This window comes from Podarcis cretensis, assembly GCF_951804945.1.
Source record: "Podarcis cretensis genome assembly, chromosome: Z".
Taxonomy (NCBI): Eukaryota; Metazoa; Chordata; class Lepidosauria; order Squamata; family Lacertidae; genus Podarcis; species Podarcis cretensis.
In genome coordinates, this window is record NC_137184.1 from 5,498,269 (window position 1) to 5,570,357 (window position 72,089).

Consider the following 72,089-nt stretch of genomic DNA (forward strand, 5'->3'; position numbering starts at 1 on the left):
AGTTAGTGTAACCCGCTGGACAGGCTGTAAGCAGGAAGCACAGTGGTGGGGTAGTGCCCCATTCATCCTTAGGGACCAGGCTCCTTTGCTTTCAGCTCTAAAATTCCATGATTCTATGCTAACGAAAGCTGGCTATGTTAGAGCTCCTCAAGGAAATATCACAATGAACAGACATTTCAATGCTGGCTCTAGCTACCAGTCTTGAGTTTTGGTCAAGCCAGGCTCAAATCGGAGTTGCATTCCCCCCCCCCCATCATGCTGCCTTTACTGCCTTTCCCTGGATGATTCTGATGCAGCTGGCCCTTTTAATAGGGTTGCATGTAAACCTCCCAGTAAGCCAGTTGGCATCTTTTCAAATGAGCCATTGAATGGCAAACGTGCAGATACACGGGGATAAAATGAGCTCGTCTTATTGATTTTCTAAACCAATATGGCACCAGCGACGCATCTCCATGCCATTTGCCTCCTCTGCCAGAAGGCATTTGCGCCCCTTCCATCATTTTAATTAGACATTACACCTGACACAAATGCCGACTTGATTAACCTTAAAGGGAGCTGGAAGAGGTCCTTCTGATCATTAACATGGGGCCCCTGACATATTATAACTCACACTTAACATGTCCTATTGCACAAACTCCTCGCTCCTGCGCCTCATTCGCCGCAGCTGCCACGCGGCATTATAACATCTACCAAGAGCTGTTTTATGAGACTTTCCCCCCATAATAAAGCAATAAAGGAGAGATTTAAGAGAGAAATGACTCTGGACCTGGCAGGCGATGCATTTTAATGTTTACATAAAATGTGCGTTTTCTGTGGTGTTTTCAGAGATGGAATCATCTTCAGATGCCTGAGGTGCTGTGTGGTGTTTTTTTTGGTGTGTGTTTTTTAAAAGACTGGGTCTGCGTTTTCTTCTTGGCCCCACAGGTTCTCAGACAGAATCCGTTGAGTTGAAATCACCTCTCCAATCTTACTCTGCTTCAGTCTCTGAAATCTCCAGTTAGAAGAAGAATCGGATACTCTGGCAATATGTGCACAACCATAATATAAATATGCATTTTTGAACATATTTCCTCACAGAATATGCGTTTCTAAATGCATTTTCTTGGAAAAGACAAATTTCTAAATGTATCTTATCTCAACATATGCATTGCAAATGCACAGAGAGAAAGAGGGTGGGAGCGAGCTAAGAAGTACATTTCAAACTTTATAGAAGTGTAAAATCTATAGAGTGGGTGGCATAGAGTGGGTTGCTAGTGCCCAGGGCTGTGCGGAGGGTGGTGGGTGGTGGGTAGCTCAAGGGAAATGGATGGAGTACATATGCTGCATAAGGGTGTCCATGTCACCAGGAGATTGCAGGTGCAGAGATGAGAAAATAAGAGGTATTCCATTGTCTGGAGAGGTCACTTCATAGTATGCCTGGAGAAGCTGTTTTCAATGGAGCCCAGAGATGGAAGCACACAGTTGTATTGAAGCAGCACCCAGTGTTGAAACTTTACGCCCTTAACAATTTTGTGCCCAGGGCAACTTCTCCTGTGCCACTGAGTCACGTCAATGCATTCTGGAGTTCTTGGTCATTGTGTGAGTGGAGTACAGATACATTTTCAGCACAAGTGCCAGACTCCCTTTTGGGCAACCTTCTAAGGGCCACCTGGCAGTGTTGGGTGGGGCTAGAGGCAAAAGTATTTGGAGCAATGAGGGTTAATTTTGCCTTTGCACATTAGGTTTGCTTTTGCAAACTCTTGTGAATTCCTCTGTCCTCTGGTATTATCAGAGCCAGGCAAAAACACTCAAGAAGGATGCAAAAGCAGGGCTGGTGAGGTGTGTGGCCTGGGGAGAAGGGATGTGATCGGGGTGGAATGTGGCTTGGGAAGAGTCCCAAGGGCCAGACAGAGAGGCTAGGGAGCAGCATTCAACCTACAGATTTGATGTTTTCCACTCTTGATCTAAGCCCACTTCATTTATGATTATGGGAAAACATGAGGAAGCAGTGGGAATGTGCATGGCAGATCCTCCCCCTGCCACTATCCTGGGTGTGGATTGGACTCTTCTGAAGCAGAAAGTCTTTGGTACTCATGGAGTCTCCTCACACATCCTAGAACCCTTGGGAATCAGGGTTCTAAAATACATGAAGGAGGTTCCGTGGGCAAATAAGGGTCACCATGGCGCTGGTATGCTGGACCCCATTGCAGGTCCTTCTCTGTATACTTGCCTGTAAATGTAACACTTGAAGATGGCTCTAATTCCTCAAACATCCCTAAGTAGGTATATCTTTGTGTTGCCTGAAAATCTTCACACACACACACACACACACACACACACACACACAGACATCCTATTGTCCCGCTTTCCACATAGCCAGCTTCATAATTAGAGCCTGCAACCTCTGGGCTTCTTCTCTTCCAACGGATGAGCTGCTAAAAATACAACCCCTGCGGGTATCCATTCAACTTCTATTTCTGTATGATTATATTTCCTCTTTTCTTTTCTTTTTTATCCACAAAGCAATTGGAGGAGAAGGGAGGGATGTTGGTGGAGGAAATGCTGTGATCACAAAAGCAGGTCTGGGGCATGTGCTTTACATTTTTGGTTTTAGATATTATTATTTATAACAACGAAAAATTATTGGCCTTACACTCATCAGCTTTCTTGTTAGGCTCCTGATGGAATGTTGGAGTTTCTGACCAGTAGGGCTTTTGTGCTCTTTTGAGAACTTCTCCCCATGCCTGACAGGTAGAAGTACCTTTTCTGCTGCCCCCCCCCCAAAGGCTGCAAATGAGGAAGTGGCACAACTATAGCTCTTGTGGGTCACAAAAGATATGTAAGAAGCTCCCTGGATCTTTTTGGCTAATAGAGATGCCACACTGATAAGGGGGATAAAAGATAGTGATGCTACATGACAACAAAAGATTTCCAGTAATTTGCTCCAAAGCAAGCCACTAAATGTTGGTTCAATGCACATTCATGCACATCATTTTATTATTATTTTTCCAAAAATGGAAAGGATCTCAAGTTGTCCAGCTCTCTGCCATTGAAGGAAAACCACTTCTACAACACCCCAATAAGTGGTTATCTAGATTTCACTTAAAAATCTCCAGTGAAGCAGAGCCCATCACCATTCAAGATAGTCAATTTTACTGACATCAGGAAATTCTCCCTGTTTAGTCTAAAACCCCACTTCTCTTGCAATTTGAACCCACTGTTTTGGGTCCTACCATGGGGAAGAGCCTTAGTTCAGCAGTAGAGCAGCTTCATCACATACAGAAGGTCCCAGGTTCAAATTCAATTCAATTTGGCGCTAACACTCTGGAACAGATTTAAAGGGCATGGGGGAACGAGAAGGGGAAGGCCCATTATGTGCATGGATCTCATCCCATCCTATGTTTCTAAGAAGCAACAGAGAACAAATCTGCCCCATCATGTATGCGAAAGCTCTTCAAATATTTGGCTCTGATAACTCTTCTCCATGCTGGCTATGATTCACTCTTCTTCATGTTAACTCTTCCAATCATTCCTCAAAGGACTTTGTTTCCAGGCCCTTCACCATCTTCGAATTTGACTCCAGAAATGTTTCAGCTTGTTGATATCCTTCTTAAACTTTGGTGCCCAGAACTTCACATAAGAAAAGGTTTGTCAGAGCAGGCTAAGCGTTCATCTAGTCATAGAATCATAGAGTTGGAAGGGGATGCAATGATCATCTAGTCTAACCCCCTTCAATGAAGGAATCTTTTGCTCAACCTGTGGCTCAAACCCACGCTCTACCAACTGAGCTATCCCAGCTTGGTTCAATGTCAAGTTTCCAAGAAAGGTGCCTTCAAAATCCCAGAAGCAGATCATGAAGACAATAACTCCTCTCTGTCCTCACAGCAACTGGTATTTAGAGGTATACTGCCTCTGATCCGAGAGCTTCCATTTTGTCATCATCAGCTGTCATCATGGCCAATAGCCATGCTATTCTCCATGAATTTGAAATCCATCTAAACTAGTGACCCAATACTGTATCATGTGGCAGTAGTTTAATCACTTGTGCTAGGAGACAAACCACATATGTGGTCTCAGTTGTGGCACATGACTGGTCCCCTGCACTTACCACTAAATAAGAATGGAGCATTCTTATATGTCATTTGTTGTACAGTTCCCTCATGGGAACATTCTGAGAGCTACATGGCAGTGGTAGGAGGGGCCAAAGACAAAAGTGGGTGGAGCGATGTTGCATTCCAGTCACACATCTCTGTTTGATTTTCTGCCCAGGAATTCAAAGAAGGAAAGGAAAGAAATGTTATTTTTAAATGGATAGTATAATTAGTGAGCTTTAGGGTTGCGTATGTGTGCGTGTGCACACACACACAAACATACACACACACACACACACACACACATGCACACCAACATGTGAGCTGACCAGGGTCTGTTCCAGAGGGTAGGACTCAAACCAGTGGGATCAAATTACAAGAAAGGAGATTCTGACTAAAACATTAGGAAGAACTTTATGTCGGCAAGAACTGTTCATCAGTGGAAATGACTCCCTCAAGAGATGGTGGTGCAACTGGACTTCTCTGCAACCCTTTCCCTCTGCAGTGAGGTGGGACCAATTCGGATGGTCTACCCCCACCACTTAAGGGATCCAAATGGTTTCCAAGTGGTAGGGGATGTTTTATCCCAAGTTGATGGCCTTTCAGCTGATTCCCTAGTGGTCCGCTGGAATGTGGAGTTAAACAGGGCTATCGACTGCCTGGCTCCAAAGCGCCCTCTCCAATTGCATGGAGCCCAGACAGCCCCATGGTTTTCCCCAAAGCTGAGGGTGATGAAACAATCACTGAGATGATTAGAGCACTGGTGGTGGAAAGCTCTCTCTGAATCTGAACGGACATGGGTTAGAGCTCAACGTCAAGCCTACCAAGTGGCAATAGCGACAGCAAAGAGGACTTTCTTCACCACCTCTATCGTATCTGCAGAAATCAGCAGCAGGAGACTCTTTCAGGTGGTTCACAATTTAGCGGAACCACCTGTGTCATCAGGGCCTGGTAAGGACCCCAAGATCTCCTACAATGATTTTGCAAATGTTTTTGCAGATAGTCACTCAGATTCAGAAAGAGGTAGACTCCACCGTGGGAGCAGGGCCGGGGCAGGAGAGTGCCAGAGGTTAGAAGACAATTTACCAAATACTTTTCAGACCTATATCAATCTGGACCAGAAAATAAAATATAAATTCAAAGATATATATGACAAAATAAATTGCCAAAAATTCCAAATGAAAAGTTGAATATTTTAAATGCACCAACTGATATATCAGAAGTAACAAGTGCTATAAAACAAGCAGAAATAGAAAAAATGCCAGGCCCAGATGGACTAACAGCAAAATATTAAAAAAATAAAAAAATTATTTAATTCAACCATTACAGTGTGTGTGTGTGTGTGTGTGTGTGAGAGAGAGAGAGAGAGAGAGAGAGAGAGAAATGGGGTAACTGTGCCCCTGAAGAACCAGGTATGCAGCCTGGGAGTCATTTTGGACTCCATGGAGGCATAGGTCAATTCTGTGTCCAGGGCAGCTGTCTACCCACTCCATCTGGTATGCAGGCTGAGATCCTAACTGTCCACAGACTGTCTTGCCAGAGTGGTGAATGCTCTAGTTATCGCCCGCTTGGACTACTGCAATGCGCTCTACATGGGGTTACCTTTGAAGGTGGCCTGGAAACTGCAACTAATCCAGAATGCGGCAACTAGACTGGTGACTGGGAGTGGCTGCCGAGACCATATAACACTGGTCCTGAAAGACCTACATTGGCTCCCTGTAAGGTTCCGAGCACAATTCAAAGTGTTGGTGCTGACCTTTAAAGCCCTAAACACCCTTGGCCCAGTATATCTGACAGAGCGTCTCCACCACCATCATTCAGCTGGATACTGAGGTCCAGCACCAAGGGCATTCTGGTGGTTCCCTCACTGCGAAAAGCAAGGTTACAGGGAACCTGGAAGAGGGCCTTCTCGGTAGTGGCACCCTCCCTGTGGAATGCCCTCCCATCAGATGTCAAGGAAATAAGCTACTATGACTTTCAGAAGACATCTGAAGGCAGCCCTGTTTAGGGAATTTTTTAATTTTTGATGTTTTAGTCTGTTTTTAATCTGTTGGGAGCCGCCCAGGATGGGCGGGTTATAAATAACAACTTCTTCTTCTTCTTCTTCTTCTTCTTCTTCTTCTTCTTCTTCTTCTCCTCCTCCTCCTCCTCCTCCTCCTCCTCCTCCTCCTCCTCCTCCTCCTTCTCCTCCTCCTCCTCCTTCTCCTTCTCCTTCTCCTTCTCCTTCTTCATTGGAGGTTTCAAAGCAGAGGTTTGGTGGCCATCTGTCAGGGATGCTATAGTTGTGATCCCTATGTTTCAGGGGGTTGAACCAGATGGCCCTTGGGAAGATCTCTTTCCACTCTACAATTCTATGATTCTATGTCATATGGAACCATATGGAACCAATTCAGTCAGGGGCAAGCAGGGTCTGCCTCAACTGAATCCAGCTGAATCCTATGATAACTTGAAATGGGCAGTTGCTGGAGATGTGGGGAGGCAGAAGGCACAATGTTACATATGCGGTGGAATTGTAGAAAAGTAAAGGAATTTGGGAAAACAGTATACAATGACCTCAAAAAGATATTTAAGATCTCCTTTGCAACCCCCCCCCCAAAAAAAAACACCTTAAGCCTTCCTTTTGGGTATAATGGGCACAAAAAATGTGAGGAAGATGTTTCTGTATGCTACAGTTGCAGCAAGAATTCTAATAGCCAGAAATTGGAAGGGAGATTCAACTCTGACTAAACTGGAGTAGCAATCAAAACTATTAGAATACACAGAATTAGCAAGGATGACAGAAAAATTAAGGGACCACACAGAACAAACGTTTATGAGAGAATGGGACATGTACAGAAAATATCTCAGGGAGCATTGTAAAAACCTGAACTCGTTGGCAGGTCTGGAATGACTTCTGTAGGAAAGTAGAAAATCTTAGGAATTTAAGAAAATTGGTATTTGTTTTGACTGATAAAGATAAGTATGATATGGTAAAACTACTTAGGACCATAGCTGTCAACTTTTCCCTTTTCTTGCAAGGAATCCTATTCAGAATAAGGGAATTTCCCTTTAAAAAAGTGAAGTGTTGACAGCTATGCTTAGGCCCACGATGGGGTGATTGGAAGCCACTATAGAAGCAATGTATGAAAGTATTTTATCTTTTAGTAATGTGTATTATTCTTTTGTTAACTGTTTTCTTTTTGGATTCAATAAAGCATTTTTTTAAAAAAGATAACATGAAATGGGCTAATTCAATTCAGGTTCAGGTCCCAATATTCAGCCAGATCTGGTGCAAAGTATTGATAATTCTACTTAATAATCATACTTAGAAGCTGCTTTGTCAATTATGTGGTATATAAATTAAGAAATTAATAATAATAATAATAATAATAATAATAATAATAATAATAATAATAAATAGGGATATTCCTCATCCTCTATGCATTCCTGCTTCCATTCTAAGAGATGGCAACACTGGCCTTGAAGGTCACCCTTCAGACAGACTGTCAGAAGAAGCCAGGTGGAGAGAGAGAGAGAAATCCATGGGGACAAATTTGCTGAGAGACTGTTTTGCAGGGCACCTGTGAGGAGAAACAGCCAAGAGCAGGGAGGGGATATTGAACTTTCCCAAAATTGCTACGGATGGGAAATAAATCTGAAATCTCTCATGGGACAGATCTTCAGGGCAAACTCCCAATTGCACCTGAGTTGCAGGTTTCTCTGGGAAGGTCATCTTGACTTTCCCCTTGGGTGCTGAGGAAGCTCAGTTGATGGATTTCAAATTACTTAGAGAAGAGAAAAACAGGGAGGGAGGAGGGAGGTTTTTATTTAGATAACTTGGCATATATAATTATTCTTCTGATTGCCTTGGTGGAAGTAATATGGAAATAAACTGATGAGGATGATGATGATACTTAAAGTCAGTTCTGAGCTGCTGAGGCCAGTATGTTGCAACAAATTAAAAGATCAGGAGCCAAATGCCTATGGCAGTCAATGAATATGTGGAGGTCCCTCTGAAGAAATGGAGTGTGTAGACCATGTATGTGACCTTGGTCGCATGGCAGATGATGAGGAGAGCAAAGGAGCATGCTCCCAATACCCCATCATACATTACCACCCATATGCTTATGAGCTCTCTTCCCCACAAGGGTAAGCTTCAGATTTGAGAGGGCGCCAGGAAAAATTCTTGTGAGTTTTTTCTCTGGCAGAGGTAGTGTGCAGCATCAATAATATTCTGAGCAGCCTCAAGCTTTACTAACTGAACACAACAGGACTAGACTGCGCTCTGGAAACCCCTTGAGATTCATCTGCTTTAACAGCGGCAGCAGGATCCCAATGGATGCAAGCAATTTTATCCTCAAATGCTTTGCAAACAAGGTTCTGCCATATCTTATGGGCAAAACTGTAACAGACCCTGCAGTACCCAGAAAAGCTCTGCCAGACAGTACAATGAGGATACTATGGAGGCAGCAATGTAGTCCTTCTTTTCAGCCTTCACTGCCACTAGGTAGGCTCAATGATGAGCCCTCACCAGTGCTTGATTGCATTCAGTCAGATTTTTCCTCCACTTACATTCTGGCTTGTTTCATCACCCTAAACTCTGGAGTATACCAAGGAGCCAAACAGACTCCACAAAGCAGGAGAGGGCACTCAGGAGCGATCATGTCAATGGCCAGAGACATTTGGTTGTTCCAGAGGTTGGCCAGGGCTTCTACAGGAGTGCCAGTCATATCAGTCAGAAAATTCCTCAAAACCATATGGAATCCCACTGGATCCATTAGCCTCTGAGGCTCCCCTCCCTCTGTGGAGGGGAAAAGGTGCTGAAAGCCTAAATCTTAACAGGAAGTGATCTGGCCATGACAAGGGACTGGTGTCAATGCCCCCCACTTTCAGATCCCCCTCTTCCTGTCCAGTCGAAAAACCAAGGTTCAAAGTGTGGCCTACCACATGCATTGGGCCAGTGAGATTATGGGACAGCCCCATGGTTCTCATGGCAGCCATGAAGTCCTGAGCCACCCCAGAGACAGCTGCCTCGGCATGGATGTTGAAGTCCCCCAGAACCAACATTCTGGGAGTCCTCAACACTCAGTAACCTCTGTCAGGGAGACTTCTGGGCAGTGAGGCAGATGGTAAACCAACAAGATCTCTTATCTGTCCTGATTGGTCAATGCCAGGAACACACACTCTAGATTGCCCTCTGACTGAACAGAGAGCCTGGAGAGAGAAAGAGAGAATCTCTATAAACTGCAGCAATCCCCCCTCCCCAACCTTCAAGACTGGCATGATGCTGCACCAAATACCCAGGTGGGCACTGTAGCTGGATGTAAGACCAAATATCTGGTTGTCCTTGTGGTGAGACCATGGTGGGGGACCTCCGGCTGGTGAGAGGGATGAATGTGGCCCTCCAGGCCTCTCTATCTGGCCCTCAGAAGCCTTCCCAAGCCACACCTCTAACTGGCCTTGAGTTTGTGGGATTTTTCTTATAGAAGCACCAGAAGCCTGCTTGCCACAAATGTGCAGTGCAAGACCTGAAAACCAGGGACCAAAAGTGATTATCTAGGTCTCTCTTCCTGACCCCCAGGACTCTCCTCAGGTCATGCACCCTCCCAAGCCATATCCTGCACCAGTATTGCTTTACACCCTCTTTGGAGTGCTTTGCTTGGGATGTGCCATTTTACTCTGATCACCTATTTTGATTGCCTTGATAGCATTTGGATGGGTGGTGAGAGTGTATATAGAAATTTGCCTTGTGTACAATGTTAACATTTTCAGTTGTTGCTTCCTACCTTTGCCTCTGGATATGGCCCACCATGGATGTGGCCTCAGGAATGTGGAGGACAAAGTGGTTCTTGGGCTAAAATTAGTTCTCCTTATTTGTCCTAGAGGAGGGTGCTAAACCATAAATCTAGCTCCATAGATAAAACAATTAAAAACAATTCCATATATAAAAACAATATTCCTGCTTTGCAGGGGGTTGGAATAAATAGCTCTTTGATTCTAATACAAACATTTTAAAAGCACTCCCCCCCCCCAATCCCATACAGATATAGTGTGGGATAAATACCTCCACTTAAAAGGTTGTTGAAAAAGGAAGGTCTTCAACAGATACCAATACGTCAAGAGAAATGCAGACCCTTCCAGTGTCCCTATTTTCCAGGGACAGTCCTGGAATTACGGAAGCCATCCCCATTTCTGATTTGATCCCAGAATGTTCCACTTTATCTTAGGATGCTCCTATTTTCATCAAAGAAATGTTGAAGGGTATGGAGCTATGTGACTCCTGAACCATCTGAAGGCAGTCTTGTGTAGGAAAGTTTGTTAATGTTTTTATATATGTTGGAAGCCACCCAGAGTGGCTGGGGCAACTCAGTCAGATGGGTGGGCTATAAATAGTAAAATGATGATGATGATGATGATGATGATGATGATAGAATAGGACGTCCCTATTTTCATCGGAGAAATAGTGGAGGGTATGAAATGGTGGATGTCTAATACACAATGAAATGGAATTCCAATGGTTAAGGGCTCCTACATTAATGGCCCAATTCTTATAACGTACAGAACAGACCTCCTGGTGATGAGATGGAGTCTGCAAGAGGCCCTTGCCATCAGTGGTCAATTGAGTTTACAGGGTGATCTTTTAGGTATCCTGGTCCTTAGCTGTATAGGGGTTTATACACCAGCATTCTAAACGTATGTTGGTAGCTAAATGGCCATCTGTGCAATACTTTCAGCAGCAGCAGGGTAGCCTGGCAATGATAGTCTGCTGCAGTGAGCAGTTGAGCAGCTGCATTTTGCACTTGCTGCAGCTTCCAGGCCAACCTCAAGAACAGCCTGGATCTTATCTCCCTACCCTACTTTGTTTCTTCTATGAGTCAAGGGTGTTGTCCAGTCACAAAACCCCCAACCAACCTGAGTTTGTGCCCATAAATGTGTTTTGGCATTACTTGTCAAAGTTATCCCAAACCTGCCTTTCTGAAATATATGGGGCAGAGAGAGGCTGTGTGTGCCTAGATTATTCCATGGTTCCTTTGCTTCCTGTCTCCATATTCCCCTGTCCCCTTGACAGCCTGTCATTAGGAAGATTTCTGCGTATTAGCTGGAATTAAGTTAAACTGCGCCTTGAAAATGGTTCAGTGACTGACAGCTTTCTCAATGGATCTGAACAAATTAGTCCAGGCCTGTTTCTGACAGATCATCTACCCTGTCATATTCCACCCCATCTCCTCAACTTGCTGAAGGCTGCCTTAGCTAGTGAGCCCAGGAATCAGATAAGAGGTCCATCAATGCTGGGCTTTGACATTTGCACACCTGAAGCCTGAAGTCAAAAAATTATGACTCCCCTCCCTTTCCTGTACTAATGTCTGTTTTTTAATAGCACGTGTAGATGGAGGCTGGAGTCAGAGGGGCGGGGGAGAAAGAAAGATGGAATATTCCTTCAAATCTAATCTAATTCCTGTAGTGGAGTCCTTGTGTTGTGGCATATTGAGACCAGAGCTTCCTCCACCTGCACCCCAAAATCAATCCCCATCTGTAGGGATGGCAGACTTCAGCTAAGGGGTGGGGGGCAAATACAAGCCTCGAAACCTCTTTATCTGGCCCGTGTAATTATCCCCAGGCTGCACCCATCATTGCATCAGCTTCACGCTGAAAGTCATCTTCCCTGTCTGGAAGGTGTCCATGTGCTCTTATAATGCCGCTTGCTTCTCTAGATGGAGAACAGAGAGTTGGGGTGTTTGTGTGCAAGCATGTCTGTGAAAACTAGGCTACTGTACAAATACAAAAAATACATGAGTTGCTCTGCCCACTTTTCACTTTCGTTCTACTCACCACTGGCATGTGGCCCTCAGAAGGGGCCAAGTAGGAACTTTGGGGGGGGGGGGAGGAATCGCTGATTGTCCATGTGGTGCCCTTTTTGCCTACTCTGTACTGTTTAGTGAGTGCCACTTACTTGGTTGATGAATTTGTTTCTTTCTTTGTTGCTCTTCCCTTCTGCATTTTATCATCACAACATTTCCTCAAGGTAGGCTATGCTGAATGTGTGTTACTAACTCAAAGCCACCCAGTGAGTTTCATGGCCAAGTAGGGATTTGAACCCTGGTCCCCCAGGTTAAGCATATTGTCAGCATTTGGTGTATTGGCATGCTGTGATTCAAAAGTCAACCACCCTGTCACACTATGAGACTGTGAGTTAGGGTGCCACCATTGGGGAACAGACTGAGGGTGGCGGGCAATCACTTAAACAGGGTCCTAATATCAGCCCTCCTCCTCATCACCCCACATTTGAACATGCCAACAGGTGCCTCACAGGTGCTTCCTCTCTTAGCCACATAAGCCACAAATGTGCCCCACCAGCCAGATCCAGAGCAGAACAGATAAAGGAATGGGCATCAGATTCCTTTGGTTCAGAGGACACCTCTCCAGTTCATTCTTCACTGCCTCCATGATGTTGGAGCCAGTAGTTACAGGATAGGGCAATGGTCCTTTAAAAAAATAGACAGCTCCAGGGGAGTGGGGCAAGTCTAATGGGAGATTCCTAGGGCCTCTGAAGACTTTAGCATGCTTCTGAAGTGGCCATTATAAGTCCTATTCAGCACCACACATTGTGAGTTTCCCATGGTACTTGACAGACTATGTTTTGTATAGCTATACACCGCCTCCCCCACCCTTCCCCAAGCCAACGGGGGGGGGGGGGAAACTTGCCCCAGATCTACTCTCAAGGCAATTCCAGGGTGGGATAATGTTTCATTTGGAATTTTAAGCCCTAATGAAACATACAGTCAGGAGAACATGGAAGAAGAAGGCGAAGGCGAAGGCGAAGGTGAAGGCGAAGAAGAAGAAGAAGAAGAAGAAGAAGAAGAAGAAGAAGAAGAAGAAGAAGAAGAAGAAGAAGAGTAGTAGTAGTAGTAGTAGTTTGGATTTGATAATCCCTCTTCATCACTACCCTAAGGAGTCTCAAAGCAGTTAACAATCTCATTTCCCTTCCTCACCCACAACAAACACTCTGTGAGGTAAGTGAGGCTGAGAGACTTCAGAGAAGTGTGACTGGCCCAAGGTCACCCAGCAGCTGCATGTGGAGGAGTGGGGAATCGAAACCGGTTCACCAGATTACGAGTCCACCGCTCTTAACCACTACACCACACTGGCTCTCAAGGGAGTTCAATTCTGCAGGGTGCTGCTTCTCATGAGCCTCCGATGGAACCCTAAGTTGGGGGGGGGGAGGTATAGGAAGCTGCTATAAACCATTGGAACATCTAGCAAAATGATGTCTATGAGACCTCTCAGTAACATTCTGGAGTTTCAGGAAGCAGCTTCCCCCAACTCTACCAGGAGATGTTGGGGATTGAACCTGGCACATATTGTAAACAAAGCAAATGCTCTGCCACTGAGTTACACCCCCCCCATGACAGTGTAATGACAATAATTAGAGGGCACTGGAAATATTTTGTACCATATTGGTTGTATTTATTTCTCCTTTTTTTCCCCCTTCATAGAACTCTAGGTAACACAACTGGAGTTTTCAGATTCATGTCTCATCTTGGAAGTCCAGCAGGGGAAATAGCTAAGCAAATTGCCACTATGATTAGCACAACAGCTCACCCTCTGATGGTTTAGTTTAGTGCAAAAGGCAGCCCGTGAGTGTTTTGTTTTCTTGTTTTCTGTGAGAAGCTATGTGGCTACATTTGGGGGTAGGAGGAAAGTGACGTATGGCAGAATCCTAATAAATTAAAAAGTTGGCTGTTCCTATTGGATAATCAGCAAGAATAAAAACTTCACTCTGAGTAAATACTGTACCTCTTTGAGTTACATGATGAAGTACAACTTTTTCTGACAGGTTCAAAATTTCCATGAGATCAGCTGAACAACTTTGCATGGTTGTGTATGGTAGCCTGCGTAGCAGATGTTTTCACATACTTGAACATTCTCAACACAAGCCTTCAAGGCAGTGATGTGAATATTTTTTACAATGAAGATAAGATTGAGGCAGTGATTAAAAAAAAATATGGTTATGGGCAAGCCGAGTAGATAGAAGGTTGTAGCCTAACATCTCAACTCTGGAGATATTTTTGGAGGCCACTGACAAAGAATTGATACCAGAAGTGAAACATTATGTCACTGAGTACCTGCATGATTTAGCAACAAGCTTCAGAGATTATTTCCTTACTCTAAATCCTGAAAACTCATGGATAAGGAATCCTTTTGGATGTGGTGATGTACATCTAACAACTCTTAACTGTGGAAGAGCAATATGCACTTGTTGAGAAGACATGTGATGGTTCATTGAAATCATTTTTCAAATAAAGTAGAATGGACCAATAAGAAGTTAGGTGAAACACCTAGTTCCCTTTTGTTCCACATATATTTGTGGACAAACATTTCAACATTTTGTTTTATGAAGAACAAGCATAGAAATTGGCTTGATGTTGAATCAGATTTGAGAATAAAAATAGGAAATATTGAACTGGATGTGTAAGGGATTATTTGGGACAAAAGGAAACATGATTTCTCCCAACACATGTAGGTTTAGTGTGTTTTTAACATTTTGTTTGGAGCTATCCAGAGTGGCTGGGGCAATCCAGCCAGATGGGTAGTATATAAATAAATAAATATTATTTAGGTTTAGTGGCTGCTAGACATGTCGTAATTTGTTCACTTGTGCTATACATTAATAAAATTACATTCATCCCTCCCCCATTAAATCTTTGTCATTTTTGTGGTAATATCACAAATTTTAAGGTCTATTTTTTAGTATTCCTAAAATCCATTGCTTAGTAGGGGCTGCCCCACATTTTCTTCAAAAAATTGCTTTGCACAGGTAATTACCACAGAGTTATCAACATTTTCAAAAGTGGGGGGGGGGGTGTCTGTGGCTTGGCTTTTGAAAAATAGGGGGTTCTCAGTACTTAGCTAATTGGGAACCAATGTGCTAGAAGATTCTACTGAGGTGTGCGGGAATTCCCTAGAACGAAAAATGTACAACCAGCATGAACAACAGAAGGAGTGCACTCTATAGATGACAAATTGGAAGGAGTGGTAAATGGATCTATGAAAGGGCTAAAAGGTTGTGTTGAGGTAGTATGGGAATTCACTTCAGAGAAAAATGCACAACCAGCAGATGGTGATATACTGCAACTCAAGCTACTGTCTCCTATGAGGAAAATGATCTGGAGGAGATGCCAGATAAGGCAGTGGAACTAAGTGTTTCTTCACTCACAATGGAAGAATCAAGGGTAGGGGGAAGGAACCACAACAAAGGAGAACTGGATGAATATAAATTGGCCACAAATTTAGACGGTGACTTGACTGAAACTTGGTGGAACTTTAAAAGTATTTTATATAGAAACTGGAGAAATATCAATTTGGATTACTAGAAGGACATTAGCATGCCCTCCACCATTTCTCTGATGAAAACAGGGACATCCCATTCCATAATGATAATTTTACAATTTATACCCCACACATCTTACTGGGTTGCTTCAATCACTCTGGGCAGCTTCCAACATATATAAAAATAATAATAAAACATTAAACAAGACTTCTCTATACAGGATTGCCTTCATACAGCTCAGGGGTCAGATAACTCCATACCCTCCAACATTTCTCCAATGAAAATAGGGACATCCTAAGGAAAAGTATGACATCCTGGAATCAAATCAAGGATGTCCCTGAAAAATAGGAACACTTGGAGGGTCTGCATTAGAATAGTCATATTGTGCTGTCAGAGTGACTGGCTGGACTTGGGAAGGAAATTTGGGGAAGGGAAAAATCATTCTGAAGTGCATATGTTAAACATTTTGAATAATTGTTGCTACAGATAATTGTCAGATAGGGTGATGGGAGTTCTTTTAATCTATTTTTCTATACTTTTCTATTCTTTTAGTTATTTTTCCTCTTTTTTATTTCTTTCTCTTTTTTACATAATCGTGTTTTGTAAGCATCATGAGTATTCTATTTTATATTTTCTTTCTCTTCTTCTTCCTTTTTGATATATTAGGGTTGCCATGTGTCCTCTTTTTCCAGGACATATCATCTTTTTTTTTCAGGGGTAAAATTTCTGTCTGGGTGGATTTTTTAAATTTGCCAAAATATCTCTGACTACACTTTCTGGATAAGACATTGTGGTTGAATACTTGCTTTCCTCTTTCTTCTCTTCTCCTGCTCCCCCTCAGCAATTATCACAGCTTCTATTGCCTACATATGTTGTTGTTGTTGTTTAGACGTTTAGTCGTGTCCGACTCTTCGTGACCCCATGGACCAGAGAACGCCAGGCACTCCTGTCCTCCACTGCCCCCCGCAGCTTGGTCAGACTCATGCTGGTAACCTCGAAAACACTATCCAACCATCTCGTCCTCTGTCGCCCCCTTCTCCTTGTGCCCTCCATCTTTCCCAGCATCAGGGTCTTCTCCAGGGAGTCTTCTCTTCTCATGAGGTGGCCAAAGTACTGGAGCCTCAGCTTCACAATCTGTCCTTCCAGTGAGCACTCAGGGCTGATTTCCTTCAGAATGGATCGGTTTGATCTTCTTGCAGTCCATGGGACTCTCAAGAGTCTCCTCCAGCACCATAATTCAAAAGCATCAATTCTTCGGCGATCAGCCTTCTTTATGGTCCAGCTCTCACTTCCATACATCACTACTGGGAAAACCATAGCTTTAACTATACGGACCTTTGTTGGCAAGGTGATGTCTCTACTTCTCAAGATGCTATCTAGGCCTGTCATTGCCCTTCTCCCAAGAAGCAGGCGTCTTTTAATTTCGTGGCTGCTGTCACCATCTGCAGTGATCATGGAGCCCAAGAAAGTAAAATCTCTCACTGCCTCCATTTCTTCCCCTTCTATTTGCCAGGAGGTGATGGGACCAGTAGCCATGATCTTCGTTTTTTTGATGTTGAGCTTCAGACCATATTTTGCACTCTCCTCTTTCACCCTCAATAAAAGGTTCTTTAATTCCTCCTCACTTTCTGCCATCAAGGTTGTGTCATCTGCATATCTGAGGTTGTTGATATTTCTTCCGGCAATCTTAATTCCGGCTAGGGATTCATCCAGCCCAGCCTTTCGCATGATGAATTCTGCATATAAGTTAAATAAGCAGGGAGACAAAATACATATAGTAGGGGTATTTAAAATGAGAGTTGTCATAGCACCCTCTTTTTCGCTCTTCAACATATGGCAACCCCATATATTGCTTTTTATTATCTTTTTATAAATGAGTTTGGATTTTAGTACTCAATATATTAAAAAGCTTCAATAAAATTGTTTTTAAAAAGGAAATATATATACTGTATTGCAATACAGTCCTATACATGTTTACCCAGAGTTATTATCTTCTGTGTTCAATGGGTCTTCCTCTCAGAAAAGTCTTCCTTAGGTTGCAGACTTATTCTGTAAAATTAATGGATAGCAAAAGAATGCACGTTATAAAGTTGTAAATATATACTCTTCCTTCCAGGCTTCTCACTGCAAATATGTCACATTGGGAAGGGAGTGAGCTTGGAAGGAGAAGTTTTGTACTGTCAGACACAGCCCTGGGGTCAAATTCACAGAGCTATCTATGGCAGAAGCACATCTGATGCTGAGACAGGGAAAGCAGAACAGAAAGTCCTTCAGAAGGTCATCCTAACACTCTTGCCATTTATTTCCAGAGCAATCCTAAAGTGATGGTGGCAGTGGGGAAAATGCATAGTAGAAAAATCTACTCTTCTAATCCCTGCTTGCTTGTGCTGGCCAAGCCAGAAGGTAGAATTGACATATTTTCAATCTCTCATCATTTGGCCTTTTGTATGTCCTTCACACTAATGGGAGGAAACAAAAGAGCAGCCGGTTTTTGTTTCTTGTTTCTGCTTTTTCCAGGTGTATATCAAGACCAAGGCCATTTCTGATCCACCCCTCCATGTTGATCATAAGATCTTATGATCTTATTGTGACTAATAACATGACCCTAGTTTACACCCATGCCTTTGTGTCTTGCCTGCTTATCTCCTTTTTCCTCATGCAAAAAGCTATTTCCTACATCAGCCCTTTTGCAACCTGGTGCCTAAATCTTGTTGGACTATAATTCTCACCAGCCCCAGATAGCATGGCCAAGGGTTGAGGGGTGGTGGGGTTTTTATCCCCAAACATCTGGAGGGCACCAGGTTGGGGAAGACTGTCCTAACTGAGAGGGGAAAGCATAGTCTCCCCCCCCCTTTTTTTTCAAATGCAAAACTAAAACAAATAGAAGGGATCTAAATATCTTTCCTCCTAAGACTTCCTGGCTCCATTTAATCATTTAATCCATTGCAGGCCAGTGAGATGTATTCCAAAGTCAAAAAGCATTGGTGGGCATTTATAGCTGTTGTTCACTGAAGTCTTGTGTTTTGTCCCAAAAGGACTCCCCTCCCCTTTACTTTATCCTTCTCAGTCTTCCACATCAGCGCACTGAAGATTAATGGCTTGGGCAAAGCTCTCTGGCTGCCAGTGGTTCCAAACAGGCCCTGTCTGAAATGACCGTATTTCCTGCTATCTTTCCAAAGTGCAATACAGGAGTCAGGTCAAGCCCTCATTTCCCTCAGAAGAGTCAGCAAGTCAAAGTTAATTAAGATAACAAAGAGCAAAAAGCAACAATAATTAAAATTTGGCATTGCCTTCAGAGATGTGCAAAAAGGAAAAGAAGAAAAGGGGAAAGATTTGAATACTTAGGCCTGCTGATGGCACAGAAGGGATGCCATCAACCCTGAACATCCCCTGCAAAATCTTTTGTGTAGTTCCAGTACATTTTCATCAAGTCTGGGTAAGGGGTTTCTGATTGCAGTAAGTTGTTGTTTGCATTGTGTAAGTTGATATACACGTGTGGTATGTGCAACAAGCCCTCACAGCAGTGGCGTAGTGTTTCTCGCTTGCGCCCGGCATAGGCAGGTGCATACACAAGGGCACACACAAGGAACACCATGGGGGCAGGGGGGGCACTGCCAGACTACCCCTGCCCACTGCTGCAAAGTGGGTTGCATGCCCCTTGGCACCCTCCAAGTGGGGGGGCTGAGAAGGATGCAACAGCTCATGGCACCCTTCCTGCAAGCAAGGGCCAGGATGCATGCCAGCTGGAGAGCACTGAGAAGGAGGCCACAGCTCACAATGGGGCAGGGCACCATTATGTGCCCCCCCAGTAAACTGTGCCCACAGCAATGGCCCCTCAAACACACACACACACACACACACACACACACACTTGCCTCACACCAATGAATTTAATATTAAAATCTTTCTTTTCCCTAACTCACAACAATAGCCTTCATAAACGTACCATATCATGGACTTTGTGGTCTCAATGATGCATAAATAGTCATTCTTGTGTGCTGTGCTGAAGACCACTCACTGCACCAATTAACAAGATATTGGCGCATTTCCTGGAATAAAAAATTACTGCAACATAAATATACATTATTAAAATGAATCCAAAGAATTTGCAGTCAAAAGAATAGGGTAGCTCCTAAAAACAAGTATCTTTGGTGTCAAGGGCCAGCTGATCCATGCAGATCAGCTGAAGGGTGTTATTTCTGCTTTGTCAGTCATCAAATAATTGATATAATGACTAGGAAATGAGTGGTTTTCATCTTCGTTGAGCTGCTGGGCTGGGCAGAGAGGTTTAAGCATCTACCCCCAGTGTTGTATTTACTTTACTCCTCCCTTAACTCCCTTCTTTTTTACCACTGCTCTCAAAAGTGTTGCTTTTTTTTTTGGGGGGGGGGTGTTGGAAAATATTTGCTTGGAGTGCCAGATCAAACACTAAGACTGGGAGTTAGTCACCCCTTCAGTTGAAGACTGGACAAAGTTTGTCCAATGTTTTGTGACCGTGAAGCTTTCCTATCAATTTGAAACAGGTATGGGCTGGTTGTGACAACACAGTAATGCAAGAACTGGCACACCCTAGAGCTTAGCACCAGGGCTAAGCTGTTGGCATTGACCAACACTTTCCTAACCTTAGCCCAGATGGGGAATCTAAAGCCAGGGGCCTAAAGCCTTATAGCCCTCCAGGTTTGTCTATCTGGTCATACACCTACTCTCACTGGACTCTCACTGGACTACACCTACAAACCAAGGATACCTCTTATCAGCCCTGATCTGTGCCCTCTTTTGAGTGCTTTTGCCTAGCTGAAATGTGTCCTTCAACAGGATGCCTTTTGCTTGCCTGTGTGCAAGATGGGAAGATGCATAGATGTACACATCAACACATGTAAAGTAAGAAATTACTGGGTGAGATCATATGGTCAGAAATATGCAAAGCGGAGGGAGTCCATGACAGATTAGAGTTTCTTAAAGCCCCTACATTTGTGTGTCTTGTGCCTCTGGTCCTACCTACTGTTGGAATGTGGCTCCCATAGGGTTCCTTGTGTAGGAATGTGGCCCTTGGGCTGAAAAAAGGGACTCTGTCCACCCCTGGCTTAAATCAAATAAAACTTCTCCTTCTGAACCTACCAGCACAGCCCTATTCTATCACTCTGACCTCCCCACATTGCTATGGCGTCTTCTATCTGTTGGTGGTGACCAGGGGGCATAGCTAGCTGCTCCGGCACCCGGTGCAGTGGGGGTGGGGCGAGCTGCCCATGGGGGTGCCACAGTGATCCGTTTTGGGCAGTGCAGGGCCTGAGCCACTGCATCACTCCCAGGAGAGATGAGTGGCCCAGGCGTGCTGCAGGCCAGGCCCCGCAGTAAGTGCCCCCCCCCACGGTGTGCCATTTTGTCACCCCTCCTGAAGGATGACACCCAGGGCAGCCCGCACCCCCCTTCCCATGCCCCTGGTGGTGTCTTCCTGCCTTTTATTCCTGTAGCCAAAATGGTCTCCTTAATCCCCATCAGAAGCTGTTCCTGACAAATGCTCCAGATTAATTCTTCTCTTTCCCACTCCCTTTTTCAGAAACTTTTAATTAGGACCTGATACTGTGCCATTATTAGTATTTGTTATTAAGTGTTAATATCTTGTTCGCTTTCTGGCTCTAATGCGCCCATGCTCCATCTCCCTTCTTTCCCCTCTTCCTGGGCTTTGTTTTAATTGTTATATTTTTTCATCAGTGATCAGCCGAGCTTCCCTAATGATCTCAACTCATTTAAAGGGGTTTATAACTCCAATACAGAACTCCAATAAAAAAAAGCAACAGTCTTGCTGGGGATCCCCTAAGGGGATTCAGCATCTACAAAGACAATAAACTAATTTACTACTTGCTGGCTTTTCCTATCCCTTCCCCACCTCCTACTGCCTATTATATTATTTTGTGCAAAAATCCAAATCCTACTAGAAAGGGGTGCAGAAGACCCACAAACTTTATTGCCTACTCTGTGCCATGAAGATCAAGATGAAGTCTAAAGCCTGATTCTTTATTATAGGAGGCCGTATCCCACAAAGAGAAACCACATTCAGATATGAATTATAGCTCAGTGGGATGGATTGGGTCTTGTACACAGAGGGTTGTATCCAATTCAGGGCTAAGATAAAATCACTTGGTTTGCTGACAACATGTTTAATGCCAGTGGAAGGCTGTTGCAGGTTGGTGGTAACTTTGGGCTCATCCACAGCCACCTTTGACCCTGCACAGATTCATATTTTAAGGCTTCTTGTCTGAGCGCTCTTTTTTTTTCTGCAGAGCTTTCACCATGAAAATCCACCCTTTAAAGCTGGTTTGCCAGAAGCGGATTAGTCATGCTGGCCACATGACCCGGAAGCTGTCCGTGGACAAACGCCAGCTCCCTTGGCCAATAAAGCGAGATGAGCACCGCAACCCCAGAGTCGGTCACGACTGGACCTAACGGTCAGGGGTCCCTTAACTTTTTTAAAAAGCTGAAGCACAACAGATGGATGAGCCTGTTGTTGTTCAATATATGACACAATCTGTTGTGCAAGAGTTTCCTCTAGTTAGGCTATTGCATTGGATTCCCCTACTGTGCAACATTTAAGCTAACCCTTCTGCTAGTGGAAGAGCCCTTGTATTAGCAGACACAGAAAACAGCATACAGCCCAGAACATTCTGGGTGTCTTCCCTGGAATAGGCCCCAACTCTCTGGGGCCCTGGGTGCCACCTCCCTTATGGGGTGATCACAGCTTCAGAGAAGGGCATTCGGGATAGAGCTGAGCAGCTGGGGTGGGACAGGGACCGGCATATTCTAGCTCGGAAACATGTGTAAGCTTCTTGCAGGGATGAGGAAACTGGCAACTTTGCAGCTGGAAAAGCAGGCGAGGCAGAGGCTGTTGGAGCAAAGGGGTGGAGGAAGCATGCACTAACATTGCCAGAGTCTCCTTCCCCCCCTCTCCCCATTCCTGGCTCCCAGAAAGCACAGACGAGGATAGACTCCAGTCTGAGCAGTGAAAAAGAAACACCTTCCATTTGTGCCCTTGAGAGCTTGCTTGTTTTCTGCAAACAGCACCACAAACCAGAAGTTATGGGCAGTTTTATCCAGCCCTGCTTCCCACCTCCAGCCCCCTCTCATAAAGCGCCCAGTCACCCCCATGGTGATAGGGCGCATGCAGGCATTGACATGACATGACATCATGATATCATGTAATGTGGTGCACACGCATGCTAGGCACCCAGATTCTGGGGCTTAAGTCAGTGCCCCTGATGCCTGGCATCTCCAGTCAGAAGGTGATGGGAAATATTTCTGTCCACCTGAGCCCCTGGAATGTCATAGCCACAGTAGACAATTTTGGACTAGAGGTGCAGGTAGGCTGAAATGATATAATGCATCTTTCTATGCAAGATAAATATAAGAAGCCCCAAAATATCAGAACAGTGCAAGGGATGGTTTGAGCAGTTAATCCCATTCAAACTTATTTATTGATAATAAATATCTATAAAAAATGATAACTGCCTTTTTGGTTTCAAACAAATTATCCAACTGTTTCAATGTCTCAAGTGTCTCAGAATCTGAAAAAGCTGCCAGTCCAAACAAATTTATTAGAAGATGTTGTAGCTGCAGATATTGCCACTGGGCTGCACCTGATAGGTGATATTTTTCTCTTGAAGCAGCATACATATAAAATTCATCTTCCTCATCTATCAGTTGGTCCAAAGTCATAGCTGTCAACTTTTCCCTTTTCTTGCGAGGAATCCTATTCGGAATAAAGGAATTTCCCTTAAAAAAAGGGAAACGTTGACAGCTATGTCCAAAGTCAATACCCCTGCCTCCATCCATTTTTTCCATGTTACTATCTTTCACCCAATTTTTTAAAATAGGATCTCCCTACATAGTGAGTTTAGCATGTGAAAATGGATCAGATTTATTTTTATTAGACAATATACTCCATATCCTTCTAACAGACTTGTTTCAAGAGTCACCTGAATTTTCAAGTATTTTGATCCTAATATTCTCCAGCCAACACAATGGCCGACATTGATGACAAAATCCAGCATCGCTTGAGCTCTGTGAATGCAGCTTTCTCCAACTGAAATGCAGAATGTTTGAGGACTGGGACATTTGCAGGGAAATTGAAATGCTTGTTTACAAACCTATTGTACTACCAACCTTACTGTACGCTTGTGGAACATGGACCACTTATAAACACCATCTCCAACTCCTTGAATGATTCCACAATGGTGTCTCTGAAAAATTCTACAAATCACTTGGGAAGACAGGTGAACTAACCCCTGTGTACTGAAAGAAGCAAAGATCGTCAATGTCAAAGCAACAATTCTTCAACATCAAATTCGTTGGACTCGTCATGTTTGGATGTCTGGTTATGGTCTTCCAAAGTAACTACTCTATTCCAAACTTAAAAATGGGAAACATAATGCTGGTGGTCAACAAAAGAGGTTTAAAGACTCTCTCAAGGCAAATCTAAGAAAAATGTTGGTTAAACATCAGCAACTGGGAAACGCTGGCCTGTGAGCACTCCAGTTGGAGAACAGCCTTTACCAAAGGTGTTATGGACTTTGAAGACGCTAGAACTCAGGACAAAAGGGAGAAACATGCTAAGAGGAAGACACGTTTGGCAAACCCTCACTGTGATCAACTCCCACCCAGAAACCTATGTCCTCACTGTGGAAGAACATGTGGATCCAGAATCATAGCTGTCAACTTACAGATTTGAAAATAAGGGACCAGCAGCCTCAAAAATAAGGGCTCAGAAGCCAAAATAAGGGATTTTGTGGACACAGGTATGTTCAACTTCTGAGCCCCTCTGAGCCAAAGGCAGAAAGCCCAGCCAGCAGCCAAACGAAGCCTCAATCCTCAAGAAAACCACGTCACCTCTCCGTGGGAAGCACTGAGCAAAGGCGAGTCCCCAGGCAACACAGCCAATTTGATCAGCACAAGGCATGCAAGCGCTATGCCTTGGAGAGCCAGTGTGGGGTAGTGGTTAAGAGTGGTGGACTCGTAATCTGAGGAACCAGGTTCGCGTCTCCACTCCTCCACATGCAGCTGCTGGGTGACCTTGGGCTAGTCACACTTCTCTGGAGTCTCTCAGCCCCACTCACCTCACAGAGTGTTTGTTGTGGAGGAGGAAGGGAAAGGAGAATGTTAGCCGCTTTGAGACTCCCTCAGGTAGTGATAAAGCGGGATATCAAATCCAAACTCTTCTTCTTCCACACACCCCCCCCCGGCCGTTCTTAGACTTCATATGGGTGAGCAACGCAGCCAAGCAACACAGCTGGAGCCTCCCTCCTCCCTGGCTGGCAGGGAGGGAGGGAGAGGAGCTGCTTCCTTTGAAACCCAGGAAATTTAAGGGACATCATCAATAAGGGACAGCAGCTGGACATGGCGCTGGGATAAGGGACTGTCCCACCAAATAAGGGACGCTTGACAGATATGTCCAGAATTGGCATCCACTGTCACTTATGGACTCACTGTTAAGACTGTGTTCACGGAAGACAATCTTACTCGGCTACAAATGATCACCAAAGAAGAAGAAAAGTGTGTTCTAAAGTTGCTCAGGTCGGGAAGTTATGACCAACCACAGGTTTCAAATATTTGATACTTAACAATAAGTAGGCATGATGGTATATTTCTAAATCTGGAATTCCAAATTTCATTAATTTGCAATTGCATTTTCTGCAAGGATATTCTGGGTGTTATTGAACCCAAAGACATTTCCTAAACAAAGAGTTTATCTTTGGGAAATATGATAGCGGCTATCAAACCTTGAGATTCACAGGATTCTGTATTTTTCAATATTATCTAGAATCTGTGAGCTGTCATCAACACCAAATAGCAATTTGATGCCTTCTTGGTTACTGTTTCAGGCATTTTGTAGCAGAGTTGAAATCCCCATGATTCATATTATGTTCCCCTTTGTGAAAAGCCTCCACTAATTGAGCAGACGGTGACCAATTTTGGGTGTGAGAAACTGCTCAGAGGAAATTAATTACCTGCTGGGCAAAATCTATTTCCGTTGGCATAAGTGCAAGTTGTGTTCTTGAGTGATGACCCAGCAGCGTATCAGAGGGCAGAGCTATAATTCACCTTGAGAGTCATTGTACAAAGAATATAGGGTAGCTATAATATGCTCACTCAGGACTAGCAACTGGGACAAGTTGAAAAAGGCAATGAACTGGAAGTGATTTCCTTGTGAGTAAAAGCTTTAAGTATTTGGAGAATTTAGGAGTGATTGCTTTTTGGCTTTCTTTAGTTTAGAACAGGGGTGACAAATTGCAGACCCAGCAGCCAAATGCAGCCCCTTCAGACACACTATCTTGCCTTCATGACTCTCACCAGGCCACACCCTTTTCCCATAAACACCCTTCTCAAATGTGTTCGTGAACTCTGATATTGCTTCTTGCTTGCCTGGATGGCAGACAGAGAAGGATGTGTGAGTGTGTGCAGAACCTAGTTGACTGTACAAAGATGATATTCACATTTATTGCTCTACCCACCCACATTTGCATCTGGCCCTGCCCACCACTGGCATGTGGCCCCTGGATGATTGTCCGGAAGGGTAGGTGACACTCTGGCTGAAAAAGGTTTCCCACTCAGGACTTAGGTAAGGACCTGGTTCCACCCTCCCAACCTGATAACTGGATCTGACTGGGCAGCAAAGACTATAACAGGGTTTATTGCTTAAGCCATACTTTGAATGAACAAAAAGCAGTTTGGTTAAAATGGATCTCTCAACACACCCAATTCACTATAATGAGGAATCTAAATACAGCTATTTTTTCCCCTTTCCACAGAACAGAAGTGGATGAATTATGCAGGCACAGCGGTTTCTCCAGAGTGGATTTAAAACAGCCAAATTGTAGGTAGATTTACCAGAGGTTGTATTTTTGTTTTGTTTTGGCTCAGGACATTTTTAAACTTTTACCATTATTATTGTAATTTATATTATTGTACTAGTAGTGGTAGTAAACAAAACAAAGGGAATGTCTACAATCTTCACTTTCTTTGAGAAATGGATGAAATTTGTAGGCATGGTCACCCCTAATGAGGGGAATGATGGTTGTAGTGGTTCTTCTCCAATAACACAATGGGTGCCATAAGAATAATAGGGAGGGGAAGTTGAAAAAGGTATGAATCCCCAGTAAACCCTGGGGTGGGGAAGATGCCACCCTTCCCCACCCCCCACCCAGGTACCTGTTACCTTAAGGATCATTGGTGTGGGTGGGCTTCTGCCCCTCCAACAGACTTCTCCCTGGGAGAGAGAGATCTCTCATTTGACTTGCATTGGGGAAGACTAGTGGTGAGAGAAAATAATTCCTTGTTCTCAATAAATACTGAGGTAGGAGAAATGTTATCTTCCCCACAAATTATTCTGTTACCTCAAGAATAATGGGTGAGCAATGGGCTTCTGCCACCCCTCATGGATTTTGGGAGATACAATAGGCTTACATGTGGAAAGGCATAGATCCTGATGAAAAATAACACAGTATTTAGTCCCGCTCCCAAATCACTGTAATTGGAGTGCCCTGGGAAAACAATATATTGCTGGTCAAAATGAAGAATCCCCCAGCTCTCTGTTCTCTTTCATCTTGATTTCTGGGTGTTCCAGCTTGATTTTATTTCTCAGGGACAGGTTGTCTGTTTTCTGAATGGACTAGACTGACATGGAAGCTTAATTTGTGTCTGATCTGACTTAAGCCTTCTTGTTAATAATGCAGTCTGACTCAGATCTCCCCTACATCACAATAATTTGGGCTATACATGGAGCTGGTGCACACCCCTGGTATTGGTATTGGTCTACTGGATGAGGTCACCAGGTCTAATTCAGGTGAAACTTCATTTGTTTTCAACCTTAAGAACTGGCTATCTATCTTAACCTATCTTCACACTTCATATTATGTTAGGTTCTGGTGGGATTATTTGGCTATCCCTTGGATTTATGATGACATGTTACTTGCCCATCACAATCCATCCCTCAACTGGAGGACCACTCAATTCAGTGGCATGATATGAAGGCATTAAAAGCAGTTCCTGAATGAGATATGTGCTGGAGACCTGTGTGGGCCAACTAGAGTTCCAAAGAAGAGTGGGGAAAGGAGTACAAATATAATGATTGATTTGATTTTTAGTTCCTCTCTTGAGCCTGCAGTGAAACCAGATTAGCATCACCAGCAAACAGCAGGGAATCATTGCATAAGTCCATGAAAATGACTGGAAGCTGTGAGGCAACAGTGCATAGCATAGTGTTCCCCAGCAAATCCAGATCTAAACAATGACTATTGTATGTCGGTATCCTGCTCCTGGGCTTGGAGCCAGGCCCTCAGTTGCTCAGATGTGGCTGTTTGCTATGGTTACATTATGTTGTAGGATTTATAATTCATGTGATTGGTCAATTAAATGGGGGAGGGTGCAGCAAAATCCTTCAAAAGGGCCATCTCTCAAATTTTATTCCCATGTCTCTTTTCAGCTTCTGAGTGTGTGCCATCTACAGCCTTGGGGTACCTAGTCTGGGGCATGCTTGCCATATGGGCCCCAAATCGACATATACATTCACAAAGTATTTCTGTTTAGTATTGGAAAGATGTGCATGCTTTATAGAACGGCAGTCTCATCCACTGTTTGGAACTATCCATCAGGCCCTGAAATGTGGATCATGTATGCAACAGGGGCAGCAAAATGGATCCTTTTTATGTTGATGGACTCCAGTTTCCATCAGCCTCAACCAGGACAGCCAATGGTAAAGGATAATGGGAGCTGCAGTCCTGAATTAAGGATCTGCACTCTTCACCCTGAATATGTATCAACATCAGCAGAAAAAGGAGACATATGAAGATACTGGCTTTTTTTTGTGAGACTTAAACTTAATAGTAATTCTAAACAGCATTTTATTGCACATTGGGTTTTTTTATTTCATGCCCACCCACTTGTTCATTTTAGTTGCCCTTTTCTGAATATTTTTAAACCTGACATTTTTTTTTTTTAGGTAAGATAAATATAGATAAGATAGGTAAGATAAATATTTGTTCCTAATTGAAAATTTACTATTAAAACACTTAGAGGATGAATGGAATATGAATTCCAGAGGAAGGAAACTCAACCTGCAAAACAATCAAAATTCAACTGCCAGTAAATTCATATTTCAAGCTTCACCTCCCCAAATTTCAGTGGCATCTAGGGGTGTACAAATCTGTTTCAGATTTTCTACATTTCTCTTTTTTTTCATGCTTCAAGGTTCAGTTTGCCCCATTTTACACATAACCAATTTGTTTTCTTTTTAAAATAATCTGCACAGAAGTCAGTACACATTCTGCACATTTTTAAAAATGTGATTATTAATTTATAAATCACCTTCATATTTGTCAAGGTTATTTACAAGCATACAACAAAAACAGCTAAAATAGCTGATGATCCTAATATATGTCCTTTTGTATGCAATTTGGACAAATATATTCATGCCCGCAAACATATTTCCCTAATGTGATGGAGCTATGTACATTCTGTTTATTAACATTTGCATTTTTCACATACCATTTGGTTGAAGACCTACATCACACATTTTGGAGATGAGTGAACTTTAGTTCACTTTATTGGTTCAGGAAGCACAATTTGGGAAGATTTGCATGAAAAATGTGACCTGAATAAATGACTCCTCCATATCAACTTAATATCTCTCCACAGCAAGGGACTAGGGATTTTTGCTCAAGCAACCAAGTTTCACTTATTTCTTTCAAGTGCTCCTTTTCACAGGAGAGGCCAGATCAGGAGTAGGCTGCCTGTAACATTTTCAAGCTTTTGAGACTCCGCATGGCGGCATTGCGCTGGAATTTCTGTCGTTTCTTTTCTCCACATTCAGCTGTCAGGGACAAACTGCTTGCATTTAAATGAGACAAGAAAAGCACCTCTTGCAAATAGAGCCATTTCATTTACCCATTATGAATGTTCCCCCCTCCCCACCTCCACTGATACCTCTTCACAAGGCCTGCTACACAAGCGAGAATGAATAGGCAAGTAAAACAGCAGAGACGCTAACTGTAACAGGGAGGAACTGGAAATAAGGTGATGGAAATTTCACGAAGAATGAAATGAAATAATATGTAATTTCCCTGGTCATAAAGGGTCTAACTGCTCTCATTATGAGCACATCAGAGAAGTCAAGGGAAAATAATGTCATTACATGTGAAGAAATGTGTAGTACTTTTACATATTGCTACATGCCACCCCAGTCTCCAAGCAGTGCAAGATTCCAGGGGCAACAAGTATGCTTACCAGGGTCTGTGTTTTCTTTTGGACAATGAGGCACAGTGGAGACTGTGGTGTCCTTGTGATATACAGTTTATTTACACATATATACAACCTGAGCCTAGGATGGAGAGGTTTTGCAGGATCACTTTCCAAGAGGTTTGTATTCCACTCTGCACTGCAGCCTTGCAATCCCACCAGCAAAAAGCCCTATTTTTCTCCTGTCAGTTTGCATCACACTGTTCCCCCCTAAGCTTTAATTGTCTCTGCCTTTTCTAACTCCTGGAGAGGCTCCACCCTTTCGATGCGCTAATGGCCAATACCTCAAAAGAAATTAGGATGACTCCATTACCTTTAAACTCATGTTGATTTACCAGGATTAAGAAGTGCCTAACACACAACTTAGGAAATTTGCCCAACATAATTAGCTTTCCCACATGCTAATTAAATTATTAGGAGCATCTAGTACACAGGTCAAATGCACAAATGGATAGCTTAGTTGGTAGAGCATGAGACTCGTAATCTCAGGATTGTGAGTTCGAGCCTAATGTTGGGCAAAAAGATTTCTGCATTGCATGGGGTGAACTAGATGAGCTTCATGATCCTGTCCAATTCTACAGCTCTATGATTTTAACTTAAGACAAACAGGCCTGACATCCCATTTTAACAGACAAGTGCTAATTAAATGCTAGTGTTTACCGAGCCCAGACATTTAGCACCCACAAACCTCTAACAATATATATTTGTGTATTTGTGTGTGTGTGTGTGTGTGTGTGTGTGTGTGTGTGTTGAGTATTCAATGATGGGGAGCCTTTTTGAGTACAAAGTCTATGTTCCTTCCCAGGGTGTGTGTAACAGTGGTGGGTGATATCAGAGGCAAAGTGGGGAAAACTTCAGCTGGGATGGAGAACTGGAACCTTACCTCCCCCAGGCCCACAAGCCAACATTGACAGGTGAGTGTGGTTGCTCACTTGTCAATCACCTGGCACTATTATGACGTCAAGTGAGAATTTCAATTGGGATCAATCTTTGCACCACCCAGCTGTTTGGCACTGAGAGTGAACCTTGTCAACTGCACTAGGTAATTCAGACCATCCCAGTGAGACTTGCTAGCTGCACTGTGAGCAAGCCCTGCTTGTCCAGGAACAATCCAGAGCAGGCTTTAATCTCCCGATTGTTCTTTTTCAGTACCTGTCCCACAGCAGCTAAGCCTAAGGATACTGAAACCATGAACTTGAAAAACTTCCAGTTGCCTGTGGATAAAAGCGGTGGGGGGGAGGGGGGCTAATCTAGAACTTTAACATAATTCTAAGCCAGAGAGAAAGAGAGAGAGGCGGGGGGGGGGGGGGGAGAGAGAGAGAGATGGAAAAGAATGAATGAAAGAATGAAATAAATAGTAGGTTGTTTTCTGTATTCTTTAGCGGAATAACCTACAGGAGGTTTAAATAGCTTAGCATCAGTGTATGTCAAGAGTCCAGGTTCCCACTTGCTAACACAGTAAGCATAGTTCCAGTAAGCATAGTTAATAAAAAAGGATGATTTATTGTCAAAACAAACAGATAGCTCCGGACGGCTCTAACACAGCCTCCAAAATCATCAATCAAGATGACCCTTCTGAAGACTTCTTCCGGTTTCTACAGAAGGTAGAGAACTTCCATGTCTTACGTCCCTTGCCTTGTTTCCGGTCTAACAGCCTTCCCCTTAGCTGATTCTGAGGAGGGATTGGATCAGCTCCTCACTCCTCCCTTTCTGACAAACTACTTCTGTCTCTGTTCGTGCCAGTTTGAATTTCCCGAGAACTTTGGCTGGGTTCCAACCCGCTCTCAGCTGTTCCCTTATCACCCGGCATTCCAAGGGGTGGGGGAGTCGGCATTAGCTGCTGTTCATCCTGCATCAAAGTTAAGTCTCTCTGTTCCCAGCTGCTTTCTTTCATTGGCTGCAAACCTTCACTGGGAGCTGGCTCATTCCTGACAGATGGTTTCAGCTGCTACTGGGACTAAGGGATAGTTATGGTTAATTTGATTCCCAGAGGCTAAGTCCTTGTTAGAAACAAGCAAAACTAGGTGGTGTAATATACTCACTATTTCTCTTAGCAGGGAGTCAATATTGTGTGTCCTAGTGGCCACCCAATATTTGCCAGAAGATCTACAGAGCACATATCTGAGGAGATAGGCTCAATGAGTGGTAATCTTATTCTGTGGTGAAAAGCAACTTCAATCTTAAACATTGGTTCATTGTTAGCAGCAAGTAATGAAACTATATATGTCATTGGGGCAATAAAGACCAGTTCATTCTTCTGGACTGTTTTGAGAGACAAAAAATAATCAACTTGACTGTTCAGAGTGGTTCAGAAGGTAAATCAATTAAAGAGCTGGGTCTCTTTCTACCTCTCATGTGCTGGACTCAGTAAGGTCATAACACCTATATAGGCTGCCAAACATGCCATGTACAAGCTTCTTCTCCAGTCATGGGATTGCTGTCAGCCATGCTCCACAAACGTGCCACTAATTGCATCATTACTGCTCTGCTCCAGATTGCTAACAGATGCTCTTGATAAACTTCAGAGCCAATGAAGTGTTTAAGGAAATGAAGCAAAGATACTTAAAGGGGTGTGGTTGCTTGCAGTGATCTGAAATACTTGACAAAGTCCTTGAAATGGCCCTGTGGCTGTGAGATAAAGGTTGATGAAGCCACAGTACAGGAAAGTGGGAGGTTGTGCAATAAAACTGAAAAGTCACCACCCCCACTTTCACAGAACCACTCCTCTCCCATGAAAAGGGCCCATTTGGAAACTTTTGAGGTGGGAAAAAAATGTTCCTTGTGGGTTTAGAAGCCAGAATTATGGTACATCTTAGGGAGAAGAAAAATGTTCCTTGTGGGTTTAGAAGCCAGAATTATGGTACATCTTAGGGAGAAGAAAAGATATGGTACATCTTAGGGAGAAGAAAACCCTACACCCTACACAAATCTGGAATGCCAAAGGTGGTTGGATGGCATCTTGTACCTCTTCTTCCAGCAACTCCTGCAGCCAGTAGCAGAGCAACATGCTGCAGTCCCCGGGGTGGAGAACAGATGGGGTGGCGGGCTGGCGCGAGTCCTGAGGGGTGGGGTGGGTTGCCCGAGAGGATGTGGTGCACAGCGTGGGGTTGCGCGTCCCAGGGGTGCGGCCACAATAGCACCCTTCCCCCTAAAGGTACCCGGTGCGGCACGCCCCCCGCCCCCCCTTCATACGCCAGTGCCTGCAGCCAGGTTGGTGCCAAATGTACTGCTTTCTTTTCCTTTTGACAACATCAGTAAGGCCAAGAGGAGGACTTTGTTGTCTGGGCAGCCCAGGACCTCAAAACACGCTGCCTAGGACAGCAGTTGTGTGTTATAAGCTCAACCTGATTGGTGTAAAGTCCCTACAGCTAAAGCAGGTGTTGTAAGTTTGAATTTGACTTCACCCTCAAAGGCACACTCTTCTATTGTCTCCTGAGACAGACAGATGTCAACAATAAGGCACAGCAGATCTCCTCATTGAGAATGGCTCAATGAGAGCAAATGCTATGTTACTGTTCCAGAATGAAAGACTATTAAACCAGATGGACCCTTCAATGTTTTCATTCATTGTGGAAAAAATGGAGATTCCTAGTGAACAATGGGAATGTTTACACATGCTCAACATGGTAGACTTTCTCAGACTGTGTGGCAGCCACAGCTTTCAGGCCCTCTGTATGGGGTTGTCACCCCACCACACATTGCAAGAAGGCCATAGCAATGTGAGTAGTCTTGGCTATTTCTCTCCCATTCTGCATCCTGTTTCTCACCATTGCTGCAAACCCCAATTCTGAGTCAGACAGCAACTTCATGGCTGAAAAGCAAATGACAGTGCTATTAGCTATCCAGTAGAGAAAAGAGATTAGGTGTGGAGTGCCTCCCCCTTTCCTTTTTCTGCACTCAGAATGGCTTGGAGGCCAAGGAGAAAATGGATCAACCAAGATGCGGGGGGGGGGGCATGTGGTTGAGGACAGAAAGGCAATGTGTAATGGAATGGAAAGAAAAAGAGGTGAGAAAATGAAATGGAAAAATAGAGATGTACAGCACAGGAGAATTTCACTGAAATGAGGTTCTCATCAAATCCACTATGGGCTTAAAATGGGGTGGGGGATTCCCTACTGAAATCATAACAGGATTCTGTGATGCTGCTATGTTTGAGTGCCTATTTCTCCTCCTGTCCTTACTCCTCTTCTGGATTAGATTACCCTTTGTGAAAGTCCTCCGAAGTTTTGATTGCTTCCTTTAATGGAGGAAATCAGATTCATACATATATCCTCTGACCCAAAGTTGTTGCTGTTGTTGTTGTTTTTTTAAAAAAGAAAAGTCAAGTAAGAAAATTTACAGTATGGCAAGCACCATGATAACAACCCAGAAACTTCAATCCTTGTGATTCCAGAGGCGCAGCCAAGTTCGGCTCCCCATCTGTAAAGATAATAGGTGCTGCAGCACCTTTGAGATTAACCAGCACATGCTTTTTATAGGCAACAGCTCACTCAAGACAGTGGCAGTGAAGCCAAGTTCTCAAGGTGAGAATTAAAGAGGAGGAAGTGTAGGGGGTGCCGTTCCAAAGGAGAAGTGCCCAAGCTTGCCTCTACAGGCTTCTATGAAAGACTGTACATCTTTTGAATGAATTACTGCAATGGGTGGGAATTCGCACAGTTAATTGTCAACTTATTTATTTGGAGGTGGGATGGGTTAGGTAAATGTTCCTAAACCAGATGGTATAAGGTAGCATCCTTGTTGTTTGGAGGATTTTTTATGGAGGGGAAGTGGCAATTTTAAATGGAAGGTATGTGGATCAATGACAAGTCATCTTTGTTGCAGAAAGAAGGTCCCAAGATCAGTCCCCAAGCATCTCCAAGTAGGTCTGGGAAAGTAGCATTTGGGACTTTTTAGTTTACAGAAAAGACAAGTAAGAAGGGGCATGGTAAGGGGGTGAGGCTACATGAAAGTTTTTCTCCCTCTGTCGTAACACAGGAACTCAGGGACATTCAGTGAAGCTGAATGTTGGCAGACAGCTTCTTCTGTCCCTGCATTCCTATGTGCTCTACACGGAATAGAACTTGGAGGAATCTCTTTTGCCCTGAAAATTATAGAGCCTAAACTTTGCAAAAAAGCAAACATTAGGTTCCCCCAACATTGCTTGAAAGCAGCTTTCTCTTCCCCTCTGCTCACAGCACAGTCTCAAAAGACCATTTGAATCATAGCATCTGTTCGTTCTCCTGCCCCTTGGCCTTCTTTCCACAAATTGCCTCTCTCATAATACTATAATCCACTGGGGCCATTCAAAGAAGCTACGTCTTGCAAGATTCAGGACAAACAAAGGGAAGCCCTTCACATAGCTGAACTGTGGAACTTGCTCCCACAGGAGGCAATGATGACCACCAAGTTGGATGGCTTTAAAAGAGTATTGGACAGATTCATGGAGGAGAAGTCCAACAATGGCCAATAATGATGACTCTGATTTGCCTCCATGGTCAGAGTCAGCAATGTTTCTGTATATCAGTTGCTCAAACCCACAAGAAGGAAGAGTGACATTGCACTCAGGTCCTGCTTGTAGGTGGCCACTGTGAGAACAGTCTGTTTGACTAGCTTGGCCATTGCCTCATCCACCATGCTGTTCTTATGTCCTCTGTTTGGAACTCTGGAAACTGCTGCTGGTCAGCATAGGTAATGATCTGACTCAGCTCCCTGTCTTTGTGTGGTCTATTTGGACTGAAAACAATGATATTGCCTGTCTTCCGTTCTGATCTCTTCTTTTCGTTTCCCTAAATCGTTTCTTCTATTTCCACCCCAAGCTTCATGCAGGATGCTTGATAACTGTGATTTCTGTTTGCTGCCTGGCTGAGGTCATGGAACTTTCTTCATTTTCTGTTCTATTGCAAAAACAGCCTCTGCATACAAGAAGCTCCATTAGTAAATATTGATGCATGACAGGTTTTGGGTGTGCATAGATTACCCGGATGTGTCAAGCCACAGGAATGACAGATAGCCCACTGAGTTGTGAGATCTCATGTTAATGTAAGGAAGAAAAGTCAGTGGATGCAACTGGGGCAAGGGGGTGGAATATATGATGGCAGGTCCCATCACCAAATCTAAGTCACCAAACTGGAAAAGAAAGCAAGGTGGAGATTCTCCACTTGAATATATCAAGGGTCTTTTTAGCATGTAGACTGAGATGGAAGAAGCAGGAAGAGAGGGAGAACACCAGCCCAAGGTCACTCAGCAAGGGCCAGACCTGATATCGGTAGAGTCTGCCCTGCCCACTTGAATCTGCTGGTCTCCACATCTGCCTACCTTCTAGGGTTGCCACCTGTCCTGTACAATACAGGATTGTCCAGTATTCCAATTTAAAATGCTAGTCCCATATTGATACAGTTTTGTCCTGTATTTCAGGTCTTCTCTCTCCCTCTCTGCCAAGTTAGGGAACCTTTCCAAATACATGTGTTTGAAAGGGTATGTGAAAGGTCATGTATTTAAGCTCTAGGTAGCCAAGCACAAACAGTTTTACAAGTGTGTGTGTGAGAGAGGGGGGGGGGCGGGTTGCAGTAGATTGTAATGGGTTGCTTTGAAGTCACTTCAACACCAGATGAAAAAATAAATTGCCACCCAACCACATGACCTGGCCTGGTCCTGTATTTTACCAGAACAAAGGTGGCAACCCTATTTACAACCCTTTCCAGTAAGTGTCACTGCTTGCCACTTTTCTCCTTCTTAGACTCAGCATGACCTTTGTAGAATACATCGCCGGGGTAGGTCGGTGGGGGGGACTAAACCAGAATTAGTTGGCTGTGCCTGTCTTTGGCTCTCAATCCATCTCCTGTTGTGTGTCCTTGCCTTCTGCCCAACCAGTCTGAATGGGCACCAGGAACCACTGACTGATACAATGGGACTGTCATTCACATGCCTATCCCATTTGTGTATGCAGCAGAAAGCGGGGTCTTAACATATTGTTCCCAGAGCTGGCAAAGAGGAGGAGGAGGAGAAGGGAATGAGAATAGTAATACAAGTGTATGAAGAAAAGACAAATGAAAAAGCCGGTTACCAAAGTGCCCTGACTGATCTCTGCTTCATAATTGAAAGATTGGGGTATTAAAGGGACACAGTAGGCCTGTAGGAATGGCAAGATCATTTGTGCAAATGGTAATTTCAGTATTCAGCCTATCATATCCATAAGCCTAATGTGCTTGGACCTGACATGACTTATAGTAAATTTCTCCTCCCAGGGGGCTTCATGCCAGTTTGATGCAATGCTTGGAAATCAGAGAGTAGTGGAGTAACTCAAGATGTTTCTGTTCACTCTTTCCGTCATTCTCTCTGCTGATGGGCGAAAACCCGGTCTGATTACGACAGATTTGAAGGAATTAAATGGAAGAGCCATGCAGTAGAGAGAGGGAGGGAGGAGAGAACTGCTCCAGTTCCAGGAAAAGCTTTTTTGCTTGCTGCTACTTACCACCGAACATCACAAATCTTCTTGGTAAATAAAGACATGTTGCTTCATCTCAACACGTGCCTGTTGCTGAAGTGCTAATCCCCTGGAAAGTCTGCTCCCAATATTCTTCATGCATAGGAATGTAGGGGGGGGGGAGGATTTGATTCAGATTGTATTTATAGGTGAACCTACATACTTTGCACTTTCTGGAGCAATACAAGACCTAAAACTCAGCCATCCTGCCAAATTTGAAATGCAGTTTTCCGGCCAAATAATGTGTATACAGTGGTACCTCAGGTTACAGACGCTTCAGGTTACAGACTCTGCTAGCCCATAAATAGTACCTCAGGTCAGTGGCGTAGCGTGGGTTGTCAGCACCCGGGGCAAGGCAAGTAATTTGTGCCCCCTAACCCGTGGATTTGCGCCCCTTAGCCCATGGATTTGCGCACCCTAACCCTAACCCCCAGATGTTGCGCCCGGTGTGGCCGGCCCCCCCTGCACCCCCACGCTACGCCACTGCCTCAGGTTAAGAACTTTGCTTCAGGATGAGAACAGAAATTGCGAGGCGGCAGTGGGAGGCCCCATTAGCTAAAGTGGTACCTCAGGTTAAGAACAGTTTCAGGTTAAGAACAGACCTCCAGAATGAATTAAGTTCTTAACCCGAGGTACCACTGTAAAACCATATGTGCCAGGGTGAAGTGGAGAATTGAACTTAAGGTTGGAAAAACAAGAAATCAGAAGAAACCAACATGGACAGATTGGCCATCACTTCTTCTACCTTATGGATGCACTACTCAGCTGCCTGATCTTTTGAGCTTCTAACACAAGCCATTTCAGGGCCTAAAATTGCAAGCAGGCAATGTCAATCCCAATGTCAAGACCTGTCAATCCCACCCCCACCCCCAATGTGCAATGGAAAGATTTTGTTTCAGGAGGTATTCTTTCTGAATCTTACTTTGAAAATAACAATAAACATTATTTACTTGGTTAAACTATGGGATCTGCTCCTACAAGAAGTAGTGAAGACCAGTAACATGGATGAACTTAAAAGAGGATTAGACCACCCTGCTCTTCCTCCCAGTCAGGTCACTCCAGTCTGATGAAACTAAACAACAGGGGAATTGACACTTGGCTTCATCTCTAAATCTAGCAGTGCAGAAATGGTTCCCCAGATGATAGTCAGCAATGAGGTTACCAGCTGGAGTATTATTTCCCCACAACACCCAGACATTTACTATTCTCTGCCAAGCCTGTCATCTCATGCTTCTGTTGCTAATTAAATGAACTAGAGTCCAAACAGGTTAACAGCTAGGAAACAACCTGCATTTTTCTTTACGTATGTTTCATTCTGCCATACACATTCCATGCTTAGTTACCTTGCTTCTTTCCACATGATCTACTCCCTCTTCCTTGTTCATCCAGAAATTAGAGAAGGGCGCCATCAGAAGGAGGAGAGGGGGGAGAGTACTATTTAGGAATGCTTGAGGAATTCAATTTCTGTGAATTCCAGTGCAATATGACCTTCATCTACACCTCTCGGACTAACGTGCGCATCAGAATGTAATTAGTCTTTTGATTTCATACATCTCCAAATTTTGTGATACGCTTCTTGATTAAAACTATCCACAAAAGTGCATTTAAAAAGGCATGCTTTAAGGTTAGATATTTTTAGAAATGCATACATTGAGATAAACTTTAGGAAAAATATATTTTGTGATAAAATGTATGTGTTTAAATATGATGTTTGTTTAGTTTTTTTAAAAAAATGCAGATTAATGCAGAAATGGGACAGGATGGAGTTAAGAATGGCAACATGAAACATTGGCATGGGACAGAAATAAACTGATCCATCCATCCTTATGAGTAGGAAGAAGACCCATTCATCCATAGTCTTGTACCAACAAATCATTCCCTCTTATTATCAGCACTGAAGCTGGGAGTGTTGTTGGTTAGTTTTTAAGCAGGAGTTGGAAAACCATCTGTCATGTATGATCTAGATGAGATTCCTGCATTGCAAGGGGTTGGACTAGATGACCCCCATGGTCCCTTCCAACTCTAAAATTTTATGATTCAGTGTAGCCAAAACAGCACCACTCAAGCACAAAAAAGAGGCAGTCTTTGGGACAGGGGTAGACCACATGGCTGAGAAAAGTACAAAAATATTTTGGGGAACTTGTTGGGAAACTGTGTACGTGCAGCTACTCACACAGAGTCAATTAAGTTTTGGCAGGCAGCCAGAAGGTCATATGAAGGAGTAAGTCTGCCTGGTGATAACAGAAACATGGAGACAGCTCCCTGATTGGTCAAGCTCTCTCAAGGGAGTGATAATTAATGGCCTACTAACTGGAATGTTCAGTAGTTCAGTGTTCTGAGTTCAGAGGTTCAGAGTTCTGTGTGTCAGTGTAGGAGTTGTGAGTCGTGTATGAAAGAGATAGCAAAAGATCTGTGTTCTGTTCCTGTAAATAGTCCACTGCATATAATAAATACCTAACTACATGTTCCTGGTTCCTGCTTCGTCTATCCTGTCTGCAGCCAAATTGCCAATTGCTTCCGTGGCTTCTTCTTGTACTCTGCTAGGTTTTGCTAAGTTCCTGCAACTAGTCAGAAAGTTGCAAAACACCAATTGGTTTTACCAATAAAACTCACACCATTCCTAGTCTTGACCTTGTTGTAGACACTGAATCCTCCAAGACAAACCAGACATCCCATAGCTTGATTACCTTGAGGAATGGATGGAGTCTAGTGGGAACCAGTTCCATTAAAAGTTTGCAGTGAATTTTGTGATGCATTTCTCCAACCAATGTTTACGAAAATGCAAATATTAGGGGAAGCTGTGCATGAAAATGAAAACATTAGTGAAAATAACATAAAAGTTTATTATATTAAGGGAAATTGTTTGCAAAAATGTGCACCTTAGTCTTATAAAAAGGTGTTCATTAAGATAAATCCACACTAAAATGCTAATAAGTTTTCATGAGAACTTTTTTTAAGAATGCAAATTTCTACAAACTTTGGAGACCTGAATTTAAGCTTGAAAAAAAGAAAAGCTCAGAGGACAGAAATGAGCAGATCCTTCTATCCCTACCTGATACTCCCATACTGCCTACAGTTGCAGCTGGGGCATGGTCTAGGCGACTACAGCTTATTAGGCGTTGCCTCTCGAGCCTTCTGGTTGCTGAAAAGAACACAGGTCTCTGGCTCCTTGTTTTCCCTCTTTGGTGTGGTGATCTAGCTGAACTCCTTGTGAAGTTGACCATGAACTGTTTCCTGACCAGCTTCTGGATCTTCTTTGGAACTAGATTGATTCCCTGTGTTGGACCTTAGTTTGTTTGGGCTCTGCTGCATGTGAAACCCTGTCTGTGTTGGTGAGTACTCTTGTGAGAGACTTCTACCTTCTTGGACTGGGTCCCACTGGGCACTCACTGGAGCATGACCACTCATAAGTTTTGGTGGGATGGAACTGAAATATCCCAACAGGAACTGACTATTGAGGCCCATGGGGGTGGGTTCAAAAATTGGGACAGGGAATGGAATAGTGGGACTGGAATTCTAAACAACAAAACTCCATGTTGCAACCTATTTTAAAACCTGTTGCATACTTCAGGATCTGCTCTTGATAGTAAACAACAAAATCAAAATAAACCAGAATTCGCTCCCTGCACTAAAATTAATCCATTTCACTTCCCAAACTCTCTTCAAAGCTTCCTTTTTTAAAAAAAAATGCTGAGACATTATGATCCACTCAAAGCTCACTGCCTCTTTTTCTAAATCCCCTCTGTCATGGAAAGGAGTATTGGGAGAAGCTATATTTAAGGGTCTTTAGAGGAAAAAAACTCAGCCACTTTAGGAGTACAGTTGTCTGCCAGATAGTGACCTTTCAAATCCTTCACTTCCATTTCACATTCCTCTTTTCAGCACTTCCCAAATTGCTTCTGATTTGGGGACTGGGTTTATAAAATGTGAACAGAAACTTCTTTATGGAGCAGTGAAAGGCAGGCTGAGGCATTCCCAGTGAAGGCTCATTCACTGGGACAAATGGGGCACTGTACCACCAAATGCGGGACACGGGTGGCACTGTGGGTTAAACCACAGAGCCTAGAACTTGCCGATCAGAAAGTTGGTGGTTTGAATCCCTGCAACGGGATGAGCTCCCATTGCTCGGTTCCAGCTCCTGCCCATCTAGCAGTTCAAAAGCACATCAAAGTGCAAGTAGATAAATAGGTACCACTCCGGCAGGAAGGTAAACGGTGTTTCTGTGCACTGCTCTGGTTCACCAGAAGCGGTTTAGTCATGCTGGCCACATGACCCAGAAGCTGTACACCGGCTCCCTCGGCCAATAAAGCAAGATGAGCGCTGCAACCCCAGAGTCGGTCACGACTGGACCTAATGGTCAGGGGTCCCTTTACCTTTACCTTTTACCACCAGCTGCAATCTCCCCTCAACTGACTCCCACTTCCCTGCCTTCTTACCTACAACCTGTTCAGGAAGTGGGGTGGCACTGCCTGTTAGCTTCTACCTCCTGAGTCTCCTGCTGCCTGTCATTGGTTCTAGCTCCACCTCTCCCTGGCTTCCTTGATTTTTGTCCTACCAGCCACAGTGGGTGCCAGGCACCAAAGGGCACTCCTCAGAAATCCTGGAGAGCCACTGCCAGACAGTGTAAACAATAACTGTGTTAGATGGACTGATTGATCTGCCTGGTGCAAGGCAGTTTTGTATCTTTCTATGTTGCATGGTTTTTCTGGGCTCTCCCACAGGGCTGACCCATCCATGAGGCAAGGTGAGGCAACCACCTCAGGTGGCAGAATTCACAGGAGCAGCAGATCCAGCTTCCAAGAAATGCATCGCCTACTGCTGCCACTGGATTAGAGGATTCCTATCCTCCTCAAAGGGGACGCGTTTGGCGCTGTGGGTAAAACCTCAGCGCCTAGGACTTGCCGATTGCATGGTCGGTGGTTCGAATCCCCGTGGCGGGGTGCGCTCCCGTTGCTCGGTCCCAGCGCCTGCCAACCTAGCAGTTCGAAAGCACCCTCGGGTGCAAGTAGATAAATAGGGACCGCTTACTAGCGGGAAGGTAAACAGCGTTTCCGTGTGCGGCTCTGGCTCGCCAGAGTAGCTTCGTCACACTGGCCACGTGACCCGGAAGTGTCTGCGGACAGCGCTGGCTCCCGGCCTCTAGAGTGAGATGAGCGCACAACCCTAGAGTCTGTCAAGACTGGCCTGTACGGGCAGGGGTACCTTTACCTTTACCTTTACGCTCCTCAAGCCATCCTTAACCCACCAAATTATTATGAGAGATGAACAGATCCATCTATTTCCAGTCCATATTGGTTTTGAATATGTTTAATATTTATTCCATTTATGCGTTTAAAAATGATACAGAAACATGGGGGGCTGCACTTGAACAGTCTCTATATCCCCCTAAAATATGCATTATGCATGCACTTTTTGTATTGCATTGGCCTCCGAAGTATGCAGTTCTCAATCTCCTCCTAAGATATGTTTATACACATTTTGTGAGCTAAGAACTGCATTGCAAAATTTGGAGGAGTGTTGTATCATAAAGGTGATAGCGTTGTAATTCATGTATTAGTCCACAGAAGTGAGAATTGGGGCTTGTCAACACTTCTACTTACTCCGTGCCTAGAAAGCATGGGTCCAAGTGGTTTTCTGCTTGTCCTGCACTTTCTAGGCGTGGGTCCAAGCAGTTTTACATTTGTCTCACAGCTTTCCCCTGAAAAACCCACTCTTTACAGCTGAATCAGAAGAAATAGAAATCCATGGAAAACCCAATTGCTATTTGGTCCAATTCAGCAGGGCAAACAGAGGGATGGAAGAGCATTTAGTCTAATTCACTTCAAAATTCAGATCAAATGAAATTCCCCTCTATCCCTAATCCACCATTTTCTCTCCTCATACAGTACAGTGGTACCTCAGGTTAAGTACTTAACCTGAAACTGTTCTTAACCTGAAGCACCACTTTAGCTAATGGGGCCTCCTGCTGCCGCTGCACCGCTGGAGCATGATTTCTGTTCTCATCCTGAAGCAAAGTTCTTAACCTGAAGCACTATTTCTGGGTTAGCGGAGTCTGTAACCTGAAGCGTATGTAACCTGAAACGTATGTAACCCGAGGTACCACTGTATGTGTTAACTGGATGCTACTAAATCATATCCTGAAATGAAAATGAAGCTGAATTGTCATCACTGGCTCTTGTTTTGATGAATTCCCATTCTCTCTTGCCCAGCTTCCTCCTCACTGAGGTCAGACCTTTGAGCATGAAGTATATGCAACTTGACTGCAGACTAGAATACAGACACATAAATGGACTGACTTGAACTCTTAGAGTACAATCCAGACTATTCATTTGGGACCATATAAGTCCAAGCCACCAATGCTTATTGTCTTTCCTTTCTATATGTAGCTGGTAGGAGCAAAATAAATGGATGCCGTTTTAGAAAGGAAGAAAGGAAGAAAGGAAGAGACCCATAGCAACCCAGGCTAGTGCACTTCAATCCTTTCTCCCTATGCATTTGTTCTGTGCTACTGGCCGGTGCCCTTTCCAACTGGCTAAGCATTTGCATGCCCTGGAACTATTGAAAAGAGTGGCTGAAAAATGGTGTGGAACTGCTGATAAATAGCCCTAAATGGAAGCAATTTTAGCTAGGGAGCCCTGAGGCTGTCTGTGACTCTATTTCTTGAAGACTATAACACTCCAAAGAAAAGGCTCCTGGCTACAACAAAGTCCTAAAAGACAGAGTGATTGGATAATTTCCAGTGAAGAGAAAATATCTTCAGCTTCGCTTCTCTCTTTAATGATTGTGTAGGTCCAGCTGGTTCTCTGCACTGGCCAAACAAGAGCCTGGGTAGCTTAGTGAAGATATGGTCTTTCGCCAACTTTGTTCTGTCTGTGTATCAGCAAGTTTGAGGTATATGTTTGTATTGGGACACATTCTCTCTTAGAGCAGCAGTGGGGAACTTCTATCCCATGGGTCTAATTAGACCTGCACACCTGTCTGCGCACCAATACACACCCATTGCCCATCCCCTAGGGTTATCAAACTGTTCAGAGCTGACCTGAATTTTCCAGGTTTCCCTGGCCCTCTCCAGGTGACAGGGGGAGGGTTTAAAACTTCACGTGGGCAAGAATGCATTGTGTGACCAGGCGGCGACCACCCCAGCCCCCAGAAATGAATAATGACTCATGACAACGTGTTATGGAATTAAAATTTGGCCACAGCTTTATTAAACTCTCAAATGTAGAAAGACTTTGGCTTAGGCATTGGATTTCCTCCCGGGGGAAATGGGGCTCATCAGGGTAAATGGGATATGGGGGTGCTCTGCAAGATGTACAGTATGTGTAGGTAGGCAGCTCACCCCATATATCCGCACACAGGGTAAGTTCACTGACAAGCTTTCAGTGTACAGTGGTACCTCGGGATGTGAACGGGATCCGTTCCGGAGCCCCATTCACATCCTGAACAGAACGTAAGACGCAACAGCACGTCTGCGCATGTGCGGGTTGCATTTTGCCGCTTCCGCGCATGCGTGTGAAATCATTTTGAGCATCTGTGCATGCGTGAGCGGCGAAACCCGGAAGTAACACGCTCTGTTACTTCCGGGTTGCCGCGGAGCACAACTCAAACGCGCTCATCCCGAAGCACATTCAACCCAAGGTACGACTGTATGGCCAATGACACCCATACATATAACCCCTTTAAGAGGAGGACCCTGGAATCGCCGCTGCAGGGGGGTGAGTCACCACTTTAAACTGCCCCCTCCCCATTTTAGGGGAGAAAAGGCTAAAGGAGTCTGCTCAAAGCCTTAAACCACCAAAGTTGTGACAAATTGCTATGGGGATGACAAAACCTGCCAATGCAGGAAAATTTCTTCCCGGCTCTTCAACAGCAGCCAGTCAAGCAGTGCCCACTAAACAGGAAGAAAAGGGTTAACCTGTAAACAAGAAACATTAAACAAAGGGAGGGTTGGGTGGGTGGGTGGGTGGGGGGTGGGAGAAGCTCCTGAGCCAACTACCTGGCTACTGCTGGCTCCTCCCCCTATTTATGCGACTAGCCCCACCAATACAGTACTGAGCTAGGTGGACCAAGAGTCTGACTTGCTATAAAGCAGCTACCTATCATTTGTGGGCAATCTTCCAGGGCCACATGCTAGTGAGTAGTGAACAGGACCAGAGACAAAGCAACAGCTTCTATGGTTCCATAGGAGAGAACTATTTCTCATGGGCTTAAGTTTCAGGAGGGCAGACATCAGCTCAACTTTAGAAGACACTTATTGATGCTAACAAGAGTTGGACAATGGAACCATTTACCTATGAGGTGGTAGACTCTCCCTTTATGGAGGTCTTTAAGCAGAAACCATCTGTGGGAGAAACCCTAGCTATGGATTTCCTATGTTGAGCATGAAATTGGGCCTACAAGACCAGCTTTATGATTCTGTACTTCTATATATGATCTCTTATAGAGGAAGAGGATCTCCACCTGTTAATGAAACCATCAAGAAGCAGGAGTATGTTTCATACTCCTGGTTCAGATATTGCTGATTTCAGAAACATTTATTTTATTTTTATTTCTTTGTTAAATTTCCACACCACCCTTTATCTGAGGATCTCAGGATGGTTTAGAATATTAAAAAACAAAACATATTAATTAAATGAGTTGTTGGATCTATGAAAGCTGATTCTTGTAATGGCATTGTGGGTGAGCACAAACATATATGCAGTATGTATTTATGATGCCTCAGACCTTTGAGAAATTGATTGTTAAGCTCACCATGCCTTCCTAAAAATCAAAGCTCAATCAAGGATCTGTTGAAGATGCTTTTGGCATGGGCTCAAAGAGAGATATGTTTTTCTTTTCTTTTCCTTTTTAAAATTTATATAACGTATTGGTTCTAAAAGCATGCATGAAAACACACAGCCTGTTAGGGAATAGTTACACTAGCTGTTTATATGAAGAACAGAAGAAGAACGTTAGGTAAAAGTAAAGGGACCCCTGACCATTAGGTCCAGTCATGGCCAACTCTGGGGTTGTTGGCCGAGGGAGCCGACGTACGGCTTCTGGGTCATGTGGCCAGCATGACTAAGCCGCTTCTGGCGAACCAGAGCAGCACACGGAAACACCGTTTACCTTCCTGCAGGAGCGGTACCTATTTATCGACTTGCACTTTGACATGCTTTCGAACTGCTAGGTTGGCAGGAACAGGGACTAAGCAATGGGAGCTAACCCCATTGCGGGGATTTGAACCGCCGACCTTCTGATCGGCAAGTCCTAGGCTCTGTGGTTTAACCCACAGCACCACTCGTGTCCCTAAGAAGGTTAGATTAGGCCAAAGCCTATCTAGTTCAACAACCTCTTCCTACATACAATATGCCTATGGGAAGCCCTGAGTGCAAATTCTCTCACTTTGTGATTCCCTGCAACTGATATTCAGAGGCATAGTGCCTCCAACAGTGAAGGCAGAGCATAGAGGTTAGCAGCCATTGATAGCCTTACCCTCTATGAAAGAGTTTGTCTAATTCTCTTTTAAGGCCACCCATATTGGTTTGCCATCACTACCTCTGAATGTAAAAATCATTAATATTCAGGGGTAAACAGTGGAAGGAGAAGGAGAAGAAGTGTGCATGCACACGAAAGCTCATATTGATAACAAACTTAGTTGGTCTCTAAGGTGCTACTGGAAGGAATTTTTTTATTTTGTTTCTGCTACGGCAGACCAACATGGCTACCTACCTATAAGTGGAAGGAAAACATAGCCATTGTGGATTGTAGCTACCGATAATTTTATCCTGCAAATGGCCTGTACGTAGCATAAACAGAGAATTTTGAAGCTTGGGTTGATATTTCCGGGTTAATAAAGTCTAGAACTGGGATGAATTATTTTGGGTAAATACTTTTAGTAACCTATTTTTTGAACCGAAATGGGATCAGTCAGCATTTTCATTAAACTACTTTATAAGTGAAGTCATCTTTCTTCATAGAGATGAGAGAACTCATCAGAACAAGCAGCTGCCATTATTGTCACAAAGAATGCTTTGCTGGAATGATGTTATATCTGTAAAAAACACACACAAAAAAAACCACTGGGGCCTAATTTGAATAGCAGAGTGTTTGGTATCTGGTGGGCGGGGCTTGTGTGTTCTGCTCCGGAATCAGCCCCTCCCTTCAGTGTCTGTTCAGTTGAGTGTCAGTTAAGAGGGAGCAACTGCCTCTTCTTGTTTCTTGCCTCAAATTTGCTTCATGTTGTTGTATTTAGTTTAAGGTTACCAGATTTTTTTCAATGAATCCGGGGACACTTTTCAACTTCAATGGATTTTGTGTGGTGACTGATTTGGAAATCCAAGGACTGTCCCCAGGAAACGGAGACGTCTGGTAACCTTAATTTAGTTTCTCTCATTTGATTCTTCATGTTTGTAGTCTCAAAGTCATCGTTGACCAAATGGAAAGTTGGGCTGGGTATCCAGTTATTGTTTTCCCCCATACTGTTAATTTGCTAAGAGTTTAATGAATGCATTAAACCATGTGCAAATTAGTTTTTTGTTTTTTTTTAATGGATTGCTTAGTTGCAGATTGAAAGGGTATGATACATCATCATTGGCTCAGTGGGAATTAATGAGCCATTAGGCCATCTTCTGTCATGGAGACCAGACTTATGAATGATCCCTAAGATTCCACATGCAAAGCTTGTACCGGGTCCCTCTGTCACCCTCCCCATACATCTCCCCCCCCCTGCACTTGCCTGCTCATTCCTCTGGTGTCACTGATGTATGTGAAATAAAAATGTAGTTTCTGCATCAGTTTTATAATGAAAAGTAGCCCATTGTGGATGACGAATACTGTTTACGGTTGCCAGAAAAGAGGATGGAACGCAGAGGAAATATATTAGTGGAGAAGAGAGTGGCTTTCTTGTTCCTTAGGCTGTTATTTTGGTCCCATGAAGACACAAAACCTCTCTTCCTTCTCTTTTCATCATACCTCTGCTTTTGGATCACTACATAGCAATAATAAGCCAAGGTGCCCCACCACACATTATCTATTCTAAATGAAAGAAGTCTTTCCCAGCGGTCCAAGACCTCATGCTCCAAGCATTTTTACCAATATACTTCTGGGGCAGCAACTGGACCAGAAGATGGTTTTGTGGGTTGTTGATGGATTTATTTATTTGCACAATCTGCTAATGATAACTAGGTGCACATGAAAGCTAGTGCCATCTTTTTGAGAAACATTGTCCTGAGATTTGCATTGGGATAATAAGATGCAGAGGTGCTCACTGGGAATGGCTGTCACCATTACGCATATGACATGCTCAAGAAGAAGAAAAAGAAGCATATTTGCTCTCCACAGTTAGCTTTGTTTGCCCTCCATGTGTAGCTGATTCTAACATGGTCAATCACACATTTGCAACATGGTCTCTGATTGGCTGTGATTAGGACAGAACCAAAGTAGCAGCAGATCAGGATGAGGTGGGCAGTAAACAGACTAGCATTTTTCATGATCATTCCCCACCCCATAAATATTTTCATGTATATTGTTTTATTTCAAAATTTCTCTCTCACTCAGGCTGGTTCACAGCAATTTAAAATCCCAATTATTTTGATAGACCCCGATACACTACACTACACTACACTACACTACACTACACTACACTACACTACACTCATCTCCAACACCCTAAGTGGGGCAAATAGAAGGCTCTCTCCTTCTGATCTCAAGGTTGTCTTCAACTAATTCCGAGTTGACCCATTGAAATTAAGGTCCCTAACTTTGTGCTGTCTATTAGCATCAATGGGTCTACTGTGAATAGGACTAACATTAGCTACAACCCTTAGGGAGTAAGCAGGGTGGCATGAGAGCAGGAGCTCCTACAGGTATCCTGAACGCATGTCATTTAGGACTTTAAAGGTAATTCCAAATGCTTTGAGCTGTACTGGAAAACTGGTATGTCAGGGAGAGAGTTTCTACACTTGCATTCTCCCTGATGAGATACAGTCCCATCTTCAGGGATGCTTATTTAACATATAGGAACAATCAAAGAAGAAGAAACCTCCAGTTTTAAGTGATTGGGCCCAGCAATCACTCCTGCACATAATTCTTATGCCTTCTCCAATCACCTTCAAAAAACAACTCTCATCAGCCCCAGTCAGTATCGCCACATTGGATACTACGTCATGGCCATGCAGTCTGGGATGTATGGAAGTTGCTATCCAAATCATCAGGAGAGATTGGAGAAGGCTGGTATATCTTGTTTCTAAAGGCTGCATTTGGCTTACTGCAGAGTCAGAGATACCTGATTCTCTGTTAAGTCCTATATACCTGAAGGAGCATCTCCACTCCCATCGTTCAGCACAGACTCTGAGATCCAGCACCGAGGGCCTTCTGGCAGTTCCCTCATTGTGAGAAGCGAGGTTACAGGGAACCAGGCAGAGGGCCTTCTCAGTAGTGGCACCCACCCTGTGGAATGCCCTCCCATCAGATGCCAAGGAAATAAGCAGCTATCTTATTTTTAAAAGACATCTAAAGGCAGCCCTGTTTAGGGAAGTTTTAAATATTTAATGCTGTATTGTTTTTAACACTCGATTGGGAGCCACCCAGAGTGGCTGGGGAAACTCAGCCAGATGGGCAGGGTATAAATAATAAATTATTACTATTATTATAATTAAGATTGGACTTCAGCTCTCATCAACCCTACCTGGCTGATTATCAGGGCTGAAGGGAGTTGTGGAGCATCAACATATGAAGAGCCACAGCTTAGCCAGCCCTGCTCTGGTGGTTATATCAGGTGTAATCAATATGGTGCCCTCTAGACAACAACTCCCATAATTCCTGATCACTGGACATGCTAGCTAGGGCTGATGGGAGTTTGAGTCTAATAATGTCTAGAAGACACTACATTGGCTTCACACAATGCATAGTCAAACTATGGAACTCCTACACTGATGGCAGTGATTGCCATCAGTATGGATGGCTTTAAAACAGGATTGGACAAATTTGTAGAGGATAAGGGTATAAATGGCTACTAGCTATGTATGCATGGTAAGAGGCAATAATGCTTCTAAATATGTTGCTGGAAGCCACAGAATTAGAGAGTGCTTCTGTGCTTGGATCATTTTTGCCAGTTTCCCATAAGCATCTGGTCAGCCACTGTGAGAACATGACGCTGGATGAGACAAGCTTTGGCTTAATGTAAAGGTAAAGGGACCCCTGACCATTAGGTCCAGTCGTGACCGACTCTGGGGTTGCGGCGCTCATCTCACTCTATAGGCTGAGGGAGTCAGAGTTTGTCCGCAGACAGCTTCCGGGTCATGTGGCCAGCATGATTAAGCTGCTTCTGGCGAACCAGAGCAGCACACGGAAACGTTGTTTACCTTCCCTATTTATCTACTTGCACTTTGATGTGCTTTTGAACTGCTAGGTTGGCAGGAGCAGGGACCGAACAACGGGAGCTCACCCCATCGCGGGGATTCGAACCGCCAACCTTCTGATCGGCAAGCCCAAGGCTCAGTGGTTTAACTCACATCGCCACTCGCGTCCCCTTTGGCCTGATGTAGCACTCTTATATTTTTATGCTGCTCTTATACATAGGTATTCTGTAGATGCAGATATATCTCCAATGTTCCATCCGGGATCACCTTCAGAAAAGTGTATAAAGCCTTTTGCATTATTATTTCAAAAGCAATTAAGAATCTATTATCTCCCCCTCCCCAAAGTAGTTTTTCTCCTGTTATTTTTCAAAGTCATTGTAAAAGCTAGCTTGGTTGCTTTTGTGTGTGTGTGGTATCTTTTTATTGAATGTTTCTATGTAAAGAGACTCTAGCAAAAATTGGGCAGAATGAATGCAATATAAATAAAATTATTATTCATCTGTTATCATTGCTGTGCCTTTTCAGCAGGAAAAGCTTGTTTGGGAAAGCGCAACCCCACCACTGCTTTCCCTGACATATTAGTGCAAGCTTTACGAAAGCTTGTAATCCCTTTAGACAACAGTTGAAAGAGCATCAGCGCCTGCCAAGTCTTAAGCCTGGAAGTGAATCCCCCACTGACAGGCTCCAACCTCCAAGTGGGGTTGGGGAGGTATAGACAAGGTGATTTGATTACATGCAACAAGAAGGGAGTTTAACCAAAGTTTTTCCTTGGTTTTTTTCTTCATTCAGAAAAAAAGTTGCATTTTTTTTACCCTAACAAACAGAGTAGAATTTGACAGATTGATTTAAACTGCAGCAACTTATTAAAAATATATAAAAAATGAATATGACTATAAGAAGATAAGAGACCACACACAAAAAAAGCCCCACAACCCGCTGAAATGTTTCCTCTCTATCTCTCTGTGTGCTTGGAAGTTGCAGTGGATATAATATCCTTAAGACAGGGTAATCTGCTCACTTCCTCCTGTCTTTCCTGCAGCACACAGATCTGCTTAGCATTAATATTTCTCATGCTACAGCGAGCGAACACCCAGGGGGGCAGCTGACTCAGTCTGTAGTTGTTCTTTCCCCCTCCATTTCTTTTCTCCTTCCTGTGAACTGCTGAGAAAATTCACACAAGATACACAGTACAAGGAAGAGAGGGAGAGAAGTAAGTGTCCTGCAGCATGTTAAAGATTAATAAATATGATTGTGGCTGGGGGCAGCTGGCAGGGCTACAGGACCCTCACAGGGCCAACTGCTGATACCTGCTCTTCATGCTTCCCTCCAACTAACACCACTTGGTAGGATGTATCTATCCTTTCAATTTCCCATATTGACCTAGTATTGTTCTGAGTATTGTGGGAAATATAAAGAATGCTTAGTGACAGCTGACCACCAAGGCCCACTGATGGATGATGGTATTCGCTAGAGGATTCCTTGCCCTCTTTAAAACTTCAAATCAGCTTTCATGGTCTGGAATCCACTTTGTCAGAAGTTATCTGACAGCGCATAGTTGAAATATGGAACTCACTCCCACAGGAGGTGAGTTTGAATGGATTTAACAGAGGGTTAGACAAATTCATGGAGGAGAGAGCTATCAGTAAAGGTAAAGGTAAAGGGACCCCTGACTATTAGGTCCAGTCGTGGCCGACTCTGGGGTTGCGGCGCTCATCTCGCTTTATTGGCCGAGGGAGCCGGCGTACAGCTTCCGGTTCATGTGGCCAGCATGACTAAGCCACTTCTGGCGAACCAGAGCAGCGCACGGAAACGCCGTTTACCTTCCTGCCGGAGTGGTACCTATTTATCTACTTGCACTTTGATGTGCTTTCGAACTGCTAGGTGGGCAGGAGCAGGGACCGAGCAACAGGAGCTCACCCCGTCGCGGGGATTTGAACCGCCAACCTTCTGATCGGCAAGCCCTAGGCTCTGTGGTTTAACCCACAGCGCCACCTGCGTCCCACAGTGCTATCAGTAGCTACCAACTATGATGGCTATTCTCTGCCTCCACAGTTGGAGGCAGCAATGCGTCTGAATAGCTGCTGCTAGAAACCACAAGAGAGCTCTTCTGCCTAGGTCCTGCTTGTGCGTTTTCCCATTGGGGCGTCTGGTTAGCCACTGTGAGAACAAGATCTTGAACTAGGTATTTCACTGCCTGGTCCAGCAATCTTTTCTTATGTTCTTGATTCATGGGCTTGAGGTTTCTCACCTCTAACCTAGGGGGTTTATGGCTGTGAATATGGTATTTTTACCATATTCACAGCCATAAACCCCTTGGTCAGAGGTGAGAAATCTCAGACTCCTGGGTCAAATGTGCCTCTCCCAGTCACCACCAGCCTGTGGCCCTCAGAAGGTTGCCCTGAAGCAAATGTGGCCCTCATGCTGAAAAATGTTCTCCACCCTTGACCCTAGGTCTTGCTTAGTAATTCCTCCTGCTCCCATACACAGGCCCTTGTCCTTCATCTGCCTCCCCACACCCACCCTTTCCACCAGCCACACCAGTACAACAGCCAACTTTAAGCTCAGAAAGGCTGGAGAGAGAGAGAGGTTTAAAAGCTAAGCCTGCCGCACTACTCAGGCGAGGCTGACGTTACCAGACAGCATTAATTTAATTCCACTCAGTTATGCTTTTAGATTTGATTTGGGGTGGGGGGAGTCATAATATGCTACTGAGAAGTGTGGTGAGGCATTCATAAGCAGCCAGAGAAAGGTTTCCTGCTTTGACAAAGCTCTGGAGTCAAAGCAAGTGAATTTGTGCAAGTATAAAGTCTTATGTGCATTAATGCAGAAGTCCCCAGATTAGGGCAAGGAAGTTTTTTGGAAAGCTGCTACATTTAATGTTCTGGTTATAACAAACAAGATTGATTTGCCTCATTGTCTCAGATATCCATGGAAACTCTCCACAGAGAGGGTCTTGAATATCCTTACTTTTAGGATTTGCAAGTCAGTTACATTCCACAAAGCAAAGCCAGACAGTCCTTGTAGAATGAGGTCAGGGAGGTTCTTGAATCACTGCCTCAATCTCACAGCCTTTGCTAAATAAGAGAGATACCACTCACATCTACAGCTTATGGTTCCTTCAATTGATTTGTGACCACTTGTCCCCTTCTTACATAACACTGGAACTGGGGGTCATGCAATGAAGCTGACTGTTGGAAGATTCAGGACAGGCAAAATAAAATAGGTCTTCACATAACACATAAACTATGGAATTTGCTCCTAAGGGATGTTGCTATACCATTAACTTGGATGGCTCTGAAAAGACGATTATACAAATTCATGGGATATAAGGCTATCAATGGCTACTAACCACAGGAGTTATGTACTATCGCCACTGCCAGCAATGGTATGCTACTGAATACCAGTTGCTGGGAAGTACAAGTGGGGAAAGCTGCTATTGTGCTCATGTATTGCTTGTGAGCTTCCTAGAGACATCTGGTTAGCCATTGGGAGAACAGGATATAGGCGCCAACTCCCTGGGGCACTGGGTGTCTGAGCACCCACAAAATTCCCCATGAAGGGGCCAGGCACCCACAAATTTTGTTGCCAGGGCTATGCAACCTACATGACACCCATGGCCCCAGGCACCCACTGTTGTGGGGCTAAGTTGGCACTCCCGGAACAGGATTATATTAAATTCTATATGGTTCTCACCACTGTGTGTATTCTACCTAGTGCTTTTTTTCCAGGTGATACTCAAGGGTACACAGTACAGACACATTTGTTTGTTTGTTTGTTTGTTTGTTTGTTTGTTTGTTAAAAAGTGTGGCACTTACTGTAATAACTTCATGGCAAGTACCGGCGCCTATTTTTCTTGAAAAAAAGCACTGATTCCGCCCACCACCAGATCAATAAGGTTGGGAGACCCTGCTAAATGGACTAATATATTGGCAAAATAATATTAATAGCAAAGCTTCCTTGCCTCCCAAAGATAAACAGCTGTTCCAGGAGCAGGGGGAGGTGGTCACCAAAATCCACAGAGGCCAAAATGAGAGTGGAGTGAACCTAAATATCCTCATTGTGGCATGCAGACACGTGCTGATCAGTAAACACTGCACAAAATGAATCTTGATGGATGGTTGTATTAATATTGATTATTTTTTGCAGTGTTTTATCAATGAGAAATGGTACATCAGTGGAGCCAGTGTGGTATAGTGGTTAGCATGTCAGACCAGAACCTGAAATACCAGGGTTCAAATCTCCACTCAGCCATGAAGCTGACTGGCTGACCTTTGGCCAGCCACTATATCTCAGCCTAATCAACCTCATAGGGTTGTTGCGAGGATAGAATAAGGAGAGGGAGGACATGTACACCATTTTGAGTTGTTTGGTGAAAAGGTGGGATATAAATTTAATAAACAAAATAAACACACACACACACAGTGTGGCCTGGGAGATATACAAATGAACTAAAGGAACTGAAAGCTGTGACAAACAGAACCAGCTCCAGTTAGGAATTAATTTCAGAAACTCTTATAATTAAATATGAACGCAAGAGGAGTAGGTTGAAGGGCAAAGAAAATCAGAGGAATAATAAAAGAATGGTGCAGGGAGGAAATCTTCTCATCCATAGGTCTTACTTTAACCTCTCCCTGTCCTTGTCCCAAAGGAAATGTACATGATGCATTCAAAAAAGGCAGAACTGGGCATTTTAAATTTCAAAATAATTCAGCAGGCAGAGAAAGCATGGTAGAAAGTTCCTGGATCATTACAATAGGCTGCAACCCCTGTGCTGATTATTAATATATATATTTTGAATGTTAAAAGCTTTTTGAGTAGGTCACTTGCTGAAGTGACTGATGAACTGTGCCTTCTGCAAGATGAAGTGTTTTCTGTCGCCTTGACTCTTGACCTCATATACTTTTGCACAGTTAAAAGTTATTCTTCAAATGTGTAAATCATCTCAGCCCAGAATATATTAGAGAGTGTCGTCTACATGGCTGGAAGCAGAAGCTGGCAAAGTTGGGTATTTGCTAAGACTCGAAGACCAGTTAAAGTGCCCACTGTCCTATCAGTGATGCTGTACTTGAGAAGATCAGAGGCAACTTAAAATAAATATAATAACATAAGAAGGACCTTACTGGAGCAGGCCAAAGGCTCATCCAGTACAATATCTTGTCCTCATAGTGAGCAACTAGATGCCCACGGAAAGCCGACAACCAGGACCTGAGCCCAACAGAACTCTTAGCTAGAGCTAGACTGGCCCAACAAGGGGTATTGATCTGCCTTCATTGATGAAGAGCTCCACATCAAAAATTGGGACAGCTGTACCTGGAGAAAATGTGGAAGTGGTCCTGTCGATAACATTCCTAATTCCAGCAAAACACACCTGGAAAATAACAGAGATAATGTCTTCTCCTAGATCTCCTTCCTTCTCTTTCTATGTTCTTTTGTTATTATAATTTCCCCATCTCTGAAATTTCTCTTTCCTTTCTGTTTCTGGCTCAGAATTAATGTTATAAGCTTTGCCCTTTCTTAAGGACAGGTATGCAAATATTGAAACATTCTCATCCTTGCAAAAATCCATCTACAGTGCTACGGCCCTGAAGACCTACGGTGCAGTCCAAGAATATTGAGTGCAACCTACAGCTTCCCAGTGTTAGTGCACCAGGGACACAGTGCAACCCTAGAATACTGAGTAATTCAGTCTTGCCCACCAGAATACTGAGTGACCAGTTGGTGTACACCACTAGAATCCTGAGTAATCCACAGCCACACTGCTTCTGTGTTGCCAAATAGCTGTACACCTTTTGAATAGCAAGTCAGGGCCCATTACACACAACCATTTTTTTGTTAATGCAGTGAAGGTTTGTAATGCAAAGCCTGCAAAGACTTGTAATGCACAGACAGCAATGTTGCTTGTAGGTGGGGGAGTGAGAGAGAGCGTGGCTAGCACATCCATGAAGAAGACTTGGGAGACACCCCCCTATGATCCCCAAACTTAATCCAGCATTGGTCACCCCAACGGTACACTTAACCGAATAATGGCACAGGTATCTATCCCACAGGATGTAAAAAAAATCCATTTCCTGGCCAGACTGAAGGCCAATTAAACCAGTTAAAATGGCCACTCCTGCAGAATACTCCCAGCAACATGGAATGTGAAAAAGGCACTCCCCTAAGATTTATTCAGGGGCTCACCTAAAATTCCTACTTAGCCACTCCAAAGGTGATTAGTAGATGTACGGTATATACTGGAGAGGGGGAGAGAGTACTGCATTGAGCAAAGGTATAAGAGGAGTGGGCTTTGAAAGCCTGCTTATCCACCCAGACCACATAGTCATCCTCAACTCCTCCTATGAGATCTACCATCTGGAGTCTTCTTCAAGGTGGAAGTTGGGGTGTGGCAAAGATGCACCTTCTTTGAGGAGAGAAGAGGCAATCTAGGAATGGACAAATCTGTGTATTTCAGTTTCTCCCCAGTTTGGGCTGACATATTTATTTTTGCAATTGATTTCCCCTAAAATGATGCATTACAGTATGTTGCTAATATCTGCATTATTCTGTATTTTCCCCTGACGTATGCATTTTTGTCCACCTTTTATTGAAGAACTGCATCACAAAATTTTGAAAAGTACAGATTTCAATGAATAGCTGTGTTCACATGCATGTGGGATCATTTTACTTAATTTGCGAAGGATAACCAGCCTCATACAACAAACATGCTTAAGCCTAATTAATGCATTTAAGGAGTTAACACTCCTTAATGTAAGTAAGTTGTCCTGCCAAGCTTAGCTATGACACTTCTCCTTACCTTGGGAGGAAATAGGTAATCAAGCTTATTGTTCCTCCCACCCATCTACCCAAGAAGCTCCACATGTGAAGAGGCTTCAGCTGGTTGCCCCATCTTAGACCCATGGCTCTCAACAGCCTCGCTTGAGTTTCTAACACCAATAAACTAGGAACTTTTTACTGCTTGTAACTAAGCCAAGCTTTTACTGCCTGTGCAACTTTTTTGACTGGTGTATGGAAAAGCACATGAACCAGACCTTTGAAGCGTTTGTAAATAAACAATTTTTTATCTTCCCGAACGTGTGGTCTTTTCCTATGGTGGGGAAAAGGGGAAACTTTTAGTGGCGTAGCAAGGTCAGGTGGTACCTGGTGCAGAAAGTTTATTGTCACTTCCCCACCCCACCCCACCCACTGAAAATATTAAAAGAAGGAAAAATAAGATACAGTTGCAAGTGTTATTTTCTGGTTTATTTACTTACCGGTAACATTGTGAGCATAAGCATTTAAAACCATTTTTTCATGATGGGAATTTCATATGAATGGATTTATTTTTTTTTACTTAATTTTGCTATTTTGCAGCTTTGGCTTAATGTACAAATACAAACAAATAGCATGCATCATAACGTTTACGTTACTTACCAAACTCAATATCATAGAAAAGAGGATAACCACAATGAATCAATGAACTAAAAATGTAACAAAAATAAAATTAGCACGGCACTTATAAGCTTCAGTAATAATGCACAACTAACTCAAGAGAAGGGACGCGGGTGGTGCTGTGGGTTAAACCACAGAGCCTAGGACTTGCGGATCAGAAGGTCAGCGGTTTGAATCCCCGCGACGGGGTGAGCTTCCGTTGCTTGATCCCTGCTCCTGCCCACCTAGCAGTTCAAAAGCATGTCAAAGTGCAAGTAGATAAATAGGTACCACTCCGGTGGGAAGGTAAACCGCGTTTCCATGCACTGCTCTGGTTTGCCAGAAGCGGCTTAGTCATGCTGGCCATATGACTCGGAAGCTCTACGCCGGCTCCCTCGGCCAATAAAGTGAGATGAGTGCCGCAACCCCAGAGTCGTCCATGACTGGACCTTATGGTCAGGGGTCCCTTTACCTTTACTCAACAGAATGATGTGGGGTGACTGACTGGCATGACAGCGGATAGGATTGGTTGTAGGTTGAGTGATGATGAGTCCCCGTTTGTTTACGTCTTGCTCAAGTACAAACTGCAGAGACAGACTTCGGCAAATCAGTGGAAAGAAACACCCTTATCCATACGCTCTCCGCTACACAGCGTCGAGTTCAGCCGAGTTTCGTTGTTGACTGAACTAAAAAGTTTCAATACATATTATGTTGACTTGTTGAGGTTAATTAATTTTCAGACGAAGTTATTAAACTCGTTTTAAATAATATTTTTTCAAAAAAAGTGACGTGAGCTCCCCCATTTTATATTAAAAACACATATTTTTGCCATTTTGTAAAAAAGAAAAAAAAGAAACCTTGCTGATGACACCCGGTGCGGCCCGCACCCACCGCACCCCTCTTCCCACACCACTGGAAACTTTGGAAGGAACTTGAGAGGACATTTCTTAAAGACCTAACAGCCTATATTTCCACATTTTACTTTGCTACATATTTTGTGACTGAAATCTCTGCTGGAGTTCTCTCACCAAAGAGTACTTGCCCCAAACTTGGATCTTGGCATTCAGAAATTATTTCTATTTTCTTTTCTTTTCTTTTCCTGCCAACTATTTGTTTATAACCCATTTCATCCTGTTTTTCTGATAGTGTCTTTTAAAGTGGCTCACGCCAAGTAGACATGCACAGGGAGAGTGAATTGGCTACACCCTCCACCACAAAAGAAGAGGAGAGGTGGTTCAGGTTGGAGTGGAATGTACTGTGGCATATGGGATTGATGGCTAATGAGGTAAGAGGCAGAGTTCAGGCTATTTAAGCTGGCTCCACCCCACAGTCTTCTCTTCTTTGGTTGGCACCTGTCCTCCTGCCCTTTCACAATGTGGGCTTTGCTAGTTGTTCTATTGACAGCTGCGTAGGAATTTTCTGGGGAGCTCCTGATTGGCCTTGTGACTCCTCTTTTTTGTCTATTCCACACTGTGGGGCATTGTGTTTTGAGAGGGGCTTCCCCCCTCTTAATTTGGCTCATTTGGTAATTAGCCTGGGCAGGTGAGAGGATTTAATAAATGGTTGATTGAATACCTGGGGCACTATTAGCTTTTGGCCTGGTAGGCATACTTGGGTGAATGTGGTGCCTGTCAGGTTCACACCCAAGGCACACACTGCAGGGAGGGTTGTGTGATCACAGTGTTTGGCTGTAAACGGGCTCTAGAGATTTGGGGGTGGGGGTGGATGGAATTACAAATCACCTGCCCAGACAAATTTAATTTGGTTAATTTTGTGTGTTAGATAAATACAATCTGTTTCCCAAGTATTTATTTGTCTTGACTCTTCTTTGGTGTGTTGGCAAAGTTAGAAGGGAAGGAAAAGGTCAAGGAAGACCACTTCTTCCAGATCAGAATTATAGCTGTCAAGTGTCCCTTATTTGAAGGGACAGTCCCTTATTCCAGCACCATGTCCCGCTGCTGTCCCTTATTGATGGATGTCCCTTAAATGTCTCTTAAATTATGTACCTTAAATTTCAAAGGAAGCAGCTCCTCTCCTTCCCTTCCTGCCGGCCAGGGAGGAGGGAGACTCCAACTGTGTTGCTTGGCTGTGTTGCTCACCCAATAAGAAGTCTAAGAACGACTGGGGAGTGGAGCTTGCATGCCTTGTGTGTGGCTAGTTAATGCAAGCTGAGAGGTTTTTTGAATGTTGGACGCCATTTTGTTGCACGTGCTGCTGCAAACTTTGCAGTGCAAAGCCAGGCCGGGGAGCCATCTTAAGTTGAGGCTGCATAGGCCTTGTGGTGCATGTGATTCAGATTCTATTCAGTTGAACCTCTGGTTACAAAGTTGGTTGGACAGTGTTCTCGAAGCTACCCAGCATGAGTTTGACCAGACTGCAGGAGGACAGGAAGACTGGAGTGCCTGGAACAGGTGAGGCTGCAGGTCCCTCATTTTGGCTGCTGGTCCCTTATTTTCAAATCTGTAAGTTAACAGCTATGATCAGAATGAAGCTGCACCCTATGGATATTGCTGGGCTCCCATCATCCCTGACTATGTTGGCAGGGCCTCTTAGGAGATTTAGTCCATTCTGATCTGGTGAGCACCTTATTAGCTCTATGGAGGCACTTATGTCCAATTGGAGCCAAGCTGCTCTTCTGTTGCTGGTGTTTTTGCTTAAATAATGGCTGGTGGCTTGTCTTTATTTGTGTCAGGAGTGCATGCAAGAGTCAGGCCCTGTGACCAGTAGGGCTTCGCAGGACTGGGGCTTTCCTAAGTTTGTTCTGAAGAGGCAAGGCCGATTGGTAACGCACAGCACCTAGTGGCCAGAGCCGGGAAGGGATATAAGGTGAGCATTTCCCTTTGGCTTTTTGCCACAGCAACACGCTTCCTGCCTTGCTGCTCTTGGCTTCTTGACTCCCTGCTTCCTGATCCTCGGACCCTAGGCTTCTTGACTCCTGGTTTCCTGACCCTTAGCTTCCGGACTCCTGGCTTCCAGACTCCCGTTCCTGCTCCCACCCCGCTGTCTTGCCCCTGGTCCTGACATCCTCAGCCGGGACTTTGACTGCCCGTAAACTGGACCATGACAATTTGGCTGATGGATGAGGTCTTGTTGTTCTCCAGATGTTGCTGGGCTTCAACTGCCCTCCTCCCAGGTCAAACTCTCAAGCTACCTAGGGCAGATGGGGATTGTAATCTAAAACATATGGAAGACCAAAAGGTAGACCCCTGGTCTGGGAACAATCCAAAAGATGTGGTTAACTCCATAATTCAGGGATTGACAACATGGTACCTTCCAGATGTTGTGGACTCCCTTTATCCATGGCAACAATCCCTGGAGTTGCAACCAACAACATATGGAGTGTGGAGTCCATGTTTGGTACCCTTGGTATAAACTGTTCTTGGGACTGGCAGGTGGGGAGCATGGAGTTGTGGAATGCAGAGGAATGTTGGGAGGAACCAATTATAGAATACCCAAGAGAAGAAAGCTAAGAGCCCGGGGAGTGGTGGTGAGACAATGAGTGATCAAAGGAAGAAGACTGGGTGGAGAAAACATTGGAAGCTGAACAGGTAACAGGGCTTAATGAGCTAGGGAGTCTGTGACAGAGGTCCAGAATCAGAGGCAGAAACTGAAGCAGGAGAGGGGAGGGAGGGAGGGAGGGAGGGAGGCTAAGAGGCAGAGATGAGTCAGGCTGATGAAGAGTCATGGGTGTCTCCCCCTCCTGCTGTGAGAAGGTCCCCCTCCCTGCTAGTCTCCCAGAACCAGCAGAGGCAGGAGGATGGTGGAGGATAGGTTGGCTTCACACAGGTGCAGTTTCTGAATGCTTGGCAAAAATCCTGGAGAGGAGGGGACTTAAAAGGCTGTTGGGAGGTGGGGACTTTCAGTCTCAGCCACTGAGCTAGATGTACTGGTGATGAGCTGCTGTGCTTATTAGGCTTGATACTCACCCAGTCTGGGGAGATCATGTTCTTGCTTAAAAAAGAGTTAACTCCAGCTTGCACTGTGTGATTTACTGCCAGCTTACTCTTAATATCAAGGTGACTTTTCACTTGGTAGGTAGGTAGGCTTTTCACCCCAGGGACAGATTTCCCTGTTAGGCAACCTTCTGGGGCCACATGCCAATGGTGGGCAGGGCCAGAGGCAAAACTGTGTGGAGAAACAAATGCAAATTTCTCCGTTGTACAGCAGGTTAGTTTCTACACCTGCCCTTTCGCAGTCTCCGTCCAGGCAAGTGAAAGGCATAACCAGAATTCACACATTCTAGTAAAGGTAAAGGTACCCCTGCCCGTACGGGCCAGTCTTGACAGACTCTGGGGTTGTGCGCCCATCTCACTTAAGAGGCCAGGGGCCAGCGCTGTCCGGAGACACTTCCGGGTCACGTGGCCAGCGTGACATCGCTGCTCTGGCCAGAGCCAGAGCCAGAGCCAGAGCCAGAGCCGCACACGGAAACGCCGTTTACCTTCCCGCTGGTAAGCGGTCCCTATTTATCTACTTGCACCCGGAGGTGCTTTGGAACTGCTAGGTTGGCAGGCGCTGGGACCGAGCAGCGGGAGCGCACCCCGCCGCAGGGATTCGAACCGCCGACCTTTCGATCGGCAAGCCCTAGGCGCTGAGGCTTTAACCCACAGCGCCACCTGCGTCCCCTCACACATTCTAGCCATGCATAAATACTCAGAGTGCAAAGCAGGGCTAGTGAAGTGTATGGCTCAGGGATAGGGGTATATAGCCTGGTGACAGTTACAAGGGTCAGACAGAAAGGACTGGGAGGCATTTGGCTCCCATTTTCACTACCCCTACCTTATACTCTTGTTTTCTGCATACATTAAGTTTTGCCATAGGGGGGCATTTGTTCATGTGATTTTCTCACCTGCATTTCAAAGTGGTGCTCATCTAGGCACCCTGTAACAAACAAAATGTATCAAATTGTTTGACTGCAAGTGTAATCCCCCCCCCCCAATTTGGGTTGGTGCTCCGACACTCTTTTACAAGGAGTCACTCTAAAAAAAATCCCATCCCTTGAAAGGAGTGTGTCCCTCTTAGGTCATAAATCGTTCCTGTAATTGGTGATCAAGCACCTGTACAAGTCCAAAAAGATATTCCCATTTGGCAGGTGCCTGTTCCAGCACCATGTAACTGAATAGCCCTTGCTGTGATGTATTGGTGTGCCCCTAGTCTCCAAAAGATGTAACAGAATCAATGTGAGCATTAAGTGTGTCTTGGAAAAGACGAAGGGAAGGAAGGAAGTCCATGGAGACTCAGAAGTTTTATCTTCCTCCAGAGCATTGTTTGGGTGACAGCTGAGTCAGCTGGAGTTGAAAGCCATCTTACACACATTATGAGAATGGTTATCTGACATCAGAGGAGCTCCAAGTTCCACTGCCTGTCCTCTCTCATCTCTTTGCATGACTTTCTGCAATGCAGTTTGAGAATTATGCACCAAATTGGAAAGTAGCTTGTCTGTCTGTCTGATCTCTATTCATTCAGACACCTCTTAAGATATTCTCACCTAATTTGGCACAATGGTTCCAAAGCTCTAAGAGCATGTTCTCATCTATGTTTGGATACCACGAAACACCATTTTGAATCATGACAATAGACTGTACCATTAAAAACGACTTTGATTTCAACTAAATTTCGCATGGTGTGTTCTGGGCTCAAGGAACATTTTGGTTGATGTTTAGATACCATTGGAGATACTATTCTGAGTCAATATGGCAGACCAAATATCTCCAAACTATCCTGATTTGGGTATCTCTTAGAATATTGACACAAAATTTGTTTTGAAAGTTCCTAAGACTGTGGAACAGGTTTTGGCTTATGTTTGAATACTTTGGGGCACCATTTTCAATCAAAGATTTAAAACTGAATCTTTCCAAATTGTACTAATTTAGAGACCTCTTAAGATATCATTATAACAGTCATGCCCTCCCTGGAGGATTTCTCTTCAGAAGAGAACCTGGTGCTTCCAAAACCAAACCTGACAGAGGAGCAGCCTTTGGAAAGTGATGACTTGGGCCAATCTTGTTTGTGTTTGGACACCACTGAACACCAATTTGAATCAAGATGGTGCACTGAATCTTTCAAAACTGCTCTGATTGTTTTGGTTTCTTACAGTTCATGAGCAAAGCCAGGCAGTTTCTGGTAGCAGTCAAATAAAAATAACTCCAGGGTGATTATCTTTTCAGGAGGCATCCCATTTGCAAACTGCTGATTTCTCATCCCTCAGCAGCAAATGTCTGCCATTCTTTCATGTGTTCTTTTCATTCTTGGTCACCCAAACTGTGCATAAAGCTGTTACAACCAAGTTGAATCCCTGCTGGGAATAATTATGCTGATAATAAACATATGATGTCTTTATTGCACTGGCTGCTGGTCAATTTCCAGGCTCAATTCAAAGTGATAGTTTCAACACTGAAACCCCTTTCAGACTTGGGAACAGGAATGAGGGAGAAATTCTCCCCCCTTTTTTCTTTGATTTACAAATTTTCCATTAGCATAATTCACATTTCATTGCATATATCCATACATTCAATTTTGACTTCCCTTTCCCCCTTCCATGGTTCCATTTATTCATCTATTAAGCTGACTGTAATTTATCAATATATTCATATTTCTCCCTTTCCCCTGTATCCAATATTTTAAACTGCTGAATTTATATTAATCCTGCTAATGTTTTAACCTGTTTGACATAATTCTTCAGATATTCTGCACACTTTTCCCACTCTTCCTTAAATACTCTGTTTTCCTGATGTCTTATTATATTAAATTTGCTAATTCTACATGTTTCATCAATTTCATCTGCTGCTTCCATTTCTGAGTATATACCATTTGGGCTGCTGTAATTGCATAGAGAAATAAATTATTTTGATTTGTAGAAACCTGTATTCCTAATATTCCTAATAAGAAGGTTTCTGGTCTTTTTCTAAAAGTTTTCTCAAACATTTTTTTTCATTTCATTATATATCATCTCCCAGAAATTCTTCGCAAATTTACATGTCCATCACATATGATAAAAAGTACCCTCTGCTTCTTGACACTTCCAGCAGGTGATTTATACATTTTTGCTAATTTATTTGGTGTTAGGTACCACCTATATATCATCTTCATAACATTTTCTTTCAATATAACAAGCTGTAAATTTTAAATCTCTTTTCCACAATTTTTCTCAAACACTCAGCTCTATGTTATGTTCTATTTCTGTTGCCCGATGTATTATAGCAGACTTGACCACGAGGGAGGAAATCAGTTCAGGTGACCCTATCCATCTTGCACTTTGTGAAACATTACATTAACCAAAGCAAGCTATCTTTTGAAATTCACACTACTCCAAATTTTGCAGTGCGGTACTCCAGGCAAACAATGTCTACAAAAATGCATATATTCATGAAAAGAATGTACAAAAATACATCAGGGAAAAGGTGCTGACAAAAATGCAAAAATATGTACACTAAGAAACAGTCGCTGGTAAATTTACATAAGAGCTTTTTATAAAATGCAAACAGAAATGGAAATGTGGAAAACTAAACTTAAGACTGGCGAAGTCAGAAACTGAGGCCCACCAGAACTGACAAATTTTCCCTACTGCTAATTGGCAGGGCATGCCCACACATGACACAAGGTGACGTAACTGCCTCAGGTGGCAGGAACCACAGAGACAGCAAATCCTAATGTAGATTTTTATTTCCCTCCTTGTTCCTGATGTAGATTTTCACTCAACCCTTCTTCCCTGGCAGCAAGTGGGGCACAATTTTGTGGTAAGCCTCAAGTGCCAAAATGTATTGGGTCAACCCTGCTAGTTGAGACCAGAGTACCCATAGGAAACGCCTCTGGTGATCTCTTGACCATCTCCCTTATAAGCTAGTTTTCTATGTGCTGGGAGTTTTGCCACAGGGGAGCACTTAATCATGTGATTTTTTCCACCTGAATTCTTACTGCACAATACGTAACTGAAGCCCAGCAAGAGTACAATGTATAGATAATTTACAATACAACAGAATCTGAAGTAAGTCATTTTTGTGTTTAATTGGGATTACTCCCACGTAAGTGGGTCCAGGACTGTAGCTTTGAGTTTCTTGTAAGGAAGGAGTAGAAGGATTGTGGTGATGGTGATGGTCAACAGGCACAGATCCTATATGCAGACAGACTAATATGTTTTTCACTGGGGAGGGAGGTTAAATAAAAGTGTAGTGTTAAATTAATAATTTTAATACAAATTATTAATAAAAATAAAACTTACTCCATACCATTTTAAAATCTTGTTAGTTATCCCAGTGGTTTCGCTGCTGAAGAACAGCACTGGAAAGCAGAAGCAAGGCTGTTGTTTTACTGAGCAACTGGGGAAAATACTGCCTCCTTACTGTTTTACCTATGAAATTAAAATAGTACAAAAATTAAAATTAATTTACATTTCTCTGCTTTCTACAATCCCATGCCCCCTCTGGCTAGAGATCAAAGGTAACTCCTCTTAGGAATAAACTCCCTGTGCAATTGAACACAAGTAGGAATTATGGATTAGGACAACATGTAGTAACAAGGGTGTCAACTTGAATAAAATGGGGGGGGGCAGGGTCCAGGTAAGCTCCGTACCACATAATTGATCACAAAATGAGGGACCTCAGCCCTAGGAGTTGGCTCCTATGTGTACTCATAAGGCTAGATTAAGATTGATTGAGGCCTTGGAATGGACAGATTTGAAGGGGTGAAGTACCCAGAAACATATGGACAAAGATAAGGATATAGCACAAGAATACAGCACTCTGTTTAAAAGGACATAAATTTGATCCAAATTCCCAAAGTCACAACTTGTTGCTGCTGTTAAAGTATTGTGTTTGTATTTGTACACATGCAAGGACAATTTTAGTTTAGCCATTTCACTCAATATCTCTCGGCTTGGTTTTGTGGATATTGGTGATTTCCAGGGAAGGAAACAGCTTTGAACAAAGTTGGAAATGGCAGCTGAAATTATTTAGTTGAAACGTGAAAGTTCAGAAGGAATTGCCTGGAAGAAAATACCTTCCTTATTCCATGCACTACTGGAGAAGAGCATTCTGCCTCTGCAGTGGTTGAAAAAATATACTTGATTATATTTAATAGCAATAAAGCAGACTGTCCTTCACTGGAGGGCCGACTCTGGGGTTGCAGCGCTCATCTCGCTTTATTGGCCGAGGGAGCCAGCGTACAGCTTCCAGGTCATGTGGCCAGCATGACTAAGCTTCTTCTGGTGAACCAGAGCAGCACACGGAAAGGCCATTTACCTTCCCACCAGAGCGATACCTATTTATCTACTTGCACTTTGACGTGCTTTCGAACTGCTAGGTTGGCAGGAGCAGGGACCAAGCAATGGGAGCTCACCCCGTCACGGGGATTCGAACCGCCGACCTTCTTATCGGCAAGTCCTAGGCTCTGTGGTTTAACCCACAGCGCCACCCGCACCCGTCCCTTATTTTAAGAACTTTTTTTTGGGGGGGGGGAGAAAGTGGTAACCAACCATTATTGTTAGAGCAGCATCATATTAGTACATTAATTGCCTTAGAAGCTAAACAAACCTTGACATACATCCAAAGTGGCCAGCATCGGCTCATATGAGAATTCAATACACAATGCAGAATAGAAAATATCCTCCTCGGTCATTATGTGATCAAATGGAGAATGAATTGTTGAGGGAGAAGTCCAAGGTATTGGATAAATAAGATGAGCTCATTCAGAAATTGAAGTAGTAGCTGAGCAAATCTAGCAGTACTAGATGTAAATATAAACTCAATAAACCATTCCAGTTATTACAGGCCTCTAAGCCTGCTGGATCTGGCATCTAAATTGTATGTGTGGTATCCACTGATAAAACTGGAATATTGGATTGAATCCAATAATACCATTGCAGAAGATCAGGCAGGTTTTAGGCAGGAAAGAAGCAGTATCAATCAATGTTATGTTTTAAACTGTCATATTAATAAGTTTGGCAATAGGCCTAGGAAATGTCTATATTCAGCTTGGTCATTGATACATACACATATATATATATCTTTTGTAGATCTTACAGCAGCATTTGATAGGATGAACTGTGAAAGGCTGTGGATAAAACTTTGGAATTCAAACAAGGACTGATGTTGATTTACACTTATCAGAATACTATGCTCTGAAACATATATGGGAGTAAGAGTAGGACTGAATGGCCAGCTATCAGCCCCAATTCCAACATCAAAGGGGGTATGATAAGGTTGCTTAATAGCTACCCTTTTGATTAATGATGCAATAGATCTGTGGTACTAAATATTTAGGTTTAGTGAATTTTAGGATTTAATTAGAACTTGTATGCTATTCGTGGACTATGTTATAAGTCTCAATGTGTATTAGAAATGGAGCTATACAAGGGGTTTGGGTGTTAAATTAGTGTTTATGAGTAAATATTGTGTTAGGGTTGCCATACGTCTGGAATTCGGCCATCTGAAACAGCGCCCGGTAGAAAATTGCTTAAATGTCCGGGGAAATCATATGGCAACCCACATTGGAAGTGTATATTTTGGCGAATTTCCTTAAAAACAGCTCCAACACTACTCAAAAAACTTTGGGCAAAACTAAAAACGAAACAAAAAACTTAACAACTTTTGTGTCATGACTCTTTCAGTTTTTGAAATATGGCAACCCTAGATTATGTGTCAGACTTCGAGAATGTAATCAAGATCCATGTGTACTGGAAAGTGAGTACCTACTTCTGAGAATCAGCAATTAGCATGTGAAGAGTTAATTAGCCCAGTGGTGGTTGTTTTTTCTAAAGAAAAACACCATTTTATAGTTCAAATTGGGAAAAATAAATATAGTAAATGGACAAAAGTACAAAGATTCACAAAATGTTTAGGGGTATGCATACCCCTGTGTACCCCCAGAAAAAAGCACTGAATTAACTTATGTAAATGTCCTAAGTGTGTACCAGTCTTAAATTCTAGTCCATCAACAAGTGTTGATGAACAGGGGAACTCCTGGGGGGATTAATCATTAGTACAGTGGTGCCTCGCAAGACGAAAAGAATCCGTTCCACGATTCTCTTCGTCTAGCGGTTTTTTCGTCTTGCGAAGCAAGCCCATTGATGGCTTAGCGGATTAGCACTATTAGCGGTTTAGCAGCTTTTAGCGGCTTATCAGCTTAGCGGATAAGCGGATAAATGGCTTAGCGGCTTAGAAAAAGGGGGGGGGAGGGAAGAAAACCCGCAGGAACTCGCAAGACATTTTCGTCTTGCGAAGCAAGCCCATAGGAAATTCGTTTTGTGAAGCACCTCCAAAACGGAAAACTCTTTCGTCTAGCGAGTTTTCCGTCTTGCGAGGCATTCGTCTTGCGGGGCACCACTGTACTTCAAGGCATCAGAAGAACTGATCATTAAAATGCAACTGAATAGAGGAGGCTTAGTTCTTAGGAACAGGAGGATGTGGACCTGAGTGCTGCATTGCTGTGGGGAACAAACCCCTCTTGAAATGACCGTGCTGCAAGATCTGGACTCCCTCCATGCAGATTGAAGGTGTAAATATGTGAATAAACCATATTTCTTAAAGCCAAGGACAGTCTCCTCCATGTCTCAATTCTCCAATGGACTACAGACCCTGTAAGAGTGCCTGGAATCCCATGGGCTCTTGGCAGAGAGAGGGGCAGGCACCTGACTTTTGTAACAATATATATGTAAACATTGTGATAATGGAACTCAAATAATCAGAATACCTTTCTGTTTCAGTTTTATCCCTTAAAATACCAATTTCGCTATATGATGAAAGGGTTCTGTTTTCACAAACACAAGTAGATATGATGTGATTAAAAAAAAAAATGGGGATAATTTGCCATAATGAATATTTGAGTGTAAATAATACTAAGGCAAAAGTTGTAGTGTTTGGGGCACAGTCTTCTAAATATAAATGGTTCCTGGATTGGCAAATAATTGAATAACTTTAATTACCTAGGGGTTTTGGTTTTCTGACACTGGTACTTGGTCCCATCTTATGACTGCCTTTGCTTTGAAGATGTCAAGTTCCTCACAAGTAGGTTTCAGGTTTACTAGAACTAAAAGTGGAGATACGATAGCTCCTGCCCCGAAAATATATATTGCTAAAGTGCTCCCATAATCTACTTATGGAGGAGAAATTTTGGGTTCGGCTAGGATAAGTCAATTGAAAACTATTCAAAACAAAAAGGTCTACCCACCTTATCCAGCAGTTAGTATTAGAGCAGAGCCTGGAATTATGCCAGTAGTCTTATATTTTAATGGTTTTGTTTATGTATTATATTAAACTTCTTAATATGGAAGATTTTAGAATCCCTAAAAATGTTTTATGGATCAGCTACAATCACATAGGGAAAATGCTTGGGTAGTAAACTGTGAAGAGCAAATGTTAGCTTTTGATATAATTTCCCAAGTTGTTACGAACTGGTCCCCAGCTCTGACTTGAAGATATATAAAAAAAATAAGCTTAGGGCTTTCTATGCTCAACAAAATCTACAGGCCATCCAGAAATCATTGTTCTCTCCACAGCTGTGTTTTCTTAAATTATCACATGGATTTGAGAATTACCTATATGATTTACCAGTTAGTTCATTTAGTGAAGCACTTCTGGCTTTGCAGTTTCAGATTATGCCTTCAGACAATTTAGAGGGAAGTTACCAAAAGTGGAGATGTTCTATGTACTTTTCCTTGTTTATTTGTTTGTTTTGTTGTTTATTGAAGGAAATCTTCAATAAAAACTAATTTAAAAACTCCAGTAGATCAGCAGTAGATCTTTATCATGAAGTAAGCTTCTGGGGCGAAAGAGATGAGAGACGATGCTCTCGGCATTACTAAGACACCTGAAACGGCCCTCTCTCCCGTTACTTAATGAGGTGACAGAGCCAACACAGAGAAGGTAGGGATGACTCATGGAGCGAGAGAATAGTCTTTAACCACATTTCAAAACAGTGTAAACTCCTAGCCAGCGGCAGTCATTGCTACTGCATGGGAGGGAATGAAATGCTTTGACTGCTGCTTGACACACTTTCATGCTAGCCCAGCAGGCTTTGGGTCTCCTCCACTCCCCGGATTTGCCTTCCCACACTAGTGACAACCTCTGTGGCTGCTCGGTGTCCTCATCTTTCCTTTCACACTGGCCTTGGCCCTGAGCAGCAGCTTTTGTGATCATCTCAGTGGTGAAAAGTCCCAGGAAATGCCTGCAGCCCTTGACCAGACTACGAGAGCAAGGACGAGTTGGAGCCCTGGATTTCCATGGGCTCCAGGGCCGCCCTGGAGAGCAGCAGCTGCAGAAAGTGCAAGGTTTTCAGAGAGGGAGGGGGAGACAGTGCATAAGGCTGACTAGGTTTTGTAGCTGGAAGCCACACAAGATTTTTTTTTGGGGGGGGGGGGAGTGCCAGTACTGTGTACCCAGGGACATAGGAAGTGGGGTGCCGCCCTGGGTGCCATCATAGAGGGGGGTGACAAATCATCAAGGAACAATTGCTGCCCTAATAGGGCGGTTCATAAAAAAACTTATTATTATTTTTTTTAAAAGCCTGCTCCAAATGTCTTATCTTACTACACTAGGGATTATATAGCTATATATGAAATTTCATGCATATCAGTTAATATCTTGGCCCTCCTCCACGAAAATAGCTGCTTACTTAGCCGTTTTCCTATGTTGTGAAGGCTGAAATTTCAATTCAGTGGAGCAGCACCTTCACTTTGGAACTCCCCGCCTATTGCAACAAAGCACGTGCCTTTGCTAGACTCTTTTCGGGCACCTGCTAAAAGCATTCTTCTTTAGGCAAGCATACCTACAGATGCTTAGGAAGTTCAAGTAATTTTAATCTTAATATTTTAGCTTTTGTATGTTTTAAAGTAGGATTGTTAATTTTTCTTGATTTTACTGCTGTGGTGGTTTTTTTGTTTTGGTAAACCACTTTTCAGGTGTTTTTTTAAAATAAATCTTATTAAATAAATGAACAATAAATATAAATAAAATAACACAAGCCAAAACACAATCCATCCTGTAGATTTAAGTATCTGCCCACAGTCACCGACTTGTTATCAGAGGCTCAGAATCCACATTCCTTTGTAAGAAAATATGAAATACAGTGGTACCTCGGGTTAAGTACTTAATTCGTTCCAGAGGTCTGTTCTTAACCTGATACAGTTCTTAACCTGAAGCACCACTTTAGCTAATGGGGCCTCCTGCTGCTGCTGCGCTGCTGGAACACAATTTCCATTCTCATCCTGAAGCAAAGTTCTTAACCCGAGG

The 72,089-nt window shown here is 43.6% G+C and overlaps 2 long non-coding RNA genes across 2 annotated transcripts; both read right to left on the reverse strand.

Moving 5' to 3' along the window:
* Positions 1–17,354: 17,354 nt before the first annotated feature.
* LOC307207989 lies at positions 17,355–23,587 on the reverse strand. Its single transcript, XR_013834923.1, has 3 exons — positions 23,536–23,587; positions 19,325–19,427; positions 17,355–17,427 (listed from the first exon to the last, which is right to left on the reverse strand). It is a non-coding gene; the product is annotated as an uncharacterized lncRNA (long non-coding RNA).
* A 9,619-nt stretch (positions 23,588–33,206) lies between these two features.
* On the reverse strand, positions 33,207–38,525 carry LOC307207962. The gene is made up of 2 exons (XR_013834896.1): positions 38,467–38,525; positions 33,207–33,472 (listed from the first exon to the last, which is right to left on the reverse strand). It is a non-coding gene; the product is annotated as an uncharacterized lncRNA (long non-coding RNA).
* Between the last annotated feature and the right edge of the window lie 33,564 nt (positions 38,526–72,089).